The following is a 72089-nucleotide window of genomic DNA, read 5'->3' on the forward strand; positions in this document are numbered from 1 at the left end:
AGGTTGTTGGTTGAATTCAGTTCCTTGTGGCTGTAGGACTGAGGTCCCTGTTTCCTTCCACAATGTCAGCTAGGGCCGCTTTCAGCTCCTAAAGGCTGCCTGCATTCCTTAGTGTGTATATCCATCCAGAAATGGAGAATCCCTCTCACATCAAATGCTCCTCATACTTTGAATCTCTCTAACTTCTCTTGCTCTGAGTTTTAGACAAAGATTTAAGCACCTCAAGTGATTAGGTCAAGCCCACCTGAATAATCTCTTTTTATTAACTCCGAAGCAACTGATTAACCATAATTACATCTGCAAAATCTCTTTTGTCATATTATGTAACCTAATTATGGGCATAACACTAGGAGGCAGAAGTCATGAGGGCAATCTTAGAATTCTATGATACTCCTCCAGAAGAGATTAGAATATGGGACCTTGTCCTGGTACATTAATATTCCCACTAGAAGCCCTAATTCTCCTTAAGCAGATCTTTCCATTTCTTTGAAAAACCGTCCTGCTTAATCCCTGCCATTAAGGCTAAATTCAAGACATTGACCTATATGCATGGGGATAAGTCAGGACACCTGGCACAGTTCTTCAGAAGATAAATGCCTGTCTGTGCACTCCAAATGCTATGTTTCCTACTTGAGTTTGGAGTCCCTCCAGGGCTCTCCCAGTACATTGGCCCCTACTTCCACTGAAGGCTTTCTCAGGTCTCCTTTATTAAAAAAATAAGTATTTTCTGTCTTCTAGAAATGGGTTAATAACCAAATTTTATCCAAACTCAAATAGGAAGTATGCACATTTTTCTTAAGGATAGATTGCTGTATGTGTAATTGCTTAAACTAAGAGTAGGAGTTTCTAAGGGTGAAACCCTCTAATTAAGTTGACCTAAGGTCACATAACTTGTCCCTTTGTAGAATTAGAAGAACAACAGTTTCTCTTCCCCCAGATTAAGCAATTACAATGGGCTGTGGCAAAGTTGCAGCCTTAGTGTCCGGAAAAATGAGAGGACTAAGAGCAGGCTAGGAACGTGGTTTTTCTAGTCAAGCCTAGTGGTTTAAATTCTTTTAAGTAACTGTCAGTAATCAAAGTTTAGAGAATAGCTAGAGTATATGGGCCAGAAAGTAAATGATGAGAATCTACAGGTGAGGTATAGGTGAGATCTTTGACTCTGGTTACTTGCTCCAGGAATTCACTGGAAGTAAATAGATGGATACCTACCTAGTTTCTGAGGAAACTCTACGTCCAAAGAAGACCTAGACCTGACATGGCCAACAATAGCTTTTGTTCAAATCTAAGGCTATCTCTCTCTCTCTCTCTCTCTCTCTCTCTCACACACACACACACACACACACACCCCTCATCCTGCACCTTCAGACTCACAGTGAAATAGAGTAGGCTGTAAAAGTCATGCATACCCTAGGAGGGACATCAATCTGAATTTAAACATCAGAGATGATCCCCTCAGACAGCAAATTTATAAGCATGAGTGCGATGGACAAAGAAGGAGATCTTCCCAGAGAGCTACCATATTGACTAACCAACCAGTTGACTCTGCAGTCAGAGCAGGGCATCTACTGTTCCCATACAGCAGGAGTCGATGTTTGCTACTGATTAGTGACTGCTGGGTAATTCCCATTCTCTCTTGTCCTGAGGAGCAAGTCTTATTATGATTATTCTAGTCCTTGTCCCCCATTGTGTGTAGGATGTGTTATGGGAAGATAACTTTTTAAAAATTCAGAGATCACTGAAACCATGAGAAGCCACATCTGGCTCTCATAGAGAGGAGTGCACATCACCCACTGCAGAAGGTGGGAAAGTCTAGTCTGTCACTCTACTGTGTGTTTCAGGGATCCTAAGGAAACTCTTCCGATGCAACTTGAGCATCCTCCCAGCTACCCTTTAGCAATCTTTTCTTCTTTCTTAGGAAAATAGAGAAAAGTAATATATTGTGACATTTTGGTAAGCAAAGTATGGTGATCAAGGCCACTGTGACTTTTCCTTTAAGATATGTTCACTTTTGTTCCAAGAAGAATGAATTACACTTGCACATCTGTGTGTGCCCTTTCACTTCCAAATAACATAAAGGAAAATCATAGTACTTCTTAACATGGGCAGAAGTCTGCTGGGCTTTTACTACCAGTTATACCTAGGATACAGTCTTGCCAGAGGGTTGGAATAAAACGGTATACAACATCAGCAGTCTGGAGGGACCTGGAGAAACTTAGAGCAGGAACAACCAATGTGTCATCATCAGGGTCCAAATACCAAAGACTACTGTCATTTCTGGAGCCCAGCATCCTTCAGATGGATTAAAGTTTACCACCACCAGGCAGATAAATGACCGCAGTGTCGGTAGCGTACAAATATCTTTCAGACGTAGCATAGTGAAGAAAGAGCCTGTGAAGCCCCATGGCCAGTCTCTGGTGTCCTTTGCCATCTGGTGTCCTAAACTTCACACGTATTTGATTAAAAGAATTAAAATACAATCTAGTCCAAGGAAGGGCTACCCAATAACTTCAAGTACCCTACTACACCGTTGCAATATATTACAAATGAGACCTAAAAATATCTATCTGTTTACTTATGTGTATAGTCTAGGAGCCAACAACCCTTTGAAAGATGTAATTTTTCATTGCATCATTTATGCATTTCACAAATATTCATAGACTATTAACCATGTAATATCAAGTAATTTTTAGATAACTAGGAACTGTGTATTAAGCAATATGCTGGATTCTCTGAAAGGACTACAAATGAATTAAGCCCCCTTCAGTGGGTGTCATCAAGGAATACAGTATGCAGAGTGAAAACATTAGAATTTTCATTTCTTTTTTTTTGGCGGACACATGCTGTGGGACATGTGGGATCTTAGTTCCCCGACCAGGGAGCGAACCCTCACCCCCTGCATTGGAAGTGCAGAGTCTTAACCACTGAACCACCAGGGAAGTCCCTCATTTCTTTTTTTCCCAGATTTTTTTTTTTTTTTTTTTTGCGGTTCGCGGGCCTCTCACTGTTGTGGCCTCTCCCGTTGCGGAGCACAGGCTCCAGACGCGCAGGCTCAGCGGCCATGGCTCACGGGCCCAGTTCCCCGACCGGGGCACAAACTCGTGTCCCCGGCATCGGCAGGCGGACTCTTAACCACTGCACCACCAGGGAAGCCCCTCATTTCTTTTTTTTAATCGGATACATTTTAATTTAGATTTTAATATATTTTAGTGTATGTTATAAAATTAAAATATGTTAGTATAAAAATAGATGTAATATGTACATAAATTTAATGTGTATGTTAAATTTTACTTTCTTTTTTAACCGCTGGTGGTATAATCAAAAATATTTGGAGAGCACTTGTCTATAGACTGCTGCAGTGTGAGTTGAGATTGCTTTCTATATAATACTGCTAATAGTAATTATGATAATAAATACATAAATTGTAATTACATAAAAATAATTATATAAATGAGCACTTACTATATGCATTACTCTGTCCTTTAGAATTAGTATAATTATAAATGTTTCTTAAAATAATCCAACAAGTAGGAGTACTTTTTGGCATATTATGAATAGAGGAAATGATGCCTATGGGTTTAAATTATTTGCCCAAGGTTGATTGTCTTAATCAAATATATTGCTCCCAGTTGAAGGAATCAGGGCTCTTTCAGCCCTGTTATTAGGGAGCAGAATGAAAAGGACCAGTATAGATAACCGCGTGTGATGTTTCATGCTGGTGAATCCCCTGAGTGTCTCTTTTAAGCCAGTTTGATCATTTCAAGCCATCTCTGAACCCTGGCTGCTGTAAGAAACGGAACCTAAAAATCACAGACCTGAAGCTAATGGCCTAGGAACAGGCTTTAAAATTCTGGCATCTAAGCTGGCACTCATTTTTCTTCTCTTGCCTCACTCTTCAATTTCAGAAATTCCTTAATATATGGTGAGCAGATCAGCTCTGCTTACCCATCTCCCAATATAAATGAATGAATATGGTAATATGGTAATTCAATCTAGCCAATAAACATGAATGGGGGAGAGAAATGAATATGAAAGAATTATGAAGATTCTGTGCTCTCTCCTCAATTCTCCTACTAAGCTTTTAGATCTTGGTTTAGATGGCCATCTCCACTGAGAAGCCTTCCTGACCTCCCAAGCTAAAGTTAAATTACTTTTTCTTCTTTTGTGCTGCCATGCCTCCCAACACTTTGTTTGCCATGGCTCATAAAAGACTGAGTTTAAACTGTCATCTACTAAATTGTTAGCTTGTTGAGTGTAGAGATAGGTTATCATTCATGGCTATATCCTCAGTGTTTCCATAGCTCCTAACATATTATGTAAACAAAATAAACTCACATACTATGATAAATGAATACATACAAATGAATGAAGAAATAGCAAGTTGTTAAACTGACCAACAGGTTAAAAGAAGGGAGATTAAACATGGTACAGGGAATCAGCAAAGGAGGGCCATCAGGACTGTGAGAAAAGTTCTGCTTCAGCAAAATCTTACAGACTTTTACAAAAGCTGGAAAATCTAGAAAGAAACTACTCAGTTTCAGCATACATGTAAGTTGTGGATGCACTTGCCCTTGATGATAGCTGGTCACTTATAGAAAGTCCATACAAAAAGCTCCGCTAGTGAAAGGGAGTAGAATATGCCACTCTAAAATATGCCACTTTGTTATATTGATTATTTTGAATTAAAGGTACTTCAGAACATCCAGTGTGAGAAGCACACTCTGACCCTCCTTTGTTCCCTGAAAACAGGAGGTAAGTCGCCCATGTGAAAGGTACCCTCCCTGTACCAGGAGGGCAGAAGGCATCCTTATCACCAAAGATAGGAAATTTAGGGCCAAGAAGGCTCTATAAACAAACCTTGTTACTTCACCAATTTACTACCCCAAGGCGAAACGCCTTGATCTTGTCAATTCTTCAAAAATTTATTGTTTCTTTGCCTAAAAGGTGTAAAAGCTGCTTTCTTCGGTCACTTTCTTGAGTCTCATGTTTTTATGGGGCTCTCTTACATAGGAAATTAAATTTGGTTTTCTCCTGTTAACGTCTTATGTCAATTTAATTATTAGCCATCCAAAGAACTTAGAAGGGAAGAAGGGAATTTTTTCTACTCAACACTAGTGACCTGTAAAGACAGCTGAATGCAGAACTGAGGCCTTCTGGCTTCACATAAACCACCCTGTACCTTTGGTTCACACAATATCCCATCTCCTGTGTGTGTTTAATTCAAACATGAAGATCTGAAGAGAGGCTGAGGAAAACCAATCAGTTCTTGACCCCTTTCTCCTAGAAATCATAAATCATCCCATGGTCCAGTGGCCACTCTAGACAGAAGATGTACCTTGTTCCTCCTCCTCTCGATCCCCCAAAGGTTAAAGACATTGTTCCCAGTCAGAAATCTTGTCAAATCTCCTCCGACTTTAAATGACCAAGTGTAGCTCAGGTACTTGAGGAAAAGCTGAGGAGGCAGTGTCCCAAATTGCTAATTGGTCTCACATGGCAAGAGTTGGCAAATCAGCAGCAGAAGTAGAAGACTGGTACTGAGTGGATGATGAAGTATTTGTGAAACCTCCCATTCCGTTCATCTAATAATTTAACACTATGATAAGATAACATCAAGAATGATTTTCCAAACCTGCTTACTATTTGTTTGTGTTAGAATCCTGTACCTCCCTGGTCATTTTAGTGATTTTTACTTTTTAAGGTTTTTAAGAAGCTGGGCAAATGGTTTTAAGTAAAGAATGGTGTCAGAGCTCATTGTGCTTAAATTGCCCGTTATTAGCATGGTTCCTAATAGAGTTTAAACAGCTAGCTATTGACAATCATCTGTGTTTAGACTTCTTTTCTAAGGAGGTCCATAATGTCTGTGTAGCTAAAAGCCCTGGATATCCTCTAGCGATTAATACAGAAGTCATAATAACATAAATCTACATGGTGATCTCTAACATAGACAAATGCCTTTGTCCATATTGGATATAGCAATGAGATTTCTTTAACCCTGGGTGAAAACATACAAAGTTCCTAGGGCCTCTCTAGAAATGCATAGAAGAGCTAATCAAATCAATGGGTTAAAAGCAAAAGTACTTCACCATTAAATGAGAAAAACTTAGCAAAGCAAAAATGGAACTGTGTTTAACACTGGATAGAAACAACAGAAATGAGGATTTCTAACCTCTTTGGAGAAAGAAATGGTAAGGACAGGAAATGTACATGCATCTCTGTTAGTGAGAGAATGGAACTGAGTGGAAGGAGTAGGAAACAAATGAATTGTCAGTTGAGTGATATTTTGTGCAGTAATCTGAGCCATGTGATAGGCTTATCACCAATTGAGCTAAGGTAGTGAGAGGCTGTTATAAAGACCAGATTGGAAGCAGTGTGGAAACAGAGCAAAGTATTTCTACTAAAAAAAAGTACTAGAGAGGACTAGAAAGGAAATTAGAAGAATTGGGTTTTGGTGTTGCCAGTGACATTTACTTGTTTGGAGTCCTTGTGTCCGTCCTTGTGAAGGTTATTCAAGGAATGGTATTTTGTACCTTTTCCGGTTTCCAAACTCACTTGTCCAAGTGAAGTGTATTATTTGTCTGTTCTCAAGAGCAGCATGGTTTTTAGTAAAAGGGAGGATCAGGAATAACCACCACCACCAATAATGATAGCCTTAATATTTACTGAGGACATTCTATGTGCCAGAAGCTTCACTAGATGCTACACGTGCACACCCTCATTGAATCAGCACAGCATCCCAATGATGTAGGTTCCACAGTCAAGGACCACCTTATACAGAACTAGGTCCTAAAATTGACCCTTAACTATTTAGTAAATAGCATTAATGTAACTAGAAAACCCCTAGAGACAAATGTGGGATGGATAGATAATTCCTAGAGTCCCTGCTTTCCTAAAGAGTTTACATCTTTCTGTCTTACTGTTAAATCTCAATGACCTTAATATATGTGATTTAAACTAATTACATATATTGAAATCCCAAGAGAAGAATTAAAATATTTAGAGTAACCCCAGGGGAAGGATGAGTTATAGAAGTAGCACACTCAGATGAATCACAACAGATTCCTGTATTTAATGTTTGAGGAAATTAAAGCTGGAGAGGATAAGTACATTTTCCAAGGTCATAAAGGTAGTAAGTGATGGAGTTGGGATGACCAATGTGCAATTTACAAGGCCAATGGAGGTAGCATTGTGTACACATTTCAAAAAGATAGAATTTCCTTTGTTGGAAAAGAGTCTAGAAACAGAATATTTATAAAATAGATAATAATCATCTATGTTGAAGCTAAAACATAAACAGAGAAAATGTACACAGCAGGGAAAGAACATTGGCAAATTCATCAATACTCTGGAAGGATAATTTTGTGGACTTACATTTAAAAAAACATGCTTTGATGAATAAGTGAAAACAGCTAATTCCAATGTACCAGAGTTTTAAAATGCTAAAATTTTAAGGTATTTGTGAAAAAAATAATGATTTAGTGACAAATCACAATAAAGCCTGAAGAATTTGGTACAAAAGACACTGAAGTGTAACTCCTCAATTATCTTTTCAACCGGATAGTCACACATTCCCTGCCTAACCAGAACCTTTGTCTGCTTCAAATGGAAGTTGGTTTTTACCTTTACTGAAAAATCCAGAGTGGAGCCAGCAGCCTCAGTCAGCAAATCTTTGGGTGTTCGACCATGTAGGATCACACACATTTCCCCAGAGCTGGCATAAGCTTCTTTTCATTAAAAAAAATAATGTAATTCATTTCGTTTTCGTTTTATTTTCCCATTAATTACTAATCATCAGGGCCAGGGACATTTCTGCTTTTAAGTATTTTATATTTAGTAAATCTGACTGGAATCTGAATCTAAATTCATTGCTTTCTCTCTGTTTTGAAGAGCAAAAGTCTTTGCTTCTCGCAGACACCACCCCATCTTGTCACATGGACAGCATCCCTTTGGTGCTGTTCAAGGATTTTGTTCCTTTCTCTCTCTTTGTCCTTCTTAGTCACTGGTACTGTTCTCAACAAGATACAAACAAATTCTATCAACCAGCTTTTAAAAATCTTTCCTTGAGACCAAATATCTCTATTGGTCCTTGCTCCATTTCTCAGTCCCTAATTTGTAGCACAAGTTGAAAAGATCATGGTCAATATTTATTTATTTATTGTCTTCACTTATTTCCTATTCCTTCTTCTTTTTTTTTCTTTTTTTTTTTTTTTTCTTTTTTTTTTGCGGTATGCGGGCCTCTCACTGTGTGGCCTCTCCCATTGTGGAGCACAGGCTCCGGAAGCGCCGGCTCAGCGGCCATGGCTCACAGGCTCAGCGGCCACGGCTCACGCACCCAGCCACTCCGCGGCATGTGGGATCCTCCCAGACCGGGGCACGAACCAGTGTCCCTTGCATCGGCAGGCGGACTCTCAACCACTGTGCCACCAGGGAAGCCCCTTCTTTCTTTTATAATTTACTTTGAAGCAATTTTAAACTAATAAAAATTTTGCAAAAGCAGTCCAAAGAACTCCCAAATCTCCTTCACCTAGCTTCCCCAATTGTTCATATTTTACCACATTTGTTCCATCTCCCGGAGAATACTTATAATATGTATTCCATTATCATTATTATATTTCTGGATGACTTACGGGCAACTTGCAGGTATGGTGTCCCTTCCTCTTTAAATACTCCAGTGTGGTTTTCCAAAACTAGGACACTCTCCAACACAACTGCCGTATAATCATCCCAAACAGGAAATCTACATTGATAGAGCACTACAACCAAACCTGAAATCCATTCACATTTTCTGACTACCTCAGTTAGGTCTCTTCCCTTCTGGTCCAAGATGCCATCCAGGATTTTGCTTTACATTTGGTTCTTACGTCTCTTTAAATCTGGAACAGTTCTTCAGCCTTTCCCAGCCTTCTATGTTCTTGGTATTTTTAAAGAGTACAGATCTTTCATTCTGTAGGATGTTACTCAGCCTGGTTTCCTTGGGTCTAGACAGGGCTCATGCGTTCTTGGTAGGAATACCAGAGAAGTGATGCTGGGTCCTTCTCTGAAGAGGTGATATCAACCTTCTTGAAGTTGGTGTCTGCCAGATTTTTCGTTTTCCCCTTTGTAAATGATGAGTATTTTGTGGCATGACACACCGAGTCTAAACCTATATCCCACTGTCTTTGGAGTGTGTCAGTCTGGCTGGGCTGAATTACTCTTTCCAGAATGTTTCTGGTTAGGCTGGGCCACACAAGATTCACTATGGGCCATTTTTGATGGTGGAAGTGAAGCAGTGGCCATCCTATAGTCTCACACCTGGTCACTTACCTATCGGCTTACCTCACTGGTACGCGGGGCCAGATCTGCAATTGTTCCCCTCTCTCTGGTTCCCTTTTCACCTTCTCTGACTCCTGGGCCAGGTCGAAGGGCACTGACATCTGCAGGTCACACATCATCAACATCAGAAGCAATAAGAATGGACCCAGGTTTCAGTCCATCTTCATGTCTGCAGCTTTTGCTTGTGTTGCAGCTCATTCTTGCTTCCCCCCAGCCCCCAACTATTTTCCATCCATTTTTCCCTTGCTTACTGCCTGCTTTTTGGACTTAAAGCTTCAGCATCACACTGAGACAGCAGCCCACTTAACCTGTTTAACTGACTTCCACAACTGCAGAAGGCCAAATTCTTCTGCAAGGGTATGATTTATATAGAGTGTATCTCAACATTATTTATTATAATTACACTAATTATAAATTATTGTGTAAATAAATATACAATATAAAATATATTATATATAATGGAATAATTATAAACTATTATATATTAAAATGATATATAAATCATGTATCTATAAATCATATCCATATAAAATCTCTGCCTGGATTCTGATTGAGCTGTTCTCCTCCAGCCAGCAGCCTTAGCATCCTTTCATACCTCCCAGTTGAATCAATCATGATTATGATGTTTATCAAATGCTGAGCTGAGTTTATATATCCATAATTCCTCCTAGATTTATTAGTTAGCATTATGCTCTAAGGAAGAACTTTTCCTTCTCCCTGATTTACCTCTTCATTTATTTTTATGTCATGGACCTATGAATTGTTATTTCTTTTAATGGGTTGTAAACCATTACTTCATCATTCATTTTGATGCTCAGGGGGTCTTAGAGTTGGCCACTGGGAATCCTCTTTAATCTGGTCCCATGTCCCCAGCCCTGCTTTTTTTTTTTTTTCTTTTTTTTAATCTTTATTGGAGTGTGATTGCTTTACAGTGGTGTGCTAGTTTCTGCTTTATAACAAAGTGAATCATCTATACATATACATATATCCCCATATCTCTTCCCTCTTGCGTCTCCCTCCCACCCTTCTATCCCGCCCCTCTAGGTGGTCACAAAGCACCGAGCTGATCTCCCTGTGCTATGCGGCTGCTTCCCACTAGCTATCTATTTTCATTTGATAATGTATATATGTCCATGCCACTCTCTCACTTTCTCCCAGCTTACCCTTCCCCCTCCCCGTGTCCTCAAGTCCATTCTCTAGTAGGTCTGCGTCTTTATTCCTATCCTGCCTCTAGGTTCTTCCTGACCTTTTTTTTCTTTTTTTAGATTCCATATATATGTATTAGCATGCGGTATTTGTTTTTCTGTTTCTGACTTACTTCACTCTGTATGACAGTCTCTGGGTCCATCCACCTCACTACAAATAACTCAATTTCGTTTATTTTTATGGCTGAGTGATATTCCATTGTGTATATGTGCCACATCTTCTTTATCCATTCATCTGTCGATGGACACTTAGGTTGCTTCCACGTCCTGGCTATTGTAAATAGAGCTGAAATGAACATTGTGGTACATGACTCTTTTTGAATTATGGTTTTCTCAGGGTATATGCCCAGTAGTGGGATTGCTGGGTCATATGGCAGTTCTATTTTTAGTTTTTTAAGGAACCTCCATACTGTTCTCCACAGTGGCTGTATCAGTTTACATTCCCACCAACAGTGCAAGAGAGTTCCCTTTTTCTCCACACCCTCTCCAGCATTTATTGTTTGTAGATTTTTTGATGATGGCCATTCTGACTGGTGTGAGGTGATATCTCATTGTAGTTTTGATTTGCATTACTCTAATGATTAATGGTTCTGCTTTTTTTTTTCTATTGATAGTGATGTTTGTTTATTTTTTATTGGAGTATAATTGCTTTACAACAGTGTGTTATTTTTGGCTGTATAGCAAAGTGAGTCAGTTATACATATACATATATTCCTTCATTTTTAGATTTCCTTCCCATTTAAGTCACCACAGAGCATTGAGTAGAGTTCCCTGTGCCATACAGTAGGTTCTCATTAGTCATTTTATACATAGTAGTGTATATATGTCAATCCCAATCTCCCAGTTCATCCCATCCCCCCTTTCCCGTTGGTATCCGTAAGTTCTCTCCATCTGTGTCTTTATTTCTGCTTTGCAAATAAGTTCATCTATACCATTTTTCTAGATTCTACAGATAAGCGATATTATATGATATTTGTTTTTCTCTTTCTGAATTACTTCACTCTATAACAGTCTCTACGTCTATCCATGTTCTGCAAATGGCCGTATTTCGTTCCTTTTTATGACTGAGTAATATTCCATTGCATATATGTACCACATCTTCTTTATCCATTCTTCTGTTGATGGACATAAGTTGCTTCCATGTCCTGGCTATTGTAAATAGTGCTGCAATGAACATTGGGGTGAATGTTTCTTTTTGAATTATGGTTTTCTCCAGATATATGCCCAGGAGTGGGATTGCTGGTAGTTCTATTTTTAGTTTTTTAAGGAACCTCCATACTGTTCTCCATAGTGGCTGTACCAATTTACATTCCCACCAACAGTACAAGAGGGTTCCCTTTTCTCCACACCTTCTCCAGCATTTGTTGTTTGTAGATTTTCTGATGATGCCCATTCTAACCAGTGTGAGGTGATACCTCACTGTAGTTTTGATTTGCATTTCTATAATAATTAGTGATGTTGAGCATCTTTTTATGTGTTTCTTGGCCATCTGCATGTCAGATAGACATTTAGATCTCCCCCCCCGCCATTTTTTGATGGGGTTATTTTTTTGATATTGAGCTGCATGAGCTGTTGTATATTTTGGAGGTTAATCCTTTGTTGGTTGCTTCATTTGCAAATATTTTCTCCCATTCTGAGGGTTGTCTTTTTGTTTTGTTTATGGTTTCCTTTGCTGTACAAAAGCTTTTAAGTTTCATTAGGTCCCATTTGTTTATTTTTGTTTTAATTTTCATTACTCTAGGAGGTGGGTCCTCCACGTCCCTTTTGACACATCCCTTTCATTCTTTGAGTACTTCCTTCCTTTCTGGCAGAAAAACATACTTGTGGCTCCTTTTGTTTGTTCCTTGATTTAGCCCCAGAATCAGCTATTTTTCTAAGGGAATCTGTTCTTTTAGTGGAGGATGGTATTTGGAAAACAAGCCAAAAATGTTGAACTTCTTGTTTTACACCTTTCTTTTGTCCTCTCCATTATAAACCATGTATTTGTTTTGCATTGCTGCATAACAAATTACAATAAACTTAGTGGATTAAAACAACACAATGTATTTTTCCCTCAGTTTCCATGGATCAGGAGTCCAGGCACTGGTTAGCCACTCAGGGACTCACAGGCTGTAATCAAAGTGTCAGCCGGGCTGTGATGTCATCCAAGGCTTGGGGTCCTCTTCCAAGCTTATCAGGTTGTTGATAGAATTCAGATCCTTGTGGTTGTGGGGCTAACATCCCCTGTCAGTTGGGGGGTCACTCTCAGTACCCAGAGGCTGCTCTCAGGCCCTAGCCACGTGGCCCTCTCCCAGCATGGCAGCTTACTTCTTCAAAGGCAGCAGAAAAATTTCACTCCAGCGTGCCGTGAGGAATTCTCAATCAACATAATATAATCATGGGAGTGACTATCCCATTATATTCACAGGTCCTGTTCACACTCAAGGGAAGGAGATTATACAGGGCATGTACACCAGGGGGCGGAATCTTACGGGTCATCTTAGAATTCTGTCTGCCACAAACCATCAGCAAGTTCTAAGAGTTCTACTTCTAATATACACCCAAATCTGGCCTCTTCTCTCCATTTCCCCTGCCACCATCCTAGCCATGACACTGCCATCTCTTTCCTTTGTTCTAGTAGTTTTATGATCTTTCTTGCACTTTTGCCTCTCTGTACCATTATCCAAGACTAGACAAAGTGACCTTTCAAAAACGTACATAAGACAATGCTATTAACCTCTCTTAAATTATCAGCAATGTCCCGTTGCTTTCAGAGCAGCATCCACACTTTTTCACGCAGCGCACAAGCTGTCAGTCCCTGCCTACCTATTGCATCATCTTCCTTTTGTTCCCAGGAACTCAGCTCCCATAGCCTCTTTCCCCTATTTCTCAAATCAGCCAAAGTCGTTCCCTCCCTCTGCCTTTGCACTTAATCCGAACAAATTTCTTTGACTATTTGCATCTCAGTACTTCTCTGGAGAAGTCTTTCTGATGCTGTAAAGCAACAACATTCAAGATCAGTCACTCTGAATTACATCAGCTTGTCATTTTCTTCGTACTGTTTATCACCATCAGAAAGTATATTTATTTCTCTTTATTTATGTATTATCTGCTACCCCAAGTAGAAGTTTAGCTCCATGAGGCCAGGGACCATGTCTATTTCATTCACTGGTGTATCAGCCGTATCTGATATAGTGCCATGCTTCACACTAAGTAGGCACTTGATTTGTATTATGAAATACATAGAATAATCAGAAGTTTGAGAAGTTACTTAAAAGCACTCAGGCTCTAAGGTCATTTTGTAATGTGAAAATCTATACATACCTACGTACATACGTATATACATACATATTCTCTCAATTGTCTGAAAGTAGGGAATTTAAGAATTACTTTCAAACTATCCTGTTTGATGATATTAAAATCCCCCTTGGACCCTGGAAGGAAAGCATCACTACAGAAACAACCTCTTCACTGCTTCTCCCGTTAGTGCCCCGATATTTTGCAGTGGGCATTTGGCAATGTTCTCCTACAGCAAATTAACATCCTGCTGCAGAATTTCAGTTTATCCCCATTAGCAATAATAATAAAGATCCTTATTCCAGAGACTCTACAGGTGGGAGACTCCTTGACAACGTTAATTCTTCAGCCACTAACCATGAGCAACCCACATCCTGCCAAAGCGATCCCTCTCTATCCTGTTGGGAGCATCTCAGTAGAGAAGGTGCAGTGGGCCTGTTGTTGGCTGGCTCTAGGGTGAGGCCACAGTCTCAAGGGTCCTGCCCCAAGCTGGCAAGAGGGAGGAGCATGGTTAATTGATCTTGGATCTGCTCAGTGAGAGCTCTACCTGGGTGACTTCTGGTGTTCCAAATGATTCCACAGCCCTCCAGGTCTTTCCAGGGTGTAGTCCTTAAGAACCTGACTGAAAATAATATGCACTGATGACATTTTCTGTGGTCAGTTTGCTAAGTTAAACTACTATATACAGCTTATGAAATTTAAGAGCCTCTGGCTAAAGGGCTCAATGTAACAGGAATGCTTAGGAACTGTTTATATGCTTGATTTGGTTTACAGTGTTTTTGGTCTTTAGTTTTGATTGGATTGTTCTACTGAAACATGAAGGGCATTTAGAAGGCAAGAAACTGAATAGGATACATTTGCAACAATATGCCCTAAAGCAACATCTTAATGTCAGAAGTAAATAATAACAACTTACATTACTGATGACATACATTATAATTCAAAGCCAGGGGAACTACATCAAGGTTGTTCTCACCAAGATTTAAAAAGGGTTTTCTTTGTACCTTTTGCAACTAGATGAAGACCTTTATTGATGAAAATGGTATCAACAAAAGGTAATAGAAGAAAAAAACATATCTCCTGTGATGCACAAAAACATTTTTTTTCCTGAAGCTTCCCAAAGCCTTTGCATCTACTTCACTGAAAATATTCTTTATTTCATAGACAGCATGGAATGAGTTGCTTTCAGTGTTATATATGTAACTCCCGTGATGTCAAGAGCAAGTATATGTAGAGTTTGATTGGATCCATTTCTGATCTGAGTATTTAATTGATAATAGCACAAGCTGTAGGTGATGACACTCATAGGATAATGCTTGTGGACAAACTATTAAAACTATTAGGAGCCTAAGTAATTTAGATATATTTGCCTACACAGTCTTTAGTTCCTTCAAACAAACAAACAAACTCTTGCATGCTCTTCTTGGTTAACTTTTGTTATTGTTTATTTGAAGAATGTTTGTTTATATTCATATTCAGATCTTTAAAAAATCTAAATTTAGGCCTGAATTAGCTCTCAAATTATTAACAGAGTAGTCAGATACTTCATGAAAGTTTACTTCATTATTACTGTAAAGATCTTAACATGAGATGAAGACACATGTATAAAGGATAAACATAGAGACATCACAGGAATATTGTCCAACGAAAACAGTAGATCTTATATTCTTTGATTACAGAAGATATAGAGTCTAAAGAGCATACCTTTAATAAGTGTAAGGTCCAATGAGGTATTTCACATCAGTCAAAATATATTTAGTGATTGTCAAATCTCAGTTACTGCCTGTGCCTTATTCTTCATGTGTGTGTGCACACGTGTATGTGTGTGTCTGCAGATGCAGCTGAATTAGACCTGGGTCTCTGGCACAACTCAACTGCTGACAGGTGCCCAGCGAAGCATTCAGTCAAGAGAGATTCAGCCATTCTTTGCGGCCCAGGCCCCAGTAGCTGAATGCAATAACTTGAAAGCCTAAGGAAAACCTCTCCCTTTCTTTTAGTTTGGTTGTACTATTTCAACCGTCCTGTGGGCTTGCCAGCTTCCTCTGCTGGTATTCCAGGACCTGGCTAAGAATCCTGAAAGGAATTTGGAGATCATCTGAAACATCAGTGGCAGACACGGCAGAGCACCTTCAGGCCTCCCTTCAGGAGAGAACCAACTAATAATATTCATATACTCATATATTATGACTGTAGATAATAATGACTCTTGAATTATGTCTGTGGGTACGTTGGCACCATGGTTCCCTGAAAACCTAGAGGAGGGAATAAACTCTTTTGCTTGTTTCCTTTCTCATCTAAAGACAGCCTTACTTAGAGGGGCTACTGTACTAGTCCACAGTGAGGGGCTAGGAGAGGTGAAGTCCTTCACCATGTGGAATGATGTCTGAATATAGACTGATTCACAGCCCTGCTCGGGAATGAGGTGCAACTGTTGGAAAGGAATGACTGTTGGAAAGGAATGTGTTGTCCAGGGCCTATTGCCCATCTCATGAAATGTCAGGGTGCTCAGAATGCTTTGAAATAATACTATGTCAGACAGCATTACCTGAAAGAAGAGTGCAGGTGAGAGTCAGGAGGCTGGAGTTCTAACACTGAATTTACTAAGACTACCTACTATTTGTAGAATACTCCTACCTTCACATAATAGATTTATGAGATAGGAAGGACTCAATAGAAATTTTTCCAATGAGGAACCTGAGGCCCAAATTACTGACTTAAGGTAATACGGTGTGTAGAAAAGAATTTCTTATTATATGGATAGCCTTGTACATTCTTAGAAAATTCATCATCTCTAAACTGGAGCCATTTACAATGTAAGGCAAGGCATAACACTAGAGGTTTGAAAGGGATTATGAAACCATCTGGGCCAATGTGTCCAACTGGGTTATCAGTCTGTGGTTAGATATGGGAGCTCAGGTTGCTGGAATGTTGTTTTTGACATTGAGCCCCAGTAGGGCGCATGCAGTCTGGACCTTCATTCCACTGCTAAGCAGCCTGGTGCAGTGACTATGGTCCCAGGCCTTCCTGTCAGAGGTTCTTTTCTTGAAATCTGCGCCATAGGCAAGTACCGTCATCATTGTTGTAAAACTTGCTACACTGGGTTGTGTAAATATTAAATGAAGTCATGGAATAGAGATTGCTTGATTAATTCTAAAATTCTAGATGGATGTTTGTGATTATAATTATTTATGTTAAAGCACATACACTGAGGCCATCAAGAAAAATATGATAGTGAAAATTCCAAACTAGGATTGTTTGATATTTCAACATTTCTCAGATCTGTAATTCTCTGTAGATCAAAGGTGGTCTTTGATCTGTACTTATGGCGTAATTCTTAAAAGCCGTGTAAAAAATACTGATTGTATCTTAAATAAGAAGAAATATCTATTATGCGTGTAATATAATGCCTCCTATGTGGCCTTAGTCTTTCTCTACTCTTTAAAAGTTGGTCTCGCCACCAAACCAAAAGGGTGAAGATAGAATCTTAAAGTCAGTTCTCCTAGAAATTGGATCTCTGCATAGCCATTGACAAAATCTAATCAGATTGGGTCTTATTCAGAACATCATTATACAAGAAATGTTCAATGACAGTAAATGAAATTTGCTTTTCCATAGTGACTAATACAGCAGGATCTTATTACACCTGCTTAGAGTTTAAAAGTTTCCAGATGATCCTATAATTGAGCTTTTTTTCAGTTTTATCCATGAAAGAAAAAATAATGCATTATGCTTGTATGCTTTACAAAGCATGACAGTTTTACATGTTATCTTATTTGATCTCTGGGAAGGCATGGCAGGCATGCTGATGCCCAGGCTTCAGCTAGAGAAGCGCGTCAAGAGGTGTGCCCCGGGTTGCTCAGTTACTGAGCCAGTGGCAGGGCTTCTACTTAAAACAAGCAGTTCTGACCTCAGATTCTATGCTCATCATCTCCCAACATGATCAGTGCCTCTCACACACCATGTTCCTGCCATTGTACCCGAGGTTTTCCTTGTTTAGAAGATTTTGTTCAGGAGTTAGTTTCATATTACATGGTTTTGAACGTACTGTAGGTCACTCGTGCTTTCTATAACTTCACTGACTTTAATTGTAAAATGCCAGGTGCCATATCAGCCTTATTATCATTAGCCCTATCCTTCCAAACCAGTGAAATAAAAGCATTTTTCTGTGTTTCAAACATACATAAAATGCAGAAGACCATCAAGGACTCAGTAGTGTTGGAGCTTGTTGGTTACAAGCAATCCAATAGAAAATGACTATAACTTGAAATTAATGAGTAATAATATTTCTTTAATTGCTCTGGTTTTTGTTTATAAATGTTAAAACACAGTGCATGACTATTTATTTTCTGTTTAGCTAGTAAGGACTTGGAACTTCTGCTTTCTTTAAGTACTAATATAGACTGACATATTATAATCCATGTTTATAGCCAGTCACCTGAAAAGGTTATGATATTTTCAAGTCCTTGACTTCCTCTTCTAGAACCCACGTTCCCTCCTATCACACCCCACCAAAAAGAAAAAAAGCCAGTGAAGATTCAGGTATATGAGGTTTTGTGCTCCCCCTCCTATCTTTTGTCATTGATTTTTATGTCAGTAATAATCAAAGGTATCTGTATTCTGGAAACTGCTTATCTCTTCTTTGTGCAACAAATGGCTGTTGAAAATGAACAAGCATTAAGTTTAATAATGAATCTTCTTAGCTTTCATTTCCATCTGTCTGTGTTTGTGTGTGGTGGAGGGTGACAGGGGAGGGTAAAGTTTTTTTAAGGGGATGCTGATAGAGAAAGGTGAAGATGATTCATTTAGCCAGATTTGATTCCACATGTTGATTCAGTCAACTTTCTGATAGACATCTCCATGTGCACAGTTTTAATTCTTATTTGTATTAGATTTTTTCAAGCAGTGCTCTGGTCTGAATGTTTGTATTCCCTCCAGATTCATAAATTGAAATACTAACCCCCAAGGTAAGGGTATTAGGATGTTAGGCCTTTAGGAGGTGATTATGGGATGAGGCTGGAGCCCTCATGGATGGGATTAGTGCCCTTATAAAAGGGATCCCAGAGAGCTTTCTGGTTTCCTTCCACCACATGAGGACAGAAGGAAAAAAAAAAAGGCATCAGTTATGAACCAGAAAGTGGGCCTTCACCAGACACTGCATCTACCAACAACTTGATCTTGGACTTCTCAGTCTCTAGAACTATGAGAAATACATTTTCGTTTATAAACCACCCAGTTTATGGTATTTTGTTATAGCAGTTCAAACAGACTAAGACAAGCAGTATGGGTCCCTTCAATCCAAAGCAAAGTACCAAAGTGTTTTGAAAAATGGTTGTGAGTAATAAAATATTGAGTTGTATAGCTTTGTAGTGATTGGGCGAAAAAAAACCTGTGAACTCATTAGGAAGTATTTGTAAGACAGGCAGGAAGTTTCCCATTCATGGTCTGATGACTTTGAGAGGAGCACAGTCTATTCCTCTAAAGCAATAAAGTCATCAAGTCCAGATGGCTGATTTTTTTTTTGTTATTTTAAATAGCCTTTAAGAGTCTTTCCACACAGGGAAGGCTCATATAATAGAGTTACTTAACAAGCCATTTACATTTTTAATATGTTGCTGATAAATTTTATTATCAAAATCAAACTCAGAAGTAATGCTACAATGGTCAAGATTATGACCAAGTTTTTGAAGTTCTTTAAAGTTATTATAAAGTGTACTATTCTGAATATTCACCATTAGACCCCATGGCACAGTTATAGAGCCCACATATAGTTAATCATAAATTACCACTATACCAGTTTTATTATTTATAAAGAGCTTTCTTACACGTGTCTCAGTTCATAGTCATAACAATCTAAGAAAACTTGTGGCACAAAGTTGAATGCTCAATGTGACCAGCACATCACCTGCACTAGCATTAGCTGTGCTCTATTTCCCTTACTTACATGTTATGGTTTAACTACTGTCCTATTATGGATAAAGTGTTGGTTATTGTTCATATATGTACTCTTATAAATATGCATTATGAAAGCAAGATTTTTTTTCCTGAAATCTGTACCTTTAATCTCACTCATGCTCTTTGATAATGTGGATACACTCAGGACATAGTAGCTCAATCATCATGCATATTGAAGGGAGTCCCTTTCACCACAGAAAGATCCCAGACCTATAATGACTGACCATAGGAAAACTCAGACACACGTCTTCCAATCTTTGGAGAACTGGTTTGAGACTAGTTAAAGGTTGTATCAGATTTATTTCCTCAATTCTTCCAAGCCACTCTTTCTTAGAGTCTATAGCATTCTCATCTTTGTAGTTGAGTGGCAATCTAGGGAAGATTATAATCAAAGATAGATAAATTTAGAAGGCTAGTAAGGATTTTCCTCCTACACCTCTACTTTCAGTTGCCTAAAAATGAGCACTTGTCATCACTTTCCTAAATACTTATTCAGTGGCAATAACTGGACACAAAAGTCAACCTTTATAAAAATAGCAGCTTCGTGTGGTTCAATCAATCTATCTATACTATATTTTTGTACACACAAAGAAATACACACACATTTCTCTTCTCTGAATTGTCTGTTTTCTCTGAGTTTTTAGTGTTTATTGACTGTGAGCCCTATCTTTGATGCTAGAAGTTCTCCTAAATGTCTAGCGATCCTGCACTGAACAACCACATTAAAGGATGAAGCTCCTAGAAACTAAGTGTATGCTCCATGTGCTTGGAAATGACTTATGGGTGGGTGGGCTTCATTGTAAGTGGATGATGTGTGAATACAGCAATTTCATTGGTAAAACCCTAAATGTTAGCCTCAGTTAACATCTGACGCTGTTCAGAAAAGGGGCTTTTGGTTTCTTCTTCAGTGTATAGACCTGGCTGTTGGACCTCTGAGAAAGAGCTTGAGATCTTACTATTCTATATTTTCTGCACATTTTTACTCAACTCCCCTGTTTCTAATCCAGATCTATCCTCTTGTTCTCTACAGTGCCAAGTGTCCCATATCCAGAGCCTGGTTTATTTGATTTATGCAGAGAATCAACCTCTGTTCTCCTGTTGGAGGAGAAGATGTAGTCCCTGGGCTCTCAGGGGTGGGACTGGGATCCTCGAAGTCCAGCTGTCCCTGGGCAGACTTTGACCCTGAGCTGGGTCATGACTAAGCCTGCCGTACGTTCTTACAGAACTCAAAAGGATAGAATTGTTGCATAGCCAGAATTTCTTCATAAGGTATATGTTAGTTATGGCCCTCCAGAGAAACAGAACCAATAGGAGATGTAGAGAGATATATATAAAGACACTTATTATAAGGATGGTTTATGTGATTAGGAAGGCTGAGAAGTCTCACAGTCTGCCATCTTCAAGCTAGAAAACCAGGAAAGCTGGTGGTGTAATTCAGTCTGAGTCCAAAGGCCCAAGAACCAGCAGCGCTCAGGAGCAGATGGACTTCCCAGCTCAGGCAGAAAAATAGTCATGCATCCTACCTCTGCTTCTCAGTGGATTGGATGATGCCCAGCCACATTGGTGAGGGTGATCTTTTTTACTCTAATTCAAATGCTAATCTCTTCTGGAGATACCCTCACAGACATATCTAGAAATGTTTTACCAAATATCTGGACATCCCTTAACCCAGTCAAGTTGACACTTAAAATTAACCATTTCAGGGTACTAGCCAGATCTTTAAGGAATAATAGGGTCTATTACCTTTTATAACAGCATAAAAGGCATAAGCCTGTGGCTTCAGGACCTTCTGATTTGTGGATTTCTTGCACATGAAAGAAGAATTTACTACTATTTGAGGATGCTGTTGTGAGAGAAATACAGACACACTGGCAGCTGGGGTACTCTCCAGTATCTTTGTTTTGGGATTATCTTGATAATGCTTACTAATTTATTAATACCAGTGGGAAAGCAATCTTGAACCAAGTCTGAGTTGTCATTCTTACCAGTCTTCAAAGCCCGGCTGACCCTTTTTGGCCTGACTTTATCATTCCATTTTTAGCTCTGTACTCTAGTTACCCCAATTTCTGAGACCTTCTTCATTTTTTCTGAGGGCCTATAGTTGATCACTTGTTTGTGCTCCCTTCTGCAGGCATTTAGGATTTAGTTTACATTTTGTCATTCTAAATTCTATTGACATTTATTCTCCGTTAACTGTTTTTTCCACTCCTGACCGCTTTGCTCTTATTGATTTATAACTTCTTTTGTTTCTTTACTTTGGTAGGATTTAAAGTGGAAGGAGATATTATAAATGCATGGGCTCTCTGTCATGTTTATTCAGCTTACACCTTATATTTTAAAAATATATATTTTTATTAAAGTATTATTTACATACAATAAAATCCACCCATTTTAAACTGTAAAATTTGATAACATTTGTAGACCTTAGATGTTTGATATGCCCTACTTAATAGTGAAATGCAGAATCATCATACTTGCTTATGTTATTTTCTACCTTAAACCTTATATAGATAAATATATGCCTTTCTCCTGGAGGAGGCTGTTTGTAGCAGATGCTCTTTTAATGGCTGCTGGTAAAGCATGACAGGCACTTTGAGAGCATCTGATACATTTTTCCCAAGTAGCCCACTGTTCTCTTTGGAAATATTGGAGGGGAGCATGCAATGTATCTCTCAAAATGTCTGAACAGGTGTGTTTTCATATTGTTTTTAACTTTAAGGCATACGTAAATGCAAAGACCTGTATTTATTTTCAGTGATAAAGTCTTTAGTAATGTGTCTTCTAGTTGGAACCACAAACTCCCAACATCTACAGAAGTCAGGCAGGTGTATAAACACAGATGTAGGAAAATAAGGAGTGGTGAATCGCAGCAGGGCGATTCCTCCTGAAGACACTTAAAATAGATTAACCCAAGTCTTTAGGTGTCTATAGACTGCAGGCCACCAGGTTAACCCCTAGTATAGGAAATGGTGAGTTCTCAGAAGCTAACAGCTTCAAGAAAGAGCACATGATATCCTGCACCTAATTCTCAACTCAAAACTTGCTTAAATTTCCTATTTAATCTTGTTCTTGCTTTTTCCCTCCCTACTTCTCTAGTGCTCTCTCCTATGCCTTTGTCCCTTTCTTGTTTCCTCTTTCTCTTACCTCTCCCCTCCTTAACTCACCAAGATGTGAATGAAATGATGTGTGTTGTATATAACTGTTCTTATAAAGGTTGAATCAAGTGTAATCTCCCTATTTGGCTCATTTCCCTCATGAGAAAACCTCTGATAACGTCTCCTTGTCTGCAGAACAAAGACAACAAATGCCTACGCTGCCATTCAAGGTCTTCTTTTTTTAATTTTTAATTAATTTTTATTGATATATAGTTGATTTACAATGTTGTGTTAGTTTCAGGAGTACAGCAAAGTGAATCAGTTGTACATATACATATATCCACTCTTTTTTAGATTCTGTTCCCTTATAGGTCATTACAGAGTATTGAATAGAGTTCCCTGTGCTATACGGTAGGTCCTTATTAGTTATCTATTGTATATATAGTTGTGTGTATATTTAACTGACCGCTACTTACTTTGGCAGCCTTATCTCTTAGGACAGTAGCTCTTCCAGCATCAGAAACCCACAAAGCCACAGCAGCCAGTGAGCATGCAACGCATACCACTTCTTCTCTGCTAGTCAGCTGTATTCCTTCATTTTGCCTGCAACACGCCATGAATATTGTAGGTGCTTAATAAACGAGTTGAACTGGAATTTTCCGTCATCACTTTGAAAACACGTGAGTCGCACTATTACTATTTTTCAACTTAAAAATTTAAAAGCCAATTAAATTAAGTCACATTTGGCCTCCGACTCATTTTGTATTCCTTAACATCAAAATAAAGCTGTTAAAAGTACAAAAGGCATCCTGGTCTGCATTTCCATGCCTTGTTGTCTTCCTTGTTGGATGAGACAGATGGCACTAGGTTGTTTGACTCTGGCAGGTGCTTGATGAGCGTGGACAAAAAAACAAGAAAGCAAGATAGGTTTCCAAGCTCAGAAATTGTTGACTAGTAGACCATAGTTCACCTTCACTGTGGAGAGCTTTTGCTGCCAACGTGTTAGTCATTTCTGGGCTCTTTTCCATTTCACACATTTGCTGTATGATTTCTTATGCTTTCATTCACACAGTGCACCCTTTCTTTCCTCAGTGCTCTGGATGGAATCTTGAGAGAGTAAACAGACATTTCTTTGCCATTTACAAAGGGCTTTGTTTGCTCAGAAAGTCCACAATTTAGACACTAATGAAATATGAAATATGCCATATTATACTTTGAAAATGACCTTGTGTCAATGTCAAATATGGAGGATGAGTGTTCTAAGAATTTCATGGTTCCTATCCAAATTTTATGGCTACTTTATAGAACCTTTTACACGCTTATGTGCCCTGATGTTTTTATAGACATTAATACACAAAGAACAATTCAGATTGTTTTAAAAAATCTAAAATCTGATTTATCTATGAGACACACTTCAGAACACAGACCAATTTTGCTATAGTAATACTGTGTCAATATTTCCTGACAGAAGACAAATGTTATTATTTCACCATTTTTACCTTTGTAAAAGTTTAGAATTTTACAAAATGACTCTTCTTTACATGTCAAAGTAGTAAGTTGATGAAAAGAAAAAAAGAACTGCAGCAATTTTTGTATCCGGTGGCAATGACGGGTAATCCACGTGTGTTGGGTTATAAATGGGGCACATACCATATTGACAACTGAAAAAACAGTGAATATGACTTTAATGGAGAAATGTATCTTTTCATCAAAATCACAGATTTTTTTTTTAAAAGCTTACCTTGACTTGTTTCACTTCTTATTTGATTGGATATTCTCCATGACAGAAGGTTGAAATTAGAACGATCTAAAAGTCATCAGTCTCCCTCTAGTAATTTATTAACTGAAACATAGACTAAATAGCTGGGGAGTTAGTTAGTACTCAGCAAAATTGGGAAAGAGAAAAAAATTATGCTTCAGGTTTTCCACCTTTTGTAAGCCCTTTTCTAGATCTCCTTTCCTATTGGCCACTCCCCCCCCGCCCCCCAGAGTCACTCCATATACTCATACTGTCTGAGCCCTTTTCATAGAGGAATCTGATAAATTCCTTCAGGCTAGGCGCTTAGGAATTTAATATGCTATCGTGGTCAGGAGAATTAGAAATTAACAAAAGAACCCAAGAGGAAAAATAATGAAGACAATTCATAAGTCAGTAATTGTGGGATTTAAAGAAACAATTTAGGGAGAACTTTAATATCAAGATACAAATGACAGGTCTTTCTCTGCGATGGTGTCCATAACCTTATGAAGAAACAATAGTGTTGGACTTATGTTTTATGTGTGAGCTGGAGCTTGTGATCAACTGGCACAGCTTTGGTTTTCTGGGTGTTTTAGCTTGTGTGTTCCCAGTAATTATTCACTGTTTCTAAGAGGATGCTATACCTAACAGTTCTGCTCTACTTCCTGCTGTGCACCATTCCTAGTGCTAGCCACCTTATTATCTTCCAAAGGCAAGAGCATATTCCATAGAATCTTTCTTCACTTATCCCCATATGAGCAATTTTCCAAAATAACTGACCCTCTCAACTCCTCCTGGGAAGTAAACTGATTCCCATGGGACACTTAATTCCCTGGCTAATCCCTAAAATGACCAAAATATATTTTTTTTCTATCAATTTAGTTGTTTGTTCCCAAACCTTTTATGCCAGTTAGACTTGTTATTGTAATTTTATAATTTAATTCAATCATATGCAAACTATGAAAAATATCTGAAATAGTATACAAATATGAGAGTAAAAAAGAGTTTTGTTAGCCTATAAAAAACAAATTGAATGCTTTGCACAGACCCAATAACTGTTAGTCAGAAAAAATTGAGTTAGAATATATAGGGCAAAAATAAATTACCAAAATTAAAGGAATTCTGGAATCAGATTGCTTTGTAAATTTCTTTAGGGTTTTTTTTTTCATTTTAAAAATATGAAACTGGAAATTATGGGCAATATATTATGGATATGGTTTATGCAAGAAATAGAATTCTAATGGACCCACAGTCAAAGAAAAGCATTGGTCCTACATCAAAGAATTGCCATATGGATGTGCATTTATATGTTAAATGTTTAAAATTATTTAAAGTATATTTGTAACATTTTTAAGAGCTCAATTTAATCTTTTATTATTATTACCTAAATGGCCCCTTCTGATGCAGTCACCTCGGAGGAACAGGCTTCTATGAAATGTCAGTGGAGGGGAGGTCCTTTGGCTGACAAACCGATGTCACATGAAGTCGGAGCATATGCTCTGAAGTGAGTGAAGAGAAGGCTGCCGATTTAAGAAAGGAGTCCCCCCTTACTGGATAAATAATTCCTGAAATCCCTTCTGTACAGCATGACTATTTTTAGAGAAAACTTAATATGTAAATATCTCTAGGAAATATATCTAGGAAAGAGAATATCTCTAGGAAATATATCTAGGGAAGAGTATATACGAAGCAGTAAGTGATTGAGATCAGATTTTAAAAGTAAGGAAGAGAGGAAGCACTCTGGTATCTGTGGTATCCCAAGGGGAGTGTAAAAAGTAAAAATTCAGAATGGGGGGTTGGTTGTCTTTGTTGTGATTGGGCTGAATCCAAACCTTGCTAGATGAAGTAAGAATAGTCAGCATTTATACTGCGTTTCATCAAGAGTCAAACCATGAAATATGTGCTTGGAAGACCAAGCAACAAGCAGCAGCGGAGGAAACAAGCTCCCGCCAGGTGCAAATATCTTCTTCTTCCTTTGACAATGGTTTGGTAGTTCTTGCTTTTCTCTTCCAAGTAAAATATAAACTCCATGGACAGGAAGCACATTCCTCATGGCTAGAAGAAAACCTGACATATTGATGATACTCCAAATTTTTTATTGAATCATGGCTTGAACTTTTTCTCTACTTTATTAATTCATCCCCCCTTTGTCTTTTCCCTACCTTTTGGTTCTGACAGTGGTCCTCAGACCCTCCCATGGTCAATGAAGACAGTCACAATACCAATTAGCACCCTGCATGCTATTTAAAATTATTTTTTGGATCCTTGAGTAGAATGCATTAGATGAGTAGGAATGAATATACCACAATTATTTTAGATCAGGGTTCCGGGAAGCACAAGGATTTGTATACAAATGATTTGGGAGAATGCTCCCAGGAGAAACAGGTAAGGGAGTGGGAGAAGGCAGAAACTAAGCCAAGAGCAATTTCAGGTGTTATCCTAGCCTCAGCCTGATCCCATGAACTCTACATTTGAAAGACTGCAGTGTATTTTCCTCCTCCAGGCAAGGGAAGGCTCTTATACCCTGTCTTCAGTCACTTATTGGCTACCAGTCTCCCAGGGACTATGCAAACTTTAAGGTTCTTTCAGGAAAGTGGTTTCTAGAAGTCCACAGCAATCCTCCAAAGAATGTTGCTGGGATGAGCTGTTAACAGGTGACATAAAGAGGCTGCAGTGAGGATACACAAGACCAGTAAGAGGGGTCCAGGGGAGCTGGGCAGAGTGTAAGGCATCCCCTAATGTCTAACGCTTTGGTGAGCAAAAGACTCCTATGTCCCCTTCTGGTCTGGTTGGTAAGGTGGATACATGAGCACACAGTGTTCTTTGGAGTTCCTGATGCTGTCACCCGTACCATGTGGAAATCTGCTAGTGACTCACACCAAAATGCTTTCAGGTTTGGATTCTGCATCCATAGGTCTATTTGAATGTAGGTCACCACCATTCTAGGAGAGAATATCCACCTAATTACACTCAATTAATCTACACTTTTCTTAGATTGGGCGAAGAACATTTTTGTTTCCCAAAATAAGTTCCATTTGGTAAGTTGTGAAAATTAAGATGACCCACTGTCAACTTGAATGTGCACTGAAGTTTGGTTTCCTACTAATTACTGTAATCCATCTCCCAGCTCCCCACAGACAACATAAATGAGAAAAATGATTATTTTTATGTTATTTAAGTTATAAATATTCTCTAGAACCTAATATATAGTTCAAGATAGACTTCTAAAAATGATGTGGTAAGGATGCCAATCTTTTTTTTTTAAAGGATGAAACACTTTTTTTTATTGTTTTAAGTGCCTAAAACAAATGGCTTCCCATTGCTCTTAGAGAAACACCAAAATTCTTAATATGACCCCCCCGCATGCTCTCCTACAACATCTAATACTTCTCCCTTGCTAGGTCTACCTGCTGCAGCCACAGCCTCCTTTTAGTAAGGATGCCAGTCTTACCATGAGTATATTAACATCTGTTCTACTTTTTCTTTAATCCTTTTGCCATTCTTATTACTATTTATAAAAAAGTAACTTTTTTTTGAGAAATATAACTCTAGTTTATTTTTCACTTAGATGTAAACAAAATGGTCATGTAATTATAACCTCTTTACATATAATATATAGAATACATATATATAAGTATATACGTCTGGAGGTCAGCATTATAGCAAACAATCAAAGCACAAACATGCTTTATCAAGAAATAATTGTTTTACAAACACATAGATACAGAGAAAAGAGTAGTGGTTACCGGGGCGAAGGGGTAGGAGTGACGGCAAAATGGATAAAGGGATAAACCGTATGGTGACAAATGGAAACTAAATATTTGGTGGTGAGCCCACTGAGGTGTGTACAAAAGTCAAAATATAATGTTTACACTTGAAACTCGTATAATGTTATAAACCAATGTTGCCTCAATAAAAAAAGAAATAATTGTTTTAAATTTTATACTGTACAGTGAACAAAAAAGTCACAAAGCGCATGTACCTTCACTATTCTGTTATCTCTGTACGATTATAAAATCAAAGTATTTATTCATTTTTTTTCTTAGCAAACTAATATTGTTGCCAAGCAAACTCCGAGAGATTATTCACAAGTTGGGTATGGGAAGGAAATTCTTTTCTTGGGCTGCACTGCGTGGCTTGCAGGATCTTAGTTCCCTGCCCAGGGATTGAACCTGTGTCCCCTGCAGTGGAGTCCCAACCCCTGGACCACCAGAGAATTCCCAAGGGAGGAACTTCTATAAACTAATATATCTATAGGTAGAAAAAAGGAGGTGTTAGAAGGCAGCAGAAGTATCAACAACTAAGCATACCTGATGAACCGCTGGTCTTGTTGTAATCTTTAATATAAAACAGTGAAACAATCAATGAGTCAGTAAAGTATGATGTATTCATGGCACTGTTTATTCAAATATAATTTTGATAGATATCCTTCAACAGTAGTTAATTATTTTCAATCCGTATTTTGATAAATAGCAGTTATTTGGAAATTACACTAATGGAGAAGTATTTCATTTCTGAAAATAGTAGAAAAATGAAACACTTATCTGTCTGTCTTGAAGTAGCACAAGATTGCTTTGGTGTTAATGTGCACATATGCCACAAATCACTAGAATATTTTAGGTGTATTTCTGATCAGCAGGGTGAAGACGTAACATGTCTTAAGAAAGTTTTCAGTTAACATCCACATTTTTAAATTCAAGCAGAGTGTGAGGGAGCACAGTATCCCCTTGGAGTGTTACCAATAGTAGATACAAGTGTCCACTCTGCTGGACATATAACACACCTCCGCACATTTCAAAACATGTACTGTGTGACCACAGAACAACCGAGGTTTCTCTCAGGCCAGGAGCGCTTCTGAATGTGTTTATCAAGGTGGTTAATTAGAATAAAAACACATAAAGAGGACTCATAGACTGGAAGGTACTTACCACCGACCTTGGTTTTCTGATGAAGCCTACACCTCAAGGAGGCAAGAAAGTAAATAATAATTCTGCTGCAGGTTCCCCAGTGAAGAAATTCCTCTCTAGCACTCATCATTAGTCTTCCCACTTGATACAATTCACAGCGGTGTGGTTTCTGAGTTAGGGTGATTCCAGTAGATTGTGAATTCCAGAACAGAAGGGAATCTGACTTTGCGTTCACTGCTCAGTCTCCAACATTTAGGTGAGTGGCTGGAAGATACCCATCTTATGATATGATTAGTTGAATGAACAAATTATTTAGTATCACTCTCCCTGAAATAAGAAAATGACAGTGAAATCAACTATTGGGTAATGGACCCAGGAATAAGCAGAAATGGTATTCTGTGGAGCAGAAACAGAGAAGAAAGCCAGGAGCAGAGGATGATCATGCTGAAGCATGATGAGAGCTGTAAGAACCAACTACACACAAAACCAGTCTGCAGACCTGGAGTTTGCAGGTTCTTAGTTTATTGGTCTCCTAGGAGTCAGCTTCTCTGATATGCAGTAAATGAAATAGGAAAGATGTAAATTTGTCTCCCGAGTTGCATGTATTGTGGTAGCACTTAATCCCTGAAAAGTTACACAGAACTCAAAATAAGCAATTGCAGAAGAAACACTGGAACTGCAATAGGGGGATAATAACATTATTATTAAATAGCGTATCTCTAACCTTCCTACAGGTAACTTAGGATGTGTTCTGGGGAAGGGGAACACTCTGGCTCCCTCTGGAGGAACAGCTCTCAACCTTCTCTTCATAACCCATGTAACAGATGACACTCATCGGCAGGACACACTCTCAAAGGTATGTCCATGGTTATTCATAGTATTATACCATTTATAACTGAATCTGATGCACTGAAAATTCATGTTCACATTTTAAAAAGTGACCTTATTATGTGGATAATTTTGAATTTAAAACAGTAAATCACTGGGAATTGTGTTTCCAGCTATAGTGGAGTATCTGTTACTAGACTCACCTTCTTACAGTAAATTACTGTAAGACTGAACAAAATATGTAAGACAACTATGTCTAGAACTGAACAACAGGAGAGGGAGACCGTGATCCTTGAGAAAAAACAAACACGTGAGGCTTGTCCCACATTGTCTCACACTTTCTACCACATTAAGGAGGTAGAAGCCAAGAAGAGTAGTGAAGAAACTGAACTGAGAGTGCAGACATGGGAGATAGGGGTTGCTGAAACATCTGGAATTTGTGAAGGATGTTACCAGAGAACAGGAAGCCAGGTGTGGAGGTAAGGGAGGAGGACAAAAGTCTGTGTGAGCCTTCAGTGTAGTTCATCAGGGGCTGAGATGTGCATTCACAGAGCAAGATCTGTAAGGCTAAGCCAAGAATCATTGCTTTGGGTCAAAGAGCTAAACAGAAGTACCGAAGGTTGCAGAGGACTGTAAGATACTAGAGTTCTGTCCCAGGCAGAGTGGAGAGACCACATAAAGACCAGCCTTAAGAGTAAAGACCATACACTAAAATAAGAACTGCCCTTTAGACTAAAGAACACATTCTAAAGTGAGGGATACACCCTGGGACTAGGAGCAAAACAAACAGCCTCCGTCTCGCAACAGAAGGAAACTCAGTTCTACAGAAAAGCATAGGAAAAGGTGAAAATGTAGATAAATAAAAGACTACCTTTTTATTCCTTCTATTAATGTTATGTAAAATATTAACTATAAGAAGACTATAATAAATTAGGATGCATAAAAAGTTAATAAATGAATTGATGTGGAAGGTTAGAATATTCACTTAACATAAAATAAATCAGAAAAAGAGAAAGAGAGGAACAAAAGCCAGATGGGACTATGAGAACATAAATATCAAAATAGTAGACATAAACACAACTAGGTCAAAAATTATGATACATGTATATGGAGTGAACACTCCGATTATAAGATTGGATGGAAAAGAAAACCCAACTCTTTGCTGGCTACAAAAGATTCGTTTTAATGATAAAGACACAGAGAAGAAGAAAGTAAGAGAATGGAAAAAAGATTTACCATGCAAATAGTACATATAAAAGCAACGGGGAGTGTGTTACTATCAGACAAAGTAATCTTCAAGACTAGGAGTATCAGCAGAAATGGGGAAGACTAATTCATAATGATAAAACAGCTAATTAATCAAGAACACATAATAGTTGTAAATGTATATCTACATTTACTACATATCTACAAAATACAAAAACTGGCAGAACTAATGGGAAAAATACATAGATCCATAATTGTAACTGGAGATAACAATACCCTTCTCTCAGTAGTTAAGAAATAAAAATATAGAAGATTTGAACAATATATAACTAACATGACCTAATTGAAATTTATAAACAATAGATCCAACAACTGCAGAAAAGACCTTATTTTCAAGTACATGTGGAAGAATCTTTAAGAGGGATAATATGCTGGGCCATAAACGGAAGTCTCAATGCCTTCTAAAAAATGGAAATTATAGAGCATATATTCTCTGAACACAACTGAATTCTTAGAAGTAAAACAAAAATATATATGAAAAATCCTCAAATATTTGGAAATTGAACAGCATTCTTCTACATAAACCATGGATCAAAGAAGAATCATAAGGAAATAAAGAATTTCAAACTGAATGTTAAGGTGTTAGGGAAAATAAAATATGTCAATATCGGTTGAGTGCTGTTAAAGCAATACTTAAAAGAAGATGTATAGCTTTATATGCTATGCTATACATTAAAAAGGAAAAAATGGCTTAAAATGAATGGTTTAATCTCCCAACTTAATAAGCTTGTGAGAGAAGAGTAAATTAAAACCAAAGTAAGTAAACGAGAAGAAAAAAGCAAAGATAAAGGCAGAAAATAATGAAATTAAAAACAAAAAAATAAATAACAAAGTAAAAAGTTGCATTTAAAAAAATGTAAACTCTAGCAAGAATAATCAAGAATAAAAACATTAAAAAAATCTTACCAATTACCAAAATTATCAGAATTAGGAATGAAAGATAGGATATCACTAGAGAGTCTATAGATATTGCAAGGAATATTATACACAAATTTATCCAAATAAATTCAACAAACTTAAATGACCTACTCGAATATCTTTAAAAACACAACTTACTAATACTTAAATGTGATGAAATATAAAATCTAAATTGTCCGATATTTGTTGAAATAATTAAATTTTAAAATCAAAATCTTCTAGAAAGAAAATCCATCCCGGAGAGTTTCATTGATTAATTTTATCATATATTTAAGGAACATATAAACCAATCTCATGTACAATATATCAGAAAATAAGAGGAGAGAGGAAGACTTCCCAATACATTTTGTGAAGCCAGCCTAACCCTGATGCCAAAATCTGACATCAATATTGAAAGAAAGGAAGACACCAATGACTCTGATGAATGTAGAACCAAAACTTAGCAAAATAAGTTAGTTAATAAATTAAATATAGCAATACATTATTAAGAAGGTTTATCTCAGGAATGCTACTTTTGTTGTTTTTCAAAATTGAATCAGTGAGATCCACAACATTGACAAAATTATAAAGGAAGAGGATTGTGTCAACAATAAAAAGCATTTGGCAAAATCCAATATTCAATCATTTTAAAGCTCTTGGCAGAGTAGAAATAGAATTTATTTTTTTCAATCTTATTAATAACAATTTAAAAAATTCTATAACTAGCATAATACTTATTTGTGAAATTTTTATACTTCTCTCTTAAGACTGTGAACAAGCAAGTACGTACACTCTCTCCACTTCTATTCAACATTTTACTGAACGTTCTAGCCAATGCAATAAAGTAAGGAAAAAAATGGCATAATAATTAAATGGAAGATAGGAGGTGAACTGTCTTTATTTGTGGACAACAAGATTTTGTACACAGATTGGGAAACTACAAAAAAATTACTACAAATAATAAGTTACAATTTAGCATTGTAACAGTATAAAGGGTTAATATATAAAAGTTGTATTTTTGTATGTTTTGTGTGTTAGTATATAAAATCTTTGTATTTCTAATGTTACCAAGCAATTGAAAAACTATAAAAAATATTCCATTTTAGTAACATCAAGAAACAAAAAATTCTTAAAATCAATTTAATGAAAGATGTGTAAGACTTCTTAACTAAAAACCGCAAATTATTACTGAGAGAAATTAATGAAAATGAAAAATTAATAATCAGTAATGAAAAATTCATGAAATGGAGAGAAACGCTGTTTTTATACATTATGAAAATTCAACAGTATTAAAATACCTTATTTTCTTCAAGTCAATCTGTAGACTTAATGCAGTCCCAATTAAAAGCTCATCAAATATTTTGTATAAATTGACCACATGATTCTAAAATTTGTAGGAAAACAGAACTCTACAATAGTGAATCTTTAAAAAATATAAATTTGGAGGATTAAAACATGAGACTTTTAAGAATTTAGCAGAAAATATGGGAGCATATATTAAAGCATATTAGGGGAGGAAAAGATTACTTTTGACCCAGAAAGCACTAATCATAAATCAGTACCAACAACAAAGATAATTAATTGGACTTTATCAAAATTAAAAACTTCTGTTGCCAAAAAACCCATTAGGAAAATATAAGAGCAAGACATAAACTGAAAAAAAAATTATTTTACATATATCTGACAAAGGTTCTGTATCCACATATGTTTTGGTGAAAGCCTGCTTTCTGTTCTAAGGTTTGTTGGATTTGCTGGTGAACTAACCACTCGTCTCACACAAATAAACAGCTTTAATCATTCTTTAATGAAAGGTGATTTAACTTAATTTTAATATACAATCATTAGAAGGAAAAGAATCCAAATATTAGAAAAACGTAACAGGGTATATACATCACCGAATTGGGCCGACACCTACTTCCAGATGCAAACAGCAGCTGTGAAGTCCCGAGTAACAGCAATCTGGAATCAAGATTGGGAAGGGTCCCGGGCAGTGCGTCCAACCCACAGGTGAGACTTCAGATTGGAGTTCTGGGGGCTTCTGTTTATAATTCCAGGCCACAAACTGATATTATCAGTTTGCGCGCAAAAAATGCAGCTCTGGTTCAATTATAACAATGGTGTTAATTTCATCACGTGAGTCACAAGATTTTCCAGACCCCCGGGAGCCGGCTAGGTCCCCAGAGCTCAAGAAATTCCAAGACCCACTCCCTTTCTTATCGTAAGCGCCGTTTGACTTGCTAGCAGCAATTGTTAGGTGTGCAAGCAGGGGTGCCGTCCAGGCAAAGTCACACGTCGGTCAGAGGCCTGCTTCCGCCTCTGAAGCCTGAGTGAGACTACTTTATTAATTTTCCCATCAACATGCAAATCAACAATTAAAAGTCAAACACCCGATAAAACGTGGACAAAACACTTAGAGAGACACCTCACAAGAGAAGATGTAGCCATAGCCAGTAAAGGCATTAAATGATTCTTCACGTTGTTAGTCATCTGAAAAACACAAATTAAAGCAACAGAACGTGAGATACCATATCACACTCAGTAGAATGGCTACTACTACTAACTGACAATACCAATTATTGGCAAGGCTGTAGAGCAACTAAGATTTTCACCTGTGTTGATGAGAGCGTTAAAAACGATTACTATGGACAGATATCTGGCAGCTTTGTTAATGATATTAAACATGTACTTACCCTATTACTCAGAAATCCCACTCCTAGGTATTTATATGAGAGAAATGAAAACATATGTCCACAAAAATACTCGATAAATAATGTTCATTGAAGCTTAATTCATAGTTGCCCCAAATTGAAAACAACCCAATGTTCCTCTACAAGAGAATTAGTAAACAAAATGAATTATATTCATATAGTGGAATACTATTCAGCAATAAAAACGAATAAACTACTGAAACACTCAATGTGGATAAACCTCAAAATTTTTACATTGAAGAGTTAAAGTTATATATCAAAGATCACTGTGCTTTTATACAGTTCGGGTGCCATCCCGAAAGCATGTTTGTAACTCCGATTTGTTCCTAAGTCCAACAAAGTTAGCCTAGGTACCCAACTAACACAATCGGCTATATAGTACTGTATTAGGTTTATAATACTTTTCACGCAAATAATACATAAAAAATAAACACAAAAAAATAAAACATTTTTAATCTTACAGTACAGAACCTTGAAAAGTGCAGTAGTACAGTACAACAGCTGGCATACAGGGGCTGGCATCGAGGAAACAGACGAGAAGAGTTACTGACTGGAGGAGGGAGAGGAGTGGGAGATGGTAGAGCTGAAGGATCGTCAGCGATAGGAGATGGAGGGCAAGCCGCAATTTCACTCACGCCTGACGCTGATGGCACGGGTTCTGGTTCCTTGCTGGATTCAATTCTATCTACCCTCTTGAAAAAATGATCCAGTGATGTCTGGGTAGTTTTTTTTCCCCCCATCATAGATGACACGGTAGCACTGGATTGCATTCTGAATGGCTGCTGCAACCTTCCTGTACCATTCTACGTTCGAGTCCTGTGCCTCAGAAACTAACAGTGCTTCCTCAAGTAAAGAAAATCCCCTTGCCATTTCCTGCGTCAGGAATCTCTTTGGTTCTTCAGTTACTTCTTCTTCCTCTTGTCTCTCTTTGTCCTTTCTCTGGGCCTCCAGTTCCATCAGGTCTTCATTAGGAAGCTCCACATTGGCATCTTTGAAATTTCAAAACTTGAAGGTTCCTATGTAGGGGACTTACTGTACAGTTCAAGAACAAGCAAATCGATCTATGGTGTTAGAAATGAGAACTGAAGTCATGTTAGCATCATGGAAGCATAAAATGGCCCTAATTTTATCCCCACCGCCAAGAAGAATTCAGCATCCATCCTCAGACAAAAGTGCTATTGAGGGAGCTGTGGAATCCAGCCCCAAACGCCAAGGGACCCAGGAGGAGTCTCACATGTGTGATAGGCAGACAGACCTCCCAGCAATGGACACTGCCATAGCCCATGAACTAGTTCCAGCCCCTCACGGCGATGGGCCAGGATCCCCTGGAAAACATTGTCTTAGGTAATCACCAGAGATGAAAGAGGCTTTGTGGAAGTCCAGGTTTTCAGAGGAGAATTTGCAACACTCTTCAAAAAACAAATTTGGACACGTTGGAGTGGAAGGCAGTTATGAAGCCTAGAGGAGGTGAATGCTACTTTAAAAATGAAGAGAGCAACACAAAACTTCAAGGAACGTGAAAAAAATCAAGATAACATGATACCATCAAAGGATCACAATAATCTCCCAGTAACCAAACCCAAAGACAGGCAGATCTGCCCTTTCCCCGATAAAGAATTTTAAAAAGGTGTTTTAATGAAACTCAGTGAGCTACCAGAAAACAAGAATTCAAGAAATCAGGAAAACAATATACAAACCAAATGAATTTAACAAAGAGACAGAATTTTAAAAAAGAGAACCAAACAGAAATTCTGGAACTAAAAAATACTATGAATACAATGGAAAATGTAATAGTGAGGAGAGCATCACGAGTAGAATGGATCAAGCAGAAGACAGAATCTGTGCAGTAGAAGACAGGAACTTTGAAATTTTCCATTCAGAGGAGAACACGTTTTTTAAAATGAAAAAAGAGTGAAGAAAACCAATGCAACATACGGGATACTATCCCAAGAACCAATGTGTGAATAATTAGAGTTCCAAAAGGAGAAGGTTGGGAGAGGGGACAGAAATATAACTTAAAGAAATAATGATAGAAATAATGGCAAATCTGGGGAGAGATTTGGATATCCAAATTTATGAAGCTCATAGGTCACCAAACAAAATCAGCTTCAAGAGATCCTCTCCAAGATACATTATCATAGATATAATGTTATATGATATATGTTATATGTTATATATAACTGTCAAAAATCAAAGACAAATAATCTTAAAATCTGTAAGAGAAAAAAAAGCTTGTAACTTACAAAGGAACCCCCTCCCCCCATAAGGCTCTCAACAGATTTCTTTTTTTTTTTTTTTTTTTTAATTTATTTATTTAATTTATTTATTTTTGGCTGTGTTGGGTCTTCATTACTGCATGCAGGCTTTCTCTAGTTGCGGCCAGCAGGGGCCACTCTTCATTGCAGTGTGCGGGCCTCTCACTGCAGTGGCTTCTCTTGTTGCTAAGCATGGGCTCTAGGTGTGCGGCCTTCAGTAGTTGTGGCACATGGGCTCAGTAGTTGTGGCTCGTGGGCTCTAGAGCGCAGGCTCAGTAGTTGTGGTGCATGGGCTTAGCCACTCTGCAGCATGTGGGATCCTCCCAGACCAGGACTCAAACCCACGTCCCCTGCATTAGCAGGCAGGTTCTTAACCACTGCGCCACCAGGGAAGCCCTTCATTTATTTCTGATCTGATCTTTATGATATCTTTCCTTCTGCTAACTTTGGGGGTTTTTTATTCTTCTTTCTCTAATTGCTTTAGGTGTAAGTTTAGGTTGTTTATTCGAGATGTTTCCTATTTCTTAAGGTAGGATTGTATTGCTGTAAACTTCCTTCTTAGAATGGCTTTTTCTGCATCCCATAGGTTTTGGGTCATCGTGCTTTCATTGTCATTTGCTTCTAGGTATTTTTTTATTTCCTCTTTGATTTCTTCAGTGATCTCTTGGTTATTTAGTAGCATATTGTTTAGCCTCCATGTGTTTGTATTTTTACATTTTTCCCCCTGTAATTGATATCTAGTCTCATAGCATTGTGGTCGGAAAAGATACTTGATATGATTTCAATTTTCTTAAATTTACCAAGGCTTGATTTGTGACCCAAGATATGATCTATCCTGGAGAATGTTCCATGAGCACTTGAGAAGAAAGTGTATTCTGTTTTTTTTTTTTTGGATGGAATGTCCTATAAATATCAATTAAGTCCATCTTGTTTAATGTGTCATTTAAAGTTTGTGTTTCCTTATTTATTTATATTTTGGATGATCTGTCCATTGGTAAAAGTGGGGTGTTAAAGTCCCCTACTAGTATTGTCTTACTGTTGATTTCCTCTTTTATGGCTGTTAACATTTGCCTTATGTATTGTATGTATCTTGGGTGCATAAATATTTACAATTGTCATATCTTCTTCTTGGATTGTTCCCTTGATCATTATGTAGTGTCCTTCTTTGTCTCTTGTAATAGTCTTTACTTTAAAGTCTATTTTGTCTGATGTGAGAATTGCTATGCCAGCTTTCTTTTGATTTCCATTTCCATGGAATATATTTTTCTATCCCCTCACTTTTAGTCTGAATGTGTCCCTAGGTCTGAAGTGGATCTCTTGTAGACAGCATATGTACAGGTCTTCTTTTTGTATCCATTCAGCTAGTCTATGTCTTTTGGCTGGAGCATTTAATCCATTTACATTTAAGGTAGTTATCAATCTGTATGTTCCTATTAACATTTTCTTAATTGTTTGGGTTTTTTTTTTTTTTAAACATCTTTATTGGAGTATAATTGCTTTACAATGGTATGTTAGTTTCAGCTTCACAACAAAATGAATCAGTTATATATATACATATATTCCCATATCTCTTCCCACTTGCGTCTCCCTCCCTCCCACCCTCCCTATCCCACCCCTCCAGGCAGTCACAAAGCACCGAGCTGATCTCCCTGTGCTATGCGGCTGCTTCCCACTAGCTATCTACCTTACGTTTGGTAGTGTATATATGTCCATGCCTCTTTATCGCTTTGTCACCGTTTACCCTTCCCCCTCCCCATAGCCTCAAGTCCATTCTCTAGTAACTCTGTGTCTTTATTCCTGTTTCACCCCTAGGTTTTTCATGACATTTTTTTTTTCTTAAATTCCATATATATGTGTTAGCATACGGTATTTGTCTCTCTCTTTCTGACTTACTTCACTCTGTATGACAGACTCTAGGCCTATCCACCTCATTACAAATAGCTCAATTTCGTCTCTTTTTATGGCTGAGTAATATTCCATTGTATATATGTGCCACATCTTCTTTATCCATTCATCCGATGATGGACACTTAGGTTGTTTCCATCTCTGAGCTATTGTAAATAGAGCTGCAATGAACATTTTGGTACATGACTCTTTTTGAATTATGGTTTTCTCAGGGTATATGCCCAGTAGTGGGATTGCTGGGTCATATGGTAGTTCTATTTGTAGCTTTTTAAGGAACCTCCATACTGTTCTCCACAGTGGCTGTATCAATTTACATTCCCACCAACAGTGCCAAAGCTTAGCCAAAGCTTTGCAGGTCAGGAAAGAAAGGGATGATATATTCACAGCGTTGAAAGAAAAAAATTGTCAACCAAGAACACTCAATCTGACAAAACTGTCCTTCAGAAATGGAGAGATAAAGACTTTCCCAGACAAATAGAAGCTGAGGGAATTCATCAGTGCTAGACGTGCCTCACAAGAAACAGACAAATAAAAGCTGAGGGAAGTAAAACCTGAGGGAATTCATCAGTGCTAGACATGCCTTGCAAGAAACACTGAAAGTTCTTCCAGCTGAAATGAAAGGATGCTAATTCGCAACAGGAAATCATGAAAATATACAACACACTGGTAATGTAAGTATATAGTCAAATTCAGAATACCCTGATACTGTAATATGGTGAAGTGTTGACCACTTAACTCTAGTATAAAAGCTAAAAAAACAAGTGTATTAAAAATCACTATGGCTACAATAATTTATTGATGAATACACCATATTAAAAGAGGTAAATGGTGAAATCAAACACATGGGGGGTGGAGTCAAAGGATAGAGTTATTGTATGTGATCAGAGTTAAGTTGTTACAAGTGTAAAATAGAGTATTTTATCTGGAGATGTTTTATGTAAACAGCCTGGTAACTACAAAGCAAAAACCTACAGTAGATACACAAAGGAAATGAAAATAGGCTCTTAAAAATATAGCTGCAGCCTCACGTTCATTGCAGCATTATTCAGAATAGCCAAGGTATGGAAACAACCTAAGCGTTCATCAGTAGATGAATGGATAAAGAAGATGCGGCATACACACATAAACACACACACACTGTAATATTATTAAGCCATGAGAAAGAAGGAAATCCTTCCATTTTTGGCAACATGGATGGACCTTGGTGGCGTTAGGCTTAGTGAAATAAGTCAGGCAGAGAAAGACAAATGATGGATGATATCACTTATATGTAGAATCTTAAAAAACCAAATAATAGAAAGAGAAAGTAGAATGGTGGTTACCAGGGGTTGGGGGATGGGGGAAATGGGGAGATGCTGTTCAAAGAGTGCAAACTTCCAGTTACAAGTTGAATAAGTTTGGGGAATCTAATGTAAAGTATATGGGGATTATAGTTAATAATACTGTATTATATACTTGAAAGTTGCTAAGAGAGTAGATCTTAAACATTTGTATCACAAAAAGAAATGGTAATTATATGATATGGTGGCATTAGCTAACACCGTGGTGATAATCATTTTGCAATATACAAGTGTATCAAATCAACACGTTGTACACTTCACACTTAATGTTATATGTAAATTATATCTCAGTGATGGTGGGGAGAAAATCAGAACAGAGATCGTCTGTGGGAGTTGTGGGTTGACCAAATATAGGTAAGAGGCAGTTTTCTGGGGTGATGGAAATATACTGTTTATTCGCGTGGTAGTCAAGTGGGTATGCGTTTGTGAAATCTCAAAAAGTGTGCATTTCACTGTTTATAAACTTTACCTTAATAAGTAAAAATAGCATGTCTTTTGCAAACTTTGGTCTTTCTACCATTATCAGTAACAAATTACTTAGAAAACTTTTCAGCTCACTACATACCAGAGTTGAGAATTGCTGTTCTCAGGTGTATACCAGAAAGCCATGCCCAGAGTCATTCAGAAGTAATTTGGAGACCCTAATATCTAAGAGGTGTAGGTAATGAGAAGCAGTGAGTGAACAGTTGTGAAAAGTTAGGGTAGAAATGGCTGTCATTGCCCACAATATAAGAAGTTGTAAGCTGCCACCTACAGAAGCCACTATTCATTCATTCATTTATTCAATCAAATATTTAATTAGTGTCTAGTATGAATTAGTACTGTCCTAGGTCCTGGAGATCCAGTGGTAAACTCCCTAACATCATGGGACTTACATTGTAGTGGGAGAGAACGATATCTATCAAATAGTCATAGCAACATATAAACTAATTAGTACCAAAAGCACTAATACGAAAAGATCAATGAAGTACACAGGGCTATGAGAGCTTTATAAAAATAATAGAAACTCCTTATATTTATTTCCTACAACCCTACAAAGTATAATTGCAGTAGTTATAATTTCCATTGAATAGCTGAAGAACTTGAGGCAATGGAAGGATTACTAACTTGCGGAAGGTCACAGAGCTGGCCACTGGCCAAGTCAGTTTTCATCGAGATTCTGTGTCCTGTCTCTAGAGTCTGTGTTCTTAGCTACAGTGATATAGTGTATATCCACCTGGTCTGGGTGTTCAGGAAAATGTCCCTGAAAAAAAAGATTAAAAAACATTTAAGCTGAGGTCTGAGAGTTGGGTAGGTATTACGTACCTGTGAGCAGGGAGAGCACAGTGTGAGCAAATCCCCTGATATGGTTGGGAATGCAGCATAGTTGATGGATGAGAAAGTTGTGCGTATCTTTTTTTTTTTTTAATTTATTTATTTACTTTTGGCTGTGTTGGGTCTTCACTGCTGCACGCGGGCTTTCTCTGGTTGAGGTGAGTGGGGGCTACTCTTCGTTGCCGTGCACGGGCTTCTCATTGTGGTGGCTTCTCTTGTTGCGGAGCATGGGCTCTAGGCGTGGTCTCAGTAGTTGTGGCTCGTGGGCTCTGGAGCGCAGGCTCAGTAGCGCAGGCTCAGTGCACGGGCTTAGTTGCTCCGCGGTATGCGGGATCTTCCCAGACCAGGGCTCGAACCCACGTCCCCTGCAGTGGCAGGCGGATTCTTAACCACTGCGTCACCAGGGAAATCCGTGCATATCTATTTATTCTACAAAAATTAGAGAAGCTTCTAAGAATGACTGAACAAGTCAGAAAAGAGAGATAATGTTGACTTTGAAGCTTCATTAGTCATTATACCCTTCCTAAATTAAAAAAGTCAAAATTAAGAATTAAACTATATTCCCAACATCAGCTGAATCTCTTTCTTGTTCTGACCTCAGTGGAGGTAAAGAATGGGCCACGCTTCACAATTCTGAGACCCTTTCAAACTTAGATACCAGTATTGTACACTGATGTTTAAGCACTGTGATTGCAGTAGCAGAGAAACCTTTAGCTGCAATTCTTTTTTCTAATCCAGCTGAGGAAAAAAGTTCTTTTCCCGACAACTGTAGCCCATTGTTCCACAAAGACTCTTCTCTAAGAAACATGAAGCAGTTAATTCACCGTGCCAAACACAGCAAGAAGGTGATACTTTTCTCAAGTATCAAATCAGTCCAATTTCATTTAGACTTAAATGATTTTTCTGGCCCTTCTTCATGTAGATACCTCCGCAGTCAATTAGCATTGTCACTTTTAATCTTCTGTAGTCAGATCCTGGTCATTTCCCATTAGCATTCCATTAAACAGATTCTTATGGCCTGGCTGAACTCACTGCAGTATGTGTAGAAAGTGTGCTAGCCATCATTATGCAGCTGGCATTTACTAAAGGTTAGATATTACTGATAACCTTAATCACGAATTATGATGCATTGCCTGAAAATTCACTCCTGGATTCCTTTGCCACCAAACCCAGATGCTCCTGGAATACTCGGCTATTCCTAGATGCAATGACACCTTGAACTATGCATCTCAGCTCAAACCACTTTAAGCTCCATGCACTTTGTCTCAAGATCCAAAGCTCCTGGAGCTTCAGGGGCAGAAGCACCTACATCTAACTGTGATGCCAGCTACACTCTAACTAAAGAGGAAGGAGGGATACATTTTCCTCAAGGAAAGAGAGCTCTGTCCTACTGTGGTTTTACTGAGTTCATCAGGTCCTGCAAATAAAATAACAATGGAACTGTAGAAGATTGAAGGACAGATATAACTTATAGAAAATGTATATCTTCTAAGTGAAAAGACAGGGCCAAGTAACTCAAAACATAGCATATATTAAATAGCCTCCTCTAACAGAAAGTGCAACAAACCAGGTGTCAGAAAACATGGCTTTCACCTACCCAGTATTAACTGCTCCTGTGACCTTGAGAGAGCCAAATGATTCCACGGGGCCTTTTGATCTGGAGGTCGCTGCATAAATATAAATTGGGTGACTGACAAGTGACATTAGCTGATTAGCATATGGTATCTCATTGGCAGAGTGGGGACAGAGGAGATAAGCAGGGCCAGCCCACTACACTCCTTCTGGGCTGTTCTCTCTATAGAACAGTTTCATGCAGACAGGTCTGTGTCCTAGGGGCAGAAAGACAGGAAAGGCAGCACTGAAAGACAGCTATGTTGAACTGACTACCATGGTTTTGTTGGCAGGCAGTCCTAGGGGATAGAGATCCCTTAGATACAGCAGTACAAATAGATACAGCAGTGCAAACCGTCTTGTGGCCTGCTGGCTCCTTTTATCCATCCATCCATAGGCCCATTCAATAAGTTTCTTAAACACTTATTAGATAGGGTCCGTGCTCTTCAAGGGCTATGGTTTAATAGGGAAAAAGTCAGGCTGACTTTGAACAGATGGCCCCCAAGAGAATCATGAAACTTGTTTTTCTTTTAGACCAAAGTTCCTGGGTCCTAGTCCAGATTTGATTTCTCCCCAGTTGTCCTCTTACAAAGCTTCATCACTGTCTTCTTTATCTGCCTCAAAGACATTCTTCATGCATAAACATGTAGAGTCCAACAGCAAATAGGACTAATTGGTGGATATCTGAGTACCTGCCAATACACGGCATGCTACTGTTCCCAAAGAAATGCAGTTTCTTTGGTTTACCATACCCAGAAACTCACTCAAGACCATAAAAATGTTCCCCAGTAGGATTCCTGCTAAATTTACTTTAATAAATGGCTAAGGGTCATTTGTTAGCAAATTCTTGCTAAAGCGCTTGAAAAATATTTTCTGAAGTATTGTTAAGCACAATTTCTGAAAATGCCTCTGCCCTGTAGCCTCTCTCATCAAGTTATTATTTTTTTTCACACAGCCAAGGTATTTCAGTTTAACAAAGCCAAGTTGTGATCACTTTAATGTATTAAAGCAGATGGTAGAAGTGAAAAACCAGTGTGGTTTTGGAATTGTCTGAGAAAGTTTACTAGAGGATGCCTGAGTTGGTGAGGGTAGGGCAGAGTCAAATTAAATGAAAGGAAAAGGACAATAATTTCCAGGATTGAAATGACACGAGGGAAATTTAGAGGCAGAACCCATTCTGGTGACATTGGCCAGAGGGGTCCTGATCCGCCTGCCTTTTATAATGTCCAATGCAGGAGCGATTGCAAAAAAGGCAGTTTTCCCACCATTTAAAATGTAAAATAGCTTCACTGAGTACCAGAGAGGAAAGGTATATGTTCTTATATCTACCGTACTAAATAGAAAAATATAAATAAAAACAAGTGGCATTGTTTTTTAGCCACAACACTATCAATACCTATGCATGTCTGAGAAACAGTGATACCCTCACAGCATTCTAATATTTTATCCTTGTGTTCATTTGGGTCCTTTGAGAAGCAGATGCTAAAATGTGATTAGACATGCAAGAAATGTATTAGGGAAGATACCTGGGAGGGAAGAGGGAGGGAGCTGAGAGAGGCTGGGAGAACTGTCAGACTGGGATCCAATCTGACCCTGAGTGAAGGAGAGCGAGAAGGGGAAGGAAGCTGGGGAAAGCCCAGCAGGCTGCAGTGTGGGTCTAAGGAAAGTTTGGTGAAGCTCTCAAAGATCCCTCAAGCTAAGGTCAGCTTCAGAGAAGTCCCATGTCTCCCAGGCACAGGGCTGCCTCAGTGTACCCTTGCGCTCCATGACTGTCTGGGAGCAGCCCACAGGAGGCATGGCCTCCACGCAGACACAGCAGCAGCCACGGCCCTTAAACAGTCACATTCCCCGCAGTCAGAAATCTGAAAGGCATGTGCTCTTGGTCGCCATAATCCTGAAATTAGACCTTGGGTCGTATGGCAAAATGTGGGTCACACGCGGCTCAGCCTGAATTCTAATAATTTTAATTCAAAGGGTTAATAATAATAATACCTAACACTGGTAAGGTGCCTTATATACTCACAATAGCACCTCCAAGAAAATATTGCCGAGCTAATTTTATAAATGAAGAAACCTAGTTGATACAGTAGGATATGAACAGTGAACTCAGAGCCAGACCTTTTAACTCCATATTCCAGTACTCGTGCTGATTATAATAGCGAGCAAACTACCTGTTTTCTGAGGGAATGAACAGTATTGTGAATAGTGCATGACTAGGGCAGCAGTAGAAATTATCAACAACACTGGGAAAGGGGGCACCTAATAATTCCGTCAGGGGAGCGATGCTTTCTTCACTGGCATCTTCCTCACTTCAGTTTATAGTCCCAAAACATCCTCCATGGACAGGCGTATAATATCAATCCTATTCAAAGCATGGACAGATTTAGGTAATCCTTACCAGGATGACCATCTCTAAGAATGACCCCCAGCTCCCTTCTCACATCTGCTGCTTTTTCCAGGGAAAATATTCCCCTTCAGATCCTCTGTGCCAGTCCTCCAGTTCCATCAAAGTACGTGGAACCTCTGGCCCTATATTTAGAGGGTTTGTTTTGGATTGTAATTACAGACTAAATTTCACATGTATTCAGCATCTTTTACCCCCAACCCTGCATTTCATTTGCAGATGGCTATTTGCCTACAGTATCTTATTTGTTTAATTGATTGACTGTCTCTGTTTTCAGAGTAATTGTTTATCTCAAGTGGCCTAACAGCGTGCTCTGTTCCTATGCCATTCTCAGGAAGAGAGTGCTGGCTGCTTGGAATAATTCAATGTCTCATTAAAGAAAAGAGAACGAAACGTAGCTCCCAAACTTCTCAGCCGAGGTACCTCTTCCTCATAGCTTTGCAGGTTTCATCTTTTCCCGATAAATTTGCACACAGGAAAAGTGCTTGCTCAACTCTAAGTCAGTCCAATATTTTAGGGAAAACGTGGACTTCACAATTCTGTCTTCCAGTCTGTTGTGCCTCTTTCCCTTTCTACACAGATCATGATTTTTTTCTGCTTGCTGTTAATGATTTCACAAAGCCTAGGAGTTTCTACCCTGTGGCTGCGTGAGATAAGGGTCTTTTAAAACACAGTCAAAGATACATTCTGGCTTTCATATCATGCTTCTGAATTGGTAGTTGGCTAACTGGAGCCAGTCATTTTCAGCCATCATAGCATTAACGGCACCAGCGTAATCCGTGGTCCTTTTAATTATGACTGCAGCCATATTTCTCAACCACTTCTACCTCCATTCCATCCCAGTTCACTACAGCTGAGCTATAACTGTGATGTTATAGCATTGCAAGGTTATCACCAGGGCACTTCTACCAGCAATGGTTTGCTTTGGGGCATCTGGCCAGCAAATGATTCCATTTTAGAATCCCTTCCTAAGGAACTTCTTAGGAAAACTGGTATAAAAACTTCTGGTAGAAGTTGTTCTGATTTGGGTGGTCCCAGGAAAATTTAAGTGTAAGAGGAAGTGCAAGGAACATCACTAGGAAAATGGGAAAGTGATACAGAGAAGGGAAGGCAGCCCCAAAGGGTGCATTATGGAGCCTGCCACCAGAAGTGGAAAACTGGGTCTTAATCCTGTGGGAAAAGTTTGGGGACAAATATAAAACACACCTCAGAATCATCTCACGTGAGTGGTAGGGGAACTGGGCCATTGTTATACCGATTCCTAAGAGTCATTGATTGAAGGCTTTTTTTCAAAGGATGTTGATTTTCGGGTACTAATGGCTTGTCACACACAAGGGCAGCATGGACTTCTGCACTTCTGATGTAGACGCTGGGAACTGAAAATCAGCTAGAGCACCTTGAAGTGGTAGAGTCTAAGGGCTGTGGATGGGAGCCCAGGCAACATCTACTGCATTCATACTTGGAAGGATGAAAATGTTAAATTCCTTTGGTTTAGCTAAATAGTATAACTCAGTCTGGGCTCAAATTCTGTTGCTTTCTCTGAGTATTAACCTTATATACAAGGCCTGGATTTCCCACAAGCACTTTCTTAGGTTGTTGCTTCCTTCAGCCTGCAGTAAACTGTAAGATGAGGGAGAGTCTAGCTTCGGAGTCAGCCAGGCTGAACTTTGAACATAAGCTCTCCTGCTTGTTATCCACAGTCTTTGACAAGCTTCTGAGAGTTAGACAACTCAGTTTCTTGCCTGTGAAATAGGAATGACAGTACCTACCTCATAAGAGTTATGATGATGAAGGAAGTTATGGTGTATTTAAAGAGTTTGACACAGTGCTTCACAAACAGTAAGCCTTCATTAAATAGTAATCCAAGAGGATTCAGAGGTAAGTTAGAATTTGTATTAACATGGTACTTACTCTTTCCCCAAGCTTTGATAAGGCCCTTCTAACAATTCTCAGATACGCCAATCTATATACCTAACTAGACGTCTTCTATGTGGCCTGCTAGATTCGCCCTCTACATTTTTTCACTCTTCTTTGTGTCCTTAAAAGCTGACCCACGTCTCCTGCTTTAGTGGACTCTTGTGTCCCATTGGGTTGGCCAATGGGATGCAGGGGGAAGGAAATCAGAAGACAGGAGAAATTGAGGTCATGGTATCTATCCACCCCCTCTTCCCACCCCATAACCTCCCTTCTGGGTCATCATGGGTTGGCCACATCCCTCTATTAAAGGTCACAACGACTGGCAGGTGAATCTCTTTTTTTTAATTTAACTTTTTAAAATTGAAGTATAGTTGATTTACAGTGTTGTGTCAATCTCTGATGTATAGCAGAGTGATTCAGTTATACACATGTAGACATTCTTTTTTAATATTCTTTTCCATTATGGCTTATCACAGGATATTGAATATAGTTCCCTGTGCTGTATAGTAGCACCTTGTTGTTTATCCATCCTATATATAATAGCTTACATCTGCTAATCCCAAACTCCCAGTCCTTTCCTCTCCCACCCCCCTCCCCTTTGGCAACCACAAGTCTGTTCTCTATGTCTGTGAGTCTGTTTCTGTTTCGTAGATAAGTTCATTTGTGCCCTATTTTAGATTCCACATATAAGTGATATCATATGGTATTTGTCTTTCTCTTTCTGACTTACTTTACTTAGTATAATCTCTTCATACAGTGTCTCTCTGGATGCTAATAAGTTCTCAGTGCCCTTGTTCCTTCATAGTTGGGAGTGATATGCTATGCTTTATGGTACTGCACCATACTCGACTGGATTCCTAACCACAGCTTCGTAAATAATCCCTCCTCATTTAGTCCCATTTCGAGTGTGCCAACTGTTTCCTACCAGGATCTTCACTTCAAGTGAGGAAATGTCCTCACTTGGGCCTTATAGGTATGATGGGGATGTGTGTTAGGGGGAGAGGAGAATAAGAATGTGTGCATGTACCTGTGCGTAAAGATGTATAATTGCATTAATTATAATTAATATGTGAATTAATTAAATAATTCCAGTGTTTTTCAAGGCACTGCATTTACTGCATTAGGTACACTCGTGCACACGCACACAGGCACACAGAGTCGTGCACTGTGCATGGAAACGGTTTTGTATGAGGAGATACCAAGATCAGGAGTTCTCAGTCTTTTGGCTGCTAAGGGGTAGTTGATCCTTCCACGAGTAATTCTCTTTCACTGTGCCCGTGCTTCTCAGGTGTGCAGGGGAAGTATTTTGGAGTTAATGGATCTTAAAGAGAGATGTTTGAGATTTTCCAGGAGATTCTGACATGGCCCTTATCTTAAATATCACTCCTCAAGAAGCTCTCCTTCTCCTAACTAGCATTTCAGAAGTTAAAGTTTTCACCTGATGTCCTTTTTCTTTCCTGAGCAAAAGGAAGAAAATGAAGTATAGTAAAAATATCTGGGGCTTTTGAGTCTTACGTACTTGAATTTGAATCTCAAATTAGCCACCATTTGGAGTATTTTTCACGTGTCAAATTAGAATATTGGAGCATTTTTATAAGAATAAAGAGATGTTATGTGCATTATTTATTTTACATGTATGTATCAATACATTTAAAATGAGATTTTTTTTAAAAGTAGTAACGTTTATTTATTTATTTATTTTTTTATTCCATTAAGTAAAACTTTATTATTATTTTTCTTTTTTGTTGGTTACTGTGTTTTATTTTTTTTTATTTTTATTTTTTTAAACATCTTTATTGGAGTATAATTGCTTTACAATGGTATGTTAGTTTCAGCTTCACAACAAAATGAATCAGTTATATATATACATATGTTCCCATATCTCTTCCCGCTTGCGTCTCCCTCCCTCCCACCCTCCCTATCCCACCCCTCTAGGTGGTCACAAAGCACCGAGCTGATCTCCCTGTGCTATGCGGCTGCTTCCCACTAGCTATCTACCTTACGTTTGGTAGTGTATATATGTCCATGCCTCTTTATCGCTTTGTCACCGTTTACCCTTCCCCCTCCCCATAGCCTCAAGTCCATTCTCTAGTAAGTCTGTGTCTTTATTCCTGTTTCACCCCTAGGTTTTTCATGACATTTTTTTTCCTTAAATTCCATATATATGTGTTAGCATACAGTATTTGTCTCTCTCTTTCTGACTTACTTCACTCTGTATGACAGACTCTAGGCCTATCCACCTCATTACAAATAGCTCAATTTCGTCTCTTTTTATGGCTGAGTAATATTCCATTGTATATATGTGCCACATCTTCTTTATCTAAAATGAGATTTTTAAATGCTCAGTATATATCAGTGAAAGGTAGCTATCAGTACTGCTGGGACAGAAGCAGTATATGTGCAGAAGCAGGGGGTAGGCGACTTGTAGGTTTACCTCCTATTCTAAGGAGCCTGGAATACAGGCAAGTTTGAAGGGACAGTATTCTCTTTCGACAGCTCCTTTCAGTCCTGGTATTCCTCAACACATCAGGGCTCTGCCCCTTTTCCATGGAGGTTATATACCTCCATGGCCTGTCACTGAGAGCCACACATAGGAAGCAAGGAAAAACCTTGGTGACAAAAGTATCAATTACATGGGAGGTTATATAACTGAGAACCAAGTCCAAGAAGAGAAAACAGGACCTGAGAAGATGACTACAGTTAGGAAATCGAACTCACACTTGGCATATTCCTGTATTAAACACAATCTGTAGCTCCAGTGCTCAAAAAAGGATGGCTTTATGGGCTTGGCAAGTATATAATCACATTAAATAGTGGAAAACCATGTTATACAATTTCAAGTATATCAATAGTATGAAGTGGTTGCCTCAGAACAAGGTTAATCCAACCAAAAGGAAGTTTCTCGGATTATTTCTCAGCCCCGGGAGTCTGTAAAGGAGGGCACTGTGTGGGAGCCTCTGCCGCGTGTTGCCCCTGCTCTGAAATTGTCTTGGACCCTTTTGCTTTACTTCATTCTTCCTCTCAACTCCATTGCATCTTTCTCTCCATTGAGGCACCACGTTTGACTGTACTGAAGAAGACAGGGGGCTTCCCTGGTGGCGCAGTGGTTGGGAGTCCGCCTGCCGATGCAGGGGACACGGGTTCGTGCCCCAGTCTGGGGGGATCCCGCATGCCGCGGAGCGGCTGGGCCCGTGAGCCATGGCCGCTGAGCCTGCGCGTCCAGAGCCTGTGCTCCGCAACGGGAGAGGCCACAACAGTGAGAGGCCCGCATACCTCAAAAAAAAAAAAAAAGAAGACAGGATTGACCTTGGTGATCCTCAGATCAAAGGGCCCTGGGCCCATGCAAACACAAACAGCATCACAACAGAGAGATTCTAGTGAATGCAAATGTAGGATGCAGATGCAGTACCTAGGAAAGGGGGCAACATTCATTGCACATTCTTATATCTACAATAACATGGTAACAAATACCAACCACCAGACCAGGAGAACTATGTTAGAGTTCTCAGGCATCTTTGCTTTTAATCATCTCTTTCTGTTTTTTTTTTGTCAATATGGCCCAAGGTCCTACTTCTTTCTCCCCATTGAGGCCTGAAGGATGAGTGTTTGCAAATAAATAAAGGCGAGCTCTATCAAAATGGAAGGTAGAGCTGAAAGGGATACAAACTGTAGAAAATAGAAGCTTCCCTCACAACAGTGTCAGGCACAGCTCAAGAAAAGAATTGTGAATCCTCCTTTTTTCAAATTTAGAATTAAGCAAGCACCAAAGAAAATGTGGGAATTGGCCTCGGCGATGGCCTAGCTCTGCAGACTGGCTGGTTTAGAATATTCGAAGAGGGAGGGTGATGACAAACAGATACTCTTTCCAAAGAATGTCATCAGCAAATGAAAGCGCTGCAGGTAGTTGGATGAGCATGAAGGTAGGATTCTATTAGTGACCAAGCAACGAGAATTCCTGCAGAGAGCCTGCAACAAAAGAGCCGCCCAACTTTACCCTGACACCTCACATTACATTTTTTTTATTCAGAGAGCTTCAGAAAAAAATGTTTAAGTTTGTTACAGCTGCTCTGTCAGGAACTTACCAAGCGCTACAGCCGTCGGAGCAATTAAAAAAAATTGCACAGAAGGTAATTAAAAGCCTTACTGGTTCTTGCGATTAGACTGACATTTTAAATGCCTCTGGATGTTTTATTGTGCCAATAACCTATTTCCCTCGTCTCCGAGAGAAATACAAGTGACATCAGTAATTTACCCAAATGCTCTACAGGTAACACGTGCCAAATACAAACCTGCACTAAATTAGGGCCAGAATTTTCCTCTGTGCGGTCGGTATGATACATCTTAATGGGAAACCTGCTGTTTGCAAATTCCTTCTATATGTTTGTGTTTTCAGTGTTCACCATCCTGTTTGCTTGGCTCTGAGAGCACAGCCTAATGATGACTGCTGGCTGGAATATGCCAGACCTATGGGCAGGGTAATCATTTCCAATTTACATGTGGTTATACAAGGACAAAGCTCACGGCTTTGGAGGACAGGGCCTGATTTTGTCATCATTACTGAATGATGATGATGTGTCGGAGAATGTGGATCCCTTAATAGACTACTTCTGCCAAGGGAATTCCGCCCCTCTCCGTCCCCTAACCCTTGATTCGGAATTAGAATACGGGTTTATAATTTTGGTAGAAACCTAATAAAAGGTTTACCATATGAGTGAATTTAAAAAAAAACTGTCCTGACTCAGGGACTGGGAACTTGAGGATGTATCCTAACCTGCAGCTTAGTTCCTCTTGGTTTTCTGTTCTCTGAGGGAAGGGCCCCAAGGGGAGTTTTGGGTTCCCTACCGTAGCAGGACCCACGCCGGGCCGATCTTTCCTCAGGAACGCAAGAAACGAAACAAAAACAAACAGCACCAACAGCAACAGAAAAGAAGAGAAATGGAATAGAACGTGGGCCAAATTGTTTTCTCGTGATGGAATATTATGATAAAATAAAAGTTAAAGTCACTCTTAAACATCAAAATTAGGCAAAAAGGAAAAAAAACAACCAACCTTGTAAAGTGCCCTTTTCCTCATAGGAGGTACTAAAGACTAAAGGTAAACTAATCTGTAAGCACCTCTCTTTAGACTTTCTAGGAGAAACAACATTCTAATTTGCTCTCTTAATTTCTTTCTGTGTGATTTATCCTTTCTGGTGTGCAGAGTGGTCTATAACCACCGTAAATGGCTCTCAACTCTGTCACTGTCCGTTTTGAGCAACTTTTGTCCTGGTAAGTGACAACACTACCAGCTCTTCCTAACTCTTGCCAGGGCCCTTGATCTATCTGCATGTGAATGACACACACAGCAGCTTACATCTTTAATCCTTTGGGCTCACAGACCGTGTCACAGCAAAACTGAAGACGGATGAACATCAAATAAGAATTTGTATAAAGAGAAAATTGATTTCTTAGAGTTAGCTAGATAAGTACCAGATTTAATCAGATTAGGTGCCGAGATTTTATGAACCTATTAGGGAACTTCATAGGAAGAAGGGGTGAAGAATCAGAGTGAGGAGTCCTTGGGCCCGTTAAGCACCTCCCTTCACCATGCCACATACATGAGTTTTTATTTACATATTTTTAATACATCTCACAACTGCCCTGGAGACCCTGGCCACTCACTTGCATACCCATTAGATGCAGATAACTAGTAACATCTAAGGATGTTCTTAGCTTTGAAAGTGTGAATTCTTCATACAGAGGTTAGTAGCAAGGGAAAGTGATAAAATCTAGTCCTCTAAACATTTCAAAAGAGGATAAATTCCAGTGGACCTAAGATGATTAAGGAGGGATACATACAAAATCTTCTTTCACTTTCAGTGAAAAAAAAAAAATAAAAGTGGATTTCATTCAGTGAAATAATCTTTGAGATAAGCATTTGGCCATTATCTAATGATAAAAAAAGGTTAAGTGAATTTTAATGTTTTCCTTGCTTAGTGTTGTAAAAAAGGTGTAAGTCATTTAAGCTAAATATAAGAAAACCAAAATGGTCTCTCAAGATACTGAATGGCCCAACAATGACATAATATCTCAAATATATTAGCTGAGTTTATTTGCTTATGCAGGTCAACATGGGGAATTGGTGACACTTTCACCATGTCATCTAAAATTTAAATTAGTTCATTAAATCCTTTTTTGTCAGGTGTGAAAACATGTAGATATGCTTTAAGTGAAAAAAAAAATAAACTTCACAAATGATATGTCAAAAATTCTGAAAGAGTTTGGTTTATATTATTGTATTATGTATGTGGGATATTGAAGTCATTTAATTCCTTTAAGTTCACTAAGAAAAAAATCCCCCAGATTATATTTTCAAGTGTTTAATTCCAGACATGTAAATTCCCTACACATGCAAACCTTTTAGAAAATAAGCAACTGAATTCTGACAAAAATTACCATTTTTAGGGTAACTACAAAATATTGATAGCTGATAAGCATTACAGGCATAAAATGTGGAAAGTGCTAGAACCTGGGAGGGATAGAATTCAGCCACACTGAGAAGACATGTAAATTCATGCCCTTCTGACACCAAACCATCTGTACCTCCTAAAGTAGACTGGAAACTTGTAAATGCATTAACCTATCTTAATGAAATGATTAGAAACTAAGAAAAAGAGTTATATGCCCAGATACTTGGAACATGTCCTTGTACTTACAGTCTAATCATACTGAACTATTTGTCCCAAAATATGGGAATAGTGAAATACTCTATAGTTCATTATGAGATCAAATGTGATATATTCATTAGACATCATGTTTTTTGAAGAATTCTTAATAATATGAGAGATATTTCCTTGACATTATATTAAGTGAGAAAAACAAGACACAATATTTTTTAAATTGATGTGGTTTCAAGTGTTAGAAGCACCTACAGGTGTACTAAAGTGTTACCAATAGTTTATCTCTAGGAAGTGGGATTCTGAGTGACTTTTCTTTTAATTGTTGTCCTTTTTCACTTATTCCAACTTCTCTACCAAAATTATTCTTGTTCCTTTAATAAAAAGTGCTATTGAAATATTTTCAACTACATGTAATAATACTTCAGTAGCTCTGTTCCCACTTGTAAACTTCAGGTTGGCTGTTTCTAAAATCCCTTTCTTCTTTGCCCTCGATTCATTATGTACCTGCTCCCAGGGCCATGCTGGAATGTATGCCTCTTCTTTGCCCCCCTTACCCACACAGCTGAGTTAGTTGATGTTCAGTGTCTCAGGAATTTACCCTTCTACCTCCTTTGCCTCCACCTTAGTTCATGTCTTAATCACTTTTTTCTGCTCACAGATCTTTCTGGATCCCGTCTCATCATGGTCCAATACTTCCTCCACTCAACATACACAGTGATCTGTCCAAAATGCACAACTACCTAAAAGCTCCAACACTTTCATCATCGGACGGGACTCCTTAGCATGAGGCACAAAGCCACTTATAACCCAGCCTCTGGCTGTCTGGCCAGCCTCAGCTCCTGCCTCTTATCTCCCATGGCCTTGCACTTCACAGTAGAGCCATTCTGTACCACTGGTGATCTTCCTCTCACTGTAGCTCTTTTTCTGCTCTGTCCCTTTGCAAGTTCTGTTTCCTCTGCCTAATCCCTTCTTCATCTCCATTTCCCACTTCTCCATCTTTTCTGCCTCACCAAATCCTGTGCTTATCCTCAGCCTGTGTGAAGCCTTTTCCAGCTACCCCCAGAGAGAAGTATGTTTTTTCCATAATACTTCTCAATCTCTCTATATAAGTGTATCACTACGAAGAGGAAAATATATTTCATCTATGTATTTACATGTCTTTTGCTTCTAATAAGATGTAAGATCCCAGGGGGCAGTGACCATGTGATCCATCATTACATTCCTAGAATGTAAATTCATTGTAAACTCTAGTAATCAGCATAGAGTATTACATATGTCAATATCTGTGATTTTGTGGACCTTAAAAATAATTCCAGCTAATTTGACATGGCCATATTGTGTGCCATTTGGTTAAAATGTGAACCCTTAAGTATAACAACTTTTTTTTCCTTCCAAAAGATTCTTTTTTTACAGAATTTTCCCCCTGAATCAAATATTTGTTTGACTAAAGATGTTAATTTCAACTGCTGGACTTAGTTAATTCAATGAAAGAAAAAAAATCAATGAACTAGTTGTTTCTAATGAATGGCTCATCAGTCCATGTCAGATACATGTACTTGCAGATTTCTACAAGCCAACCAAACCTACCTTGCAAGCCCAGTCCTGAATAGCTCAGCCCTCTTACTTCTGCCTTACTTATTTTCCTACAACTACAGTAAAAATATCCAGTCCCAATGTTGCACACACTCAAGAAGTAGCATAAACCAAGTGCAACAGCCTCATCCCTGAAATCTCAGCTCACCTTTTCTACCACTCAGTTGTACCACTCTTTGACTCCCTAACTGTGCCAGGACTGAGAGGACTTTCAGCACTTCCCTGTTTTATTTGACTTTCCTGGACTCAAGTTTTGCCAGTTTTTTTTTCTCTTTTTCTTAGGCATCTCCTCAGTCATCTGGGCTCTGGTCTTGGTCCCATTTTGCAAGCCTACTCTGTCTACACATGCTTGCCTACATAAGAGAGGGATGCAGAATGGTGTAGAACAGGGATAGAACACTGGTCTTACCTCTTAAGTATTCCCTGACCGATTGGTAGTGGATCCCTATAATATGCTGAGAAGGATTCTGAAACTCTGTACAGTGGGAAGGAGATCTGTGACTGATTAGTCATGTCTGAAATGGGCACAGGGAGAAAGAAGACAGGGAGTGGCTCTCCTTGGTATAATAGCACTAGAGCCAGAAGGTATGAGTCTGTTTACAACTAAGACAAGTATGACCTAGGGCAAGTTACTTAACTCTATGAAATATAGTTTCCTCATCAATAAAATGAGGACAAAGAGGCCACTCTACAGGCTTGTTATTAAGATTAAATTAGATACACGGCATAAAGTGTTTTTCATAGAACATGTAGTAGGTGCTCAATAGCTGGAAGATGAAGATAATGATGCTGGCAGACGCTCTTCAGAATTAGATTGTGACCTTTGCTCTCTTCCCAGAATTGTCTACTCAGTCAAATTAAATAAAACTTTCCATGGAGTTTCAAAGTGGTGACAGTGTAAAAGGTGCTAATTTTCCCTGCTAGGTAACAACCCTCACTGGATGTCTCTCTATGCCTGTCAGAGCCATCACACCCTCTGAAAAATATGCCATGGCTGTGTTTGGGTCTCATGGACGTTTTCCAGAATGTAAGCACCGTCTTCCATTTTGAACCCTCCCATTCTCTCCTGTTTTCTCCCCAGTTATCTTGCACTTGGACTTTTGCTCCATTCCTAGTGCCCTTTGGGGATGCCTCCTTCTTTTGATGCTCTGACTTGCTTTGGTGTGGATTTCTCTCCAGGAAGTTGCTTCTCAGATTACCGACGTCACTTTCACGCACTGATGCCCAGTAGTTCTCCTGTCTCCTGTATGCTTACCCCCAAATTCTGTTTTTCTGAACTACAGTATAAATTTCAAGAGGTAACTAGACAATGATGACCCAGATCTTAGATTAAAAAATAAATCCACAAAGCAAAACTTAATTTCCCAGCTCAAAGTATCATCTTCCACTTGGCACAGAGATATATCCTCAGAAGTAAAGATTGCAGTTGGTGCAGGGGATGTAGCAGTGGGGAGTCAAGGCAAGACACAGATGAGCCAGAGGCTACTTTATAACACAGAGAGAAGGATAAGATATTTCTGTGAGCTTGACCCCTATCTGAGAAGTTTTTCCCAGTATCTGGAGATTGTGCTAAATGAGTATCACCTGGGTCTTTATCTTCCTTCTCTTCTAAATCTATTTCTCACCCTTCTCATTCGAAAATGAAAGCCCTGAGGGCCTGTCATGATAACAGATGTTTCATTCCTTTACATTTTAAAATTAACATACGTACTAGAGAATGGACTTGAGGATATGGGGAGGGGGAAGGGTAAGCTGTGACAAAGTGAGAGAGTGGCATGGACATATATACACTACCAAACGTAAGGTAGATAGCTAGTGGGAAGCAGCCGCATAGCACAGGGAGATCAGCTCGGTGCTTTGTGACCGCCTGGAGGGGTGGGATAGGGAGGGTGGGAGGGAGGGAGACGCAAGCGCGAAGAGATATGGGAATATATGTATATATATAACTGATTCATTTTGTTGTGAAGCTGAAACTAACATACCATTGTAAAGCAATTATACTCCAATAAAGATGTTAAAAAAAAAAAAAATTAACATAGCACTTGAGTCATAGCCTCTGAGGGCTTTGGGAAAGAAACATGAGCTTGGTACACATGAAAACAATGAAACTGGATGAAAGTTTTTTTTAAAAACAAACAAACAAATTTGTTTAGTGCTGTAAAAACCCAACAGTTAGCACCCCCAGCCAGACTGTGTCTGAGAAAAGTAAAAAAATAGTGTTTTATGGGAGAAAATGGCCACTCTCCATAGTCTTATATCCATAAAATAATCATAATAATTTGGGAAAAAGAGCAACTGAACTGAGTGTCAGAAGACCTGGATTCTAAGTGAAATCTGCTTATGTCTGAGATGACCCTTATTTGGCCATCACCACGTCTCCTGAAGTGTAGGCACAGAGGCTAACCTTTTTGAAATTCCCTAAGAAAAATAAAGGCACAGTGTTTGGGAAATGGTATATTGTATAGCTCCCAACTTGGAGAGTCATGATTCCTGATAGCATACTAAAGGCACTGAGAAAACCTGGAATAGAGAGACCTGACTGATTTGTTTAACTCAGTGTCATTTCCAAAACATTTTTGACAATCTGATATTTGTATTTAGTAGCGATTGGTTGATTGATTGATTGATTGATTGCCAGGCCATGTCACTTGTTTCCACAGGGTATTCCAAGAGTCCCCATGATCTGTGGCAGTGTCTGGGGGCCGGGTGGAGAGGTGAAGAATCTGAAGCAAGCCCAGGCCAAAAGGCTGCTTTAATCTGTCTTTCAAGTTAGGTTTCTGGGTAGCGTTTTATTTAGAATTAAAGGAAAGTTTCAAAAAATAAGTCAAACAGACTAGACCAAGCATTGCATTCCCTGCCTTTCTTGCCTTTATGGAAAACTGCTCCTTCCTCTTCCTGGCCTTTAAGATACAGCTCAAATGTAACCTACTTGGAGAAGCCTTCCTTAGTTCTCTCAGGATCAATTTTCTGTGTTCTCAGAGCTCTTTATTACTGTTCCTGAAATAGCTCTTGTCACATAATAAGTTATATGGCTCTGTCTCCCCCAATAGGAAAAAAAACATGCTTTCTTAATCTTGCTATCCCCAGAGCCTAGCACCATCCTGGTTACACAGTAGGTGCTCAACAAATATTTGCATGAAGAATGCATGACTCATCCAATACGTAAAGTTGAGAGGATTGCCCTTAAATCTAACATACTACCTTACATGTTCTGAAAGTGAAGCTCAGTCACTGTTTTTCAGCTTACTGCCTTAGTCTGCTCAGACTGCTGTAAGAAAATACCATAGACTGGGTGGCGTAAACAACAGACATTTGTTTCTCACAAATCTGGAAGCTAGAAAGTCCAAGATCAAGGAGCCTGCCAAGTCTGTTCCCCATGGGGGTTCTTTTTCTGTCTTGCAGACAGCTGCCTTCTCCCTGTGTCCTCTCATTGCAGAGAGAGGGAGTGAGCTCTTGTCTCTCTTCCGCTTCTTTTAAGAATACTAATCCCATCTTGAGGGTCCAACCTCATGACCTCATCTAAATCTAATCACCTCCCTAAAGCCCCATCTCCAGATACCATCACATTAGAGGTTAGGGCTTCAACATTGAATGAGGGTGTGGAGGGACAAAAACATTCAGTCCATAACATTATGGTTGTTTGCATGGAGAATAAATGAGTCATTCAATAATAAAGTTTAGAGTATTTTCCCCAAATCTAGCACACTTCCTTACACTTTCTGAAACTGAAGCTCAGTTACTACTTTTTGGCTTACTCCTCCAGTCTCTCAAGATATCCCTGCAATTTATTCATGTCACCCTGGCATTTCACTATCAGGAAGAGCTGGTGTCATCAGCAAATTTGGAGATGTCACTGTGCACTCCATCTCCCAGATTACATCTAAAAATGTTCTCCAAGACCAGTCCTTAAAGGATTTCTCAGTTTGCACTTCCTCTATCTAGACCTGCTTATTCTCTTTCATTTTTTCATGGATGGAAACTCAGTCCACAGGGATATGTGATGACGTTATTTTCAAATCTGACTTAATTTTTAAAAACGACTGTTGGAGCTGGTCAAAGGCTTTTAAAAAATTTATTTATTTTTTTGGCTGTGTTGGGCCTTAGCTGCAGCATGCAGGCTTAGTAGTTGCGGCATGCAGGCCCTAGAGCATGCGGGCTTCAGTAGCTGCGGTGTACGGGCTCAGTAGTTGTGGCTCGCAGGCTCTAGGGCGCAGGCTTAGTAGTTGTGGCGCATGGGCTTAGTGGCTCTGTGGCATGTGGGATCTTCCTGGACCAGGGATTGAACCCGTGTCCCCTGCATTGACAGGCAGATTCTTAACCACTGTGCCACCAGGGAAGTCCCTCAAAGTCTTTTTGAAGGTCAAGTAATTTGCATTCTTTCTGCTCCAAAACATGGAGAGTACTAGAGGAATTTAGAACTTGAATGTTTTGTATTCACCTAGTGCTTCTGTATAGAGTCACAAACACCAGGGTACTTTGGGAGGCAATGAAGTGGTCAGTAATCTCATGAGTAATCTCTGGAGGTGTTATCTGACTGTTTGATCACATGCCAGACTAACTGTTCTCCACTTGAATATGTGTTGAAAATGGTAATGTCAAATTGTGTATAGTTCTTTGGAAGCCTGCAGGATCTTAGTTCCCCCACCAGAGATTGAACCCATGCCCCCTGCCGTAGAAGTACAGAATCTTAACCACTGGACCACCAGGGAAGCCCCTCTTTTGATACTTTCTAATAACTACTTTAATCTCTTGGTTTAATAATAACTTTCAATTACAATTTTCCTGTGCAACCTAAGGTATCAACTAGAATTCAAATTTAGTATATTTTTTAACTATCTCCAAACACACACTCAAAGCATATAATGATAATTTGATCTTTAGTCATCATATTTGTTTTCTATTAAGAAAAAAATTAACCCTGTTTCACATTCATCTCATCAGAATTTATACCTGTAATTTGATTTTTAAAATATAGGTACAATATTATTATTCAAGTAACCTATGACTGGTATAGATTGTCAACTATCAAACTACAGAATGAGAGGTTTTTTTTAATTAATTAATTTATTTTGGCTGCATTGGGTCTTCATTGCTGCATGTGGGCTTTCTCTAGTTGCAGTGAGCAGGGGCTACTCTTCGTTGCAGTGCGTGGGCTTCTCATTATGGTGGCTTCTCGTTGTGGAGATGGGCTCTAGGCGTGCAGGCTTCAGTAGTTGTGGCATACAGGCTCAGTAGCTGTGGCTCACGGGCTCTAGAGTGCAGGCTCAGTAGTTGTGGCACACGGGCTTAGTTGCTCCACGGCATGTGGGATCTTCCCGGACCAGGGCTCAAACCCTTGTCCCTGGCATTGACAGGCAGATTCTTAACCACTGTGCCACCAGGGAAGTCCCCAGAATGAGTTTGATAATACTTCTCATCTGGAACTGTAGACTATAGTTTCCTGCCTAAGATTTTTGATTTTTTTAAATTGCCATTATACAATGAGTAAAGATTCCAGACTTTTCAAAACTTAATAATTCTCAAATTGCATTGATTGTCTCTGGGGTATCTTTCTTTTTCCATTTATCCTTTTTTTTTTGAATTTTATTTTATTCTTTATATAGCAGGTTCTTATCAGTTATCTATTTTATATATATTAGTGTATATATAATGTCAATCGCAATCTCTCAGTTCATCCCACCACCAGCCCACCCCCTGCTTTCCCCCCTTGGTGTCCATATATTTGTTCTTTACATCTGTGTCTCTATTTCTGCCTTGCAAACTGGTTCATGTGTACTATTTTTCTAGATTCCATATATATGCGTTAATATATTTGGTTTTCTCTTTCTGACTTACTTCACTCTGTATGACAGTCTCTAGGTCCATCCACATCTCTACAAATGACCCAATTTCGTTCCTTTTTATGGCTGAGTAATATTCCATTGTATGCATATGTACCACATCTTCCTTATCTATTCATCTGTTGATGGGCATTTAGGTTGCTTCCATGACCTGGCTATTGTAAATAGTGCTACAGTGAACATTGGGGTGCATGTGTCTTTTTGAATTATGGTTTTCTCTGGGTATATGCCCAGTAGTGGGATTGCTGGGTCATATGGTAATTCTATTTTTAGTTTTTTAAGGAACCTCCATACTGTTCTCCATAGTCGTTCATTTATCTTTTATTTCAGTTATTTATTCTAGTGTTCACTATTGTTGACTTACTGGTGAATTTGAATTTACTTTTGATAACCTCAATTTAAATTTACTTTTTCCCCTCTCTCTAGAACAAGTTCATTGTTTATTTGGGGAAACGTACATAATATTGCACGCATATCTATTTCTCCTTACATGTTTTCGAAACTACCATGAAGAAAAGTTACTGGTAAAATTTTAATACGCTTTTCAGGGACACAGCTTGCTAACGACAAGAGAAAACATTTCAAATAATTTTCAGGAGTATCAATTTAAATTCTTTTTGCACTGTCAACTTGATTAATTCAATAGTTCTATATTTTGAGAACCTCAGTCTGTGTCTGCACAATTTCTACTTCCCTATAAAAATTAGCACACTATATACATCACACTGGAGTCTCTATTACAGAAATATTTCTAGGGGAAGTCGTAAAAACTCCCGTCCCTAGTGCACTTATTCCAGAAAATGTCAATATAAAATTTTTGAGCAATAACAAAATGTAAACACACCTTAGAGTTTTTTGATAGAAGAATTGGTTATGTATACATATTCATTTCATACTCTGTAATAATTCACAAATGCCTGGCTTTTATAATACAAAACTGGAGATAATGCATAACCACCTTTACAATAATCATAAGCCCTGAGCTTTTCCACAACGAAACCATGTGGATCATCTTGATTTCTCATGAATTTGAGTTTCATATCTGAAAAAAGATTGCATGGGGAATGTGTAATTTATAAATTGCAAGACTTGCTAATTAAACTGTTTCAGCCTTGATTATAGTCCTTACTCTACAAATAACTAGAAATGTAGATAAGTCCTTTAACTTTCCTGTCCTCAATTTCTCTATCTAGAGCAGTAATCTTTGCGTATTGGGGTACATGAAAACTTTCCAAGAGTCATGTGAATGTGGATGGTTTTAAGCGAAGCAATGTCTCATCCTCAGTTTCCATATGCATCTGTTCCTAAGGTTAACAGGCCCAGGAAAGTGACTGCTTTCAAAGCATCATGCAAGTTCTCTTTCCATCTTCCCTCTCACGTTGCTGTTTTCCAGTTTTTCTGAGAGAAGAATCAGATTTCACCAACCCCCAATCTTGGTATGCTGCATTGCCCTGAAAGTAGAAAACCTCCCGAGGAACCAAATTTCAATATAAAATCCCAGTTTTAGGAAAGCAAACCCAGAGGGAGGTTTCCCATCTCCCATCCTTCCTCATTTAAAGTATTTCCTTCAGAGGCAACATAGCTTTAGAAATATTAGTCCGTGTTGGTATATTTTGAAGTCAGGTATATGTAGAGTGGGAGAGAGGGAAGGGTTTGGGGAATGATGGTACTATTCTTTTAACAACCTTACCTTTTCCTCACCTAACTATTGTCAAGTAATGCATCACACCTGAAGGTGGATCTCAGGAGAACAAAGCACAGATGCTCAGATAAAGGTACTAAGGGCAGCAGCACCTTGTTTCATCCACGCAAGACTCCATGGCTCATTCATCATCTGTCTATCTGTCTGTCTGTCTATCTATATCTTTAGAATTCAAGATTTAGAAATAGCATAATAAAAAACATCAATCTTCTATGAAATGAGAAATGAGTCCTCTATACATTTTTAGCATTCTTAATAATGAGAATGGCTTGGTGAACAATTTCCCCCCATGTATCAGTCTATGATTTCATTTGGCATCATTTCAAAGAAAAGAGGTGAAAAGTTTATTTACCTACACTAGATCAATATTACATCTTTGAATAAAAGGGACAATGTCAAAGTAAATGATTGATATTTTCCAGGACAGATATTCAGGCTTGGAGGAGAAATATGTTAGTTTTCCCAAAATAATCATTGAACATTACAAATACATGTTTGTATTTTATCTTGGGATGAGTGTCCTGCCTTCTCTCACTCATCATCCACTTTTCGGCTCATGTATTCATCCCCACCTTGCAGTTATTTGGTTTATGTTAAATTAATGGGGTCATATTATGGATTGAATGCTAAATAATGCATTTAACAATTGTCATTAATACATTATCAATGAGCTTGTGCTTACTAGTGGCCCAGTCACATTCTTTTCTTTTTTTAAATTGAAGTATAGTTAATTTACAATGTTCTGCTAATTTCTGCTGTACAGCAAAGTGATTCAGTTATACATGTATATACATTTTAAAAATATTCTTTTCCATTATGGTTTATCTCAGGATATTGAATATAGTTCCCTGTGCTACACAGTAAAACCTTGTTGTTATCCATTACATATGTAATAGATTGCATCTGCTAACCCCAAACTCCCAGGCCATCCCTCCCCCACGGCAACCACAAGTCTGTCCTCTGTGTGAGTCTATTTCTGTTTCGTAGATAGGTTCATTTGTGTCATACTTTAGATTCCACATATAAGTAATATCATATGGTATTTGTCTTTCTCTTTCTGACTTACTTCACTTAGTATGATCATCTCTAGTTCCATCCATGTTGCTGCAAATGGCATTATATCATTCTTTTTTATGGCTGAGTAGTATTCCATTGTATATACATGCCACATCTTCTTTATCCATTCAACTGTCAATGGACATTTAGGTTGTTTCCATATTTCGGCTGTTGTCAATAGTGCTGCTATGAATATAGGGTTGCATGTATCTTTTCTAATTATAGTTTTGTCTGGACATATGCCCAGGAGTGGGATTGCTAGATCATATGGTAATTCTGTTTTTAGTTTTTTGAGGAACTGTTTTCCATAGTGGCTGCACCAATTTACATTCTCACAAAGAGTGTAAGAGGGCTCCCTTTTCTCCACACCCTCTCCAGCATTTGTTATTTGTAGACTTTTTTTAATGATGGCCATTCTGACCATTGTGAGGTGATACCTCATTGTAGTTTTGATTTGCATTTCTCTAATAATTAGCAATGTTGAGCATCTTTTCATGTGCCTGTTGGCCATCTGTGTGTCTTCTTTAGAGAAATGTCTCTTTAGATCTTCTGTGCATTTTTTGATTGGGTTCTTTTTTTTAATTGTGTGAGCTGTTTGTATATTTTGGAAATTAAGCCCTTGCTGGTCACATCAGTTGCAAATATTTTCTCCCATTCTGTAGGTTGTCTTTTCATTTTGTTTATGGTTTCCTTTGCTGTGCAAAAGCATGTAAGTTTGATTAGGTCCCATGTATTTATTTTTGTTTTTATTTCTTTTGCCTTGGGAGACTGACCTAAGAAAACATTGGTACGATTTATGTCAGAGAATGTTTTGCCTATGATCTCTTCTAGGAGTTTTAAGGTATCATGTCTTATGTTTAAGTCTTTAAGCCATTTTGAGTTTACTTTTGTGTATGGTGAGAGAGTGTGTTCTAACTTCATTGATTTACCTGGAGCTGTCCAGCTTTCCCAGCACCACTTGCCGAAGAGACTTTTTCCCATCATATATCCTGCCTCCTTTGTCGAAAATTAATTGATCATAGGTGTGTGGGTTTATTTTTGGGCTCTCTGTTCTGTTCCAGTGATCTATACATCTGTCTTTATGCCAATACCAGGATGTTTTGATTACTGTAGCCTTGTAGTATTGTCTGAAGTCTGGCAGGTTATGCTTTGTGCTTTGTTCTTTTTCCTCAGGATTACTTTGGCAATTCTGGGTCTTTTATGGTTCCATATAAATTTTAGTATTATTTGTTCTAGTTCTATGAAAAATGTCATGGGGAATTTGATAGGGATCGCAGTAAATCTGTAGATTGCTTTGGGTAGTATGGCCATTTTAACAATATTAGTTCTTTACATTCTTTTCTTTTGACTTATAATTTCTCCAAAGAAAATTAACTGTAGTCTTTAAAACAGTATCTTCTGTCTAGTTTAAGAACAAAACACTCTCAAAATGCAATTGGGGACATAATATCTTGAACTTTAAGTTTAATTAAGATTGCTCAGATGTTAATATATTGTTTTAATTCTACCAAATATATAAATGATAAATTTTACATCACTCAACCAATGAAATAAGATCACTTATCTATTTTTAATATTTCTTAAGTGTCCTCTTTTCTGTCAATCTTTTACACTTTTTTAAAAGCACTAAAAATGTAACTGAAAACCAGTTAATCATAAAACATAAGTCTTCACAGTCGATGGGGGAAAAGAAGCCTCCTAAATGAACAATATCCAATTTTTTATACTGTTTATATAAATAAGTTTGATCATTACCTAAAATGAAATGATTCATCACCTATAAAGTAAAAACTGGGAATAGAATTTATACTGAACTCTGTTCAACTCCAGCAATAAAGAATATTTATTGATGAATACATTAATTGAAAGAATCCCACACATTACATTGATATGCACTTCTAAAAATGTTTACTTTTTATATTAAATAACTATTTATAAAATTATAAATATACTTGTTATTTTGATTATCAGTGTACCTGTTACAGTTGTTATGGTACTTCAATCCAGAATTTTAAATGTTGAAATCCCAAAAACCCAGGGAATTTTTTTAATGGTAACAATTTTTAATTCATTTAATTTCAGAGAATCATACAGGTTAACCAGTAAAAAACTTTCAAGGGTAAAATATATTGAATTATAGTAAAATTATCTGAGAGAAGTGGGTTAAAAATACACGTTCAAGGGAAAAAGGAACAACCTAACATTTCTGCTCTCATAGAAGAACTTGTCTGTTTTGATGGGTGATTTGCATATCTAATTGTTATCATATTTAGACACTTTTAAAGTAAAAGTCTTAAAGTAAAAGCTTTGTTTTTAAATTTCATTATACACAATAGGCCAAAATTATATTATTTAAATTCAAGAGAGAAAATTTTAAATGTTACCTTAAAAATGTACAAGGGAAGTACATATTGTCCAAAATTCTTTTAGGGGACAGAAAGCGTGCACACTATTGACAGAGAAGATGGACATAATAACATTTGACCTGTTTTCTTCAAATGGCTTCACCAGTGACATAATGTATGAAATGCAAAATACTATGATGACTATGATATCCATATTATTTTAAGTTTTTGAATTTTAATTGGTGGTGTCATATTTTATATGATATTGAGCAACACTAACTGCAGAGGTAATCAATTAAGGGATTGTAGATGGCAATGACCAAAACTTGACACAACTCTGTTTTACATTTGAGTAGGTTTTATGCCAGATCTTACTAGACCAAACTGCTTTCATTTTAGGAAACATTTCATTCACATTTTTTCTCAGGGAAACTTGGGTTTAATTACCCCTTGTTTCTTTTTCTACTAGACTGCGTACCAAGTTTATGTATCTTGAGCTTAAGGTATATATTAAAAATTAAGGTATTCGACTGTATGAAATTTAAAGTCCTTTTTAGACTTAGTGTTTTATGATTCAAGGAATGTAAACTTTAATGTTAAATAAATGAGAATGAAGAAAGCTTTATTTTGAATGAAAATACAGTTTCTCCAAGTCCCAGCTTAGTTATTCACTCCCAACAGATTTAATTACGTGAACATTTATTTCTTGTGCACCAAAAAATATGCCACATGACAGCAGGTAGCATATCAGGTACCAAATAGTACCTAGATATATGAGTAAAATATTATAAAATGTTTACACACCAGTGGATTTTTATTTACACCCATTCTTTTAAATCATTCACTTCACAGTTGGGGTTTAATTTTTATTCTTTATCAATACAGCCAGCCATATGTTCATTTTTTTCATTTTACTGAATTATCACTGACTGACTATAATTCTACCATTAACATCCTTTCAAAGAATCCAAGATCTTAATCACTGCTATGTTAAGCTCTCATTAATTTTAATTCCGGTTTTTAAATTACAGTACAATCTACATGATCACTTTTTTCAGATATGTGTGACTGGTATTGGGTTTCATTCCCCTTCTTCAACAAACTACAAAACAAAATGGTACAGCAGTATCCCTGCAAACATGTATTTTTCCTTAGTCATTCTGCAATTCTCAATCTAGTCAATGTCAGAGTATTTAATATGACCCATTTTTCATAGAGAATGGTAGTCGCATTTACGGTACTGAGATTGATAGCATACCGTGCTATCAATCCCCAAAGCTCTGATGCAGGCCATGGACCTCTACGAGAAGATTCCTTTCTGGGCTATCAATCTCACTGCTCCCCACTGTCTCTGAGCCCTAAATCAGACTGCTTGATACCTCTCCGGTTTTGTATTCCTGCATCAGCAGACTGCCTAAGCACAGCCATCACTCACTAGCACTGTTAACTGCACTTGCTACAAACACCAGACCACTTCCCTCAGCCTAAGGCCAAGTGCGAAATCCCTGCTACATGACATCACTTATGAATTCCTCCACTAGAAGAAACCATTTTGTCTCCTGGATTTTGAACACTTGGAAATATAATGTGATCGTTATTTTATTATTTATTTTGGTAATGGGAATTTTGAACATGACAGGTAGTCAGTGCTGAAGCAAGGATACTTTGAAAAGCAAAGTGTAAAAAGACTCCATCAGTAAATCTGCACTTTCTTATTCTATCTAGAAGTATTTTGGCCTAGAACTGCTAAGATTTTGTTCAGTAAAATTTATAAAGCCAATTTCATCATTCTTTTTACATGTGTCTACTCAAAGCCAGTGAAATCCTACTGAGGGTCTGCTGTAGGTGAAACAATTTTATAGACAGTGGCTAAACCAGTCAAGGGAGCTCTCCCTGCTGAGATGCCTGAAAGCATATTTAATCCCATCCATTTTCCCGTCTTCACAAATCAATTTTTGCATCAGTGCAACTGAGAGTCATTTCTGCCAAAGCAAGTCACATGGCCATGCCTCACTTCAAAGTGCAGTCCCTCCATGTTCATGGAAGGAGAAGAGAACTGGAAGACAAAGATGACCAGACAGGCAGTAGTGAGAATTACCTCTAATAAATGCCAAGCAACTAGTACTACTCCTGCATATAGACACTGTTCAATAAATGATAACTTTTTATTAGAGTACGGTTTTTTTCCAGTCAGTTGGCTTCAGTATTTGAAATAAACCCAATTGCTAGTCTTTGAAAAAATTATGTTCCCATAATAATTAGGATCTACTAGTAGACAGGTAGAAGGATTCTCTATGACTGAAGGAAGGAAATACATATTTCTTGCACATTAGACAGTGCTCTGTCTCCCAGTAAAAGTGATTATCACAGTCTGTTCCTTCCACATCAGGACTATATTCCAACAATCTGAGAAGCATCAGACTCTCACTTTACTGGTCCAGTTGTTTGAGGTATCTAATTATAGCTCATATCATTGTCAGATGCACATACATAAAATCTACACCGTATTACTTCTACTCTAAAGAAAGCCAGTCTTTTTCATTTTATGAAAGAAGATATATCTAAAGAGGTATAGCACAAGCTATAAGCTATAAGCTGATTCATGCTACTAGGAATTGTTCTTGCATTTTCCCAATGACTCTTATGTGTGTGTATGAGATCTAGTTAGATTTCATATGTCCTTATTTTATGGAAAATAATGGTCCTCGAACCCCTAGCACCTTGAAAACTACCCAAATTTTTAAAAGGAAAAGAGTTATTCTCTACTTTTCCTTATCATATCCTCTTTGTTTCAAATAAAAGAATGGCACTCTTTTTCTTTCTGAACTTTTCCTCTTTCCCACTTATCTGTCCTGGGTTCTATTTATTTAGAAATTGTTTTCTCTATATGAAAACTAGGTACTTAACCCATAACAAGAATCATAATTCTACCTAGCTATTATATATTTGCCTTTATTGGGGCTGTTGTAGAGAACTTCTCCTCATTACATGCATGTGGGCTGTATGTACTCAACTAGAGTTAGGAATCCAAGTTTCTGTTTTAGGGGTGTCACCAAAATGGTTATAACCTTGACAGCTCATAACTCCTGGACCTCAATTTTCCATTCAGAGAAAAAAAGGATGAGCAAGCCCCATGCTATCATCATAACTTTATACATGTGCTCTCTCTGTGAATTGCTCCCTAACTTCTCCCCATCCCCTAGCCACATATTTATGGCTCATTTCTATTATTTGAAGCTCTATTTCTGGTATTACTTCCTAAAAGAAGTTTCCCTACTCTCAGTCCAGGAAGGATTATATGATACTTCCCGGGCCTCACAAAATAACTACATGGCTCCATCATTGTACTTAAAACATTGTTAGTTTTATATGCATGTATTTATATATCCCTCTTACTCCACTAACATATATACTCCTAAAGAGACAAGTCAATGTCTAATTCACCTTTGAGGTGCTTGGAAACAGGCACTAAATAAATATATGTGAGATAGATGCATGGATGGATGGATGGATGGAAGGAAGGAAGGAAGAATGAATGAATGAATGAATGAATGAATAAATAAAGTAGATGATACTCCCAAATTCCTTCTAGCTCAAAATTCATATTACTCCAAAAAATATATTGGGTTGGGCAAAAAGTTTGCTTGGTTAATGAATATGTTGTTCAATAAAGTTCTTGGTGAAAATGAAAAATGTGTCTTATTTTTACTTAAAACCGAACGAACTTTTTGGCCAACCTCATAAATGCACGACAGAGATATTTGCGAAATTGGCAGCATTTTGAATCACTGAGGCTAGGAAGCTACTTCTGCTCCTTCAGCCTCTGCTTTCTGTGTTCTCGTGATGGCCTTTCTCTTCATTCTCTATAGTAAATTTATAATTTACAATAAAATTAATTGAAGTGTTGGTTAAATGTCTGTTTTCTCTTTCATGCTCATTTCATCTTCGGAGAGGGACTTTCTGGTCACCAGTCAGACAACAACTGCTAGTACTTCTCTGTCGGAAGGCAGGACCGTTGGTAGGTAGGACAAAGGCTGAGAGTTGGGACTGATGAAGAGCATTGATCCAGTGGCCATGAGAGGATTCCATGAGGACTCTAAAATTTTATGATTGCTCTCATAGCTAGACACAAGGGGAAAGAGTGTGGTAGACACAGAGTGCCTAACCCCTGCTCAAGAATAAATTCATCCTCCTGTCCATAAATGTCTCCTCTAGGCAAACAGGCTGATTGATCATTAGCAATATAAATCTCATACTTTGTTTTCTTACCTCTCATGCTGATTTCTTTGCCTTTTCACTCATTTCAGTTCCACCTTTCTCCATGGCAGAAATCCAGAGATCTCCCCCATCCGTCATCCAAGACGCCTCCCTTTTCTGAACTCGGCATATATATTCTTCCATTTGGTACTCAAACTTGAGCTGTTTTAGGAAAGCATGTAATTTTTAATATTTAAAATTTTTAATTCATGTTTTTTCTTGAACTTTGTGTGTGTTTATGCCTAGCCTCTTCAACTACAGTGTAACCTCTTGGAGGGAAGTGACTATATCTTACACCTCTTTGAATAACCCTAGCAAGGCACTCAGTAACTATTTAATAATTGACTATAGATCAATTATTTCAGCCACTAGGACAAGAAAATCCATCTTGTTTTCTCAGTGATCCAAGTTTATAAAGTGTGTATGTTATATCTATAGCATATTTTAAAGCCTTTTGAAAAATTTTCACATTTATGAGCTAATTTTTTTCCAGAACCTTTCTGTGAGTTATATAGTACAGAGAAAAGGAGTACTTTTTAGGTGAAGAATTTACACCCTAAGAATTAAGATTCTAGCAGTAATAAGAGCATCAAGGCTAGACTTAGTTCTCCTAACTACTAGTATTTCATTGCTTTTTCTGGCAAAACACATCAAATTCAGGTTCCAAAAATATAGTTCCTTGCACACACCTCTACTACTGATAAAAGGGGACTG

The sequence above is a fragment of the Aethalodelphis obliquidens genome, unplaced genomic scaffold (assembly GCF_003676395.1).
Source record: "Aethalodelphis obliquidens isolate GAN/ISIS:26980383/991018 unplaced genomic scaffold, ASM367639v1 scaffold2, whole genome shotgun sequence".
Lineage (NCBI taxonomy): Eukaryota > Metazoa > Chordata > Mammalia > Artiodactyla > Delphinidae > Aethalodelphis > Aethalodelphis obliquidens.